At 32.8% G+C, this 72,089-nt stretch overlaps 3 protein-coding genes across 3 annotated transcripts; 2 read left to right on the top strand and 1 right to left on the bottom strand.

The window, feature by feature from the left end:
* The first annotated feature begins 28,410 nt into the window (after positions 1–28,410).
* On the top strand, positions 28,411–31,633 carry LOC109791631 (GDSL esterase/lipase WDL1). The gene is made up of 6 exons (XM_020350944.3): positions 28,411–28,764; positions 29,392–29,469; positions 30,178–30,318; positions 30,458–30,534; positions 30,755–30,898; positions 31,122–31,633. The coding sequence occupies exons 1-6, from the start codon at positions 28,654–28,656 to the stop codon at positions 31,336–31,338; spliced, it is 768 nt and encodes a 255-aa protein (XP_020206533.1). The 5' UTR covers positions 28,411–28,653; the 3' UTR covers positions 31,339–31,633.
* Positions 31,634–32,913: 1,280 nt separating this feature from the next.
* On the top strand, positions 32,914–35,322 carry LOC145957461 (uncharacterized). The gene is made up of 2 exons (XM_083073723.1): positions 32,914–33,860; positions 34,323–35,322. Exons 1-2 carry the CDS (start codon positions 32,914–32,916, stop codon positions 35,320–35,322), a joined length of 1,947 nt encoding a protein of 648 aa, XP_082929849.1.
* Positions 35,323–51,899: 16,577 nt separating this feature from the next.
* On the bottom strand, positions 51,900–55,473 carry LOC109801760 (GDSL esterase/lipase CPRD49). Its single transcript, XM_020362883.3, has 6 exons — positions 55,255–55,473; positions 53,889–53,966; positions 53,372–53,512; positions 53,145–53,218; positions 52,427–52,573; positions 51,900–52,332 (listed from the first exon to the last, which is right to left on the bottom strand). The coding sequence occupies exons 1-6, from the start codon at positions 55,369–55,371 to the stop codon at positions 52,119–52,121; spliced, it is 771 nt and encodes a 256-aa protein (XP_020218472.1). The 5' UTR covers positions 55,372–55,473; the 3' UTR covers positions 51,900–52,118.
* Between the last annotated feature and the right edge of the window lie 16,616 nt (positions 55,474–72,089).

Here is a 72,089-nt window from a genome sequence, read left to right as displayed (position 1 = left end):
ACTTAGAGCAAAAATGTTGTTCCTTAAAGCCACCAAATGGAGGCTTGTCCACACTCGCTCTAAGCGAGTTTCTTGATGCTCGAAGCGAATTATCATCGCTCAAAGTGGGATCTTGGATGCTTGAAATGTCAAATTCCTCCTTTGTTTTATAAGAGGGATGTTGTATGATACATGAAGAAAGGGAATTTAATACCTTGTAAGTTGATTATACATTGATCTGGGATAATGTATGATGATGATTTAATTGTTGATAATTAAATGTTTTATGGTGAGCATGAATAGAATGTTTGAGTTTATTGCACGTTGTATGATGTAAGATGATAGTAATAAACTTTGCATGCTATACTTGTGTGGTTGAAATGGTAATGAAAATTTATATGCTATGTATGATTGATATATAGTTGCATGATTGGAAGTGTTGAATAAGTTGTTGAGCATTGGTATGCTAATCTTGGATGAGTTGTCTAGCATTGTTATGCTATGTATGATGGTGTGACTTGATCTCTATATGCACTGGCCTAGATAATGTATATTGGTGATGTATGTTGAGGTGTAATGCTAAGAATGTTGTAGGCATTAAAACATGTTGATTGGCTTAGGATTAAAGAAGGGGGTGTTGTTTTGATAGTTGAAGATTCCATATAAGGAATCTTGTTGTGGCATTTTAAGAGGCCAATTGTTGAAAAATCGTCCTTAAGTAGGTGTGAAATTCTTGGAGTGAATTTTGTTAAGTTTCCTCAAGGTCTTTAGTTAATGTAGAATAAGTATGAGGTCGAGAGTTATAATCCTTAATTGATTATTGGAAAGGTTACGTGGTTCCTTGAGAATATCTAATGGGATAATTCAATAAGTGATTTGGTAATGCATATTACAATCGTGGCATGCTTATATCCAATTATACTAGTCCTGATTGTGGAACCGAACTTTTCTAACGTAAGTAGCGACACCCGAGAAATCAGAAGGGGGATTGGTATCCTGTTAAGTCTTAATTATACCTCTTTTTAGACAAGACTTAATGAACAATTCCACTCATTCTTTGAACCATTACAACATAATTGTTCTCTTTTTGATTCATTTTGTGTGCAGATATAGCTAACCCATAATTTAGCTAACAATACCTTAATACACCTCATTTTTGTGCAGGTATTGAGCTAGAGAATTGAAGATTGAAGGCCCTTAGGATTGGAAATCTAAGGAGCTAAGGAGCAGAGCAGAGTGGCTGCGCCGGGCGCAAGATGACCCGTGACGGGCGTGATCGAGACAGAGAGTGACTCAAAGTCTCTGGAAGACATTGCGCCGGGCGTAAAAGGAAATGCGACGGGCATGTTTTGAGGCAGAGTGTGCTTATCTTCACTAGAAGGCCCTGTGCCGGGCGCAAAGACTTATGCACCGGGTGTGAAACCCTAATCTGACTCCCTAAGTTCGTATTTGAAGCCATTTTCGAGGGTTTTCTCCTCATTCACACATTGGGCGCGTTTTAGGAGCTGTGGAAGGGATTCCTGGAGCTTGGAGTCGTTTGTGTGTGGGTCTTTCCTTCGGTTCTTCATTTCTCCCTTCATCTCTATTTTGTATTTGCCCTCATTGTTTTGAGTGGTTCTACCCATTTTTTGTGGGGTTAGATGTAACCAACGAATTCTAGTGTAATCCTTACGTTTTCAATGATATATATATATGTTGTTCATTCATTGTTGTGTTGTTTCTATTCTTAATGCTTGCTTTGGATTGATTCTCCTTTGCATGATATAGGTTCCATTGGGTGTTGGAAAATAACCATTGAAACTAGCTCTGAAACAAATGCCTAGTGAGAAATGTATCTAGGAATGGAGCTTAGCCCATTAGTAGTCTTAAACCCTAGCCCGTAATGCGGGTGTAGATATTGGGTACTCAAGGGATTGATATTCAATGTCTGCACCTAGGCTCTTGCTCTAAGGGATTAGGTTTGAGTAAACTTATGGGTTGACTAAGCAATGTATGTAACAAGAGATTAAGGATTCATTAATCTGACGTTTGGTGAAATCTGACCCCACAATCTCACAAAAACCATAATACCATTTATGCCTTTATCCACTCACAAACAAATATTTTTATAGCTTTCATTCCAATAGTCATAACTTTTGATTCAACTTGCATGACAAACTATGAATTTGGAATCATTCTTTAGTCACGAATAGTCAATAAATGCTTATGTTACCTTCTAATCCTTGTGGATACGATAATTTTACTACTTGAACGGTCGGTATACTTGTCGTGTTTGAGACCGTTGACAAAACAAAAGTAATTTAAGGTGATAACAAAAGTGGTTTTAACGGAAATCTCAACATATCCCATTATAGATGTTGATTTAGTAGATGCATTGGGCATGAAAATGATAAGATTGATTCGATATGATCAAGTCACTTAGACTGCTCAAGTGTGTAGGAGATCTTCGTAGGTGAATGTGTGACAACGTATTAGTTGAGAAGTATGCATATGATGTGGTGTTGTTTAATGTTGTCCATGTGTTTGGTTGAGAATGTTGTTGAATGACATTGACATAGTGAAATACGAGTGTTCATATGTAATTTAGTTTCTTACTCTTGTAAGGCATTGGATGCCATGTTGGAGTTCTTGTGTTATGTTGATATGTTGTAGACCATGAAGTGTTTGTTGTCATGTTTGCATACTGGTGTTGGTAAGATAGTCGTATTTTCTTTTGTACTTGGTATGTTGATCTAAATTGTTATAATGATGTATTGTTTAAGTTGAGATACTATGTGATGAGGTTTTTCGCAAACACACCACTTAGCAAGTGAACCAAGTTTCGAAGTAGTATTCAAATATCGTCCTCAGGGATTTGAGTGTTCAGTAATTCTTGCTCTAATGATTTAAATGAGAATGTTGTTATGATTGCAAATGAGTGAAGATAGGGTAGAACAACGCAATAAAATAGAAGTAGTAAAAACTATGATTAAGAAACAAGGATTGGTTCAAAAACACTTGCTAACTCGTAGATCTTCTTAAAATAAATGCGATTCTAATTCCATTATTTCCACGTTCATTAAGTAATCCAACAAGATTCCTCAAGGTTGAATCCTAAAGTCATTAAGCTCAAAACATGATTCCTCTATGTTTTGAGTTTAACACTTCGCATTAAGAGCAATGACTTGAACAATGTGACTAACCAAATCAAGTCTATTCCTAGAACAAGAAGTGATTAGGTGCAAGATTCAGTTCGGGTTTTCAAAAACATTTTCCAACTGGATTCAAAAACCAAAAATCATACAACGGGTGATCAAGCCGATATAAGCATTAAGAGAAGAATCAAGCACAAATAATGAGATCAAAATGCATATATTTAAGAAGAAGAAGAGTTAGTAGTTACATCCAACCAATCCTTAATGAGTTTAGCCACACGTGGCCATTACAAGATCTAAGAAGTAAAAGAAGAGATTACAAAGTAGAAGATGAGAACAAGGGGTTGGGCTTCGTTCCCAAATGACCTAGTTGCCCAAGTCTTCGTTCTTGCTCCGTTTCTCCCTTCACGTGCTTCTCAATATGTTTTTCTCTCTGTTTTTCGTGCCCCTGATTCTTCATTTTTCCCCTTTTATATGAGCTTCAAAACAGGGGCAAAGAGTGATTTTTCCTCCCACGGCTGCAGCTGTAGATCCACGGCTATGGCTGTGGAGAGTCCTTTAGGGTGAAGAAACCTCCAAAGTTGCAGTTGTGGTTTCACAGCTATAGCTGTGGCAACTCCTTCAAGCTTAAGGAAACTCCAGCGCTGCAACTGTGAAGCCACAACTATGGCTGTGGATCTCTGGAGTTTTTGCTAGGTCCTGGGTGCTCCATGGCTTTAGCTTTGAGTTCACAGCTTTAGCTTCAACTCTCTGGAGCTTCAAATTATATTTCAGATTTTCACAGCTCGAGCTCCAGATCCACAGCTATAGCTTCATGTCTCTGGAACCAAAAAATGAGCATTCCAGATTTCCACAACTATAGCTGCAGAACCACAGCTATAGCTGCAAGTTTCTGACCTTCACAATTTCTCCCCAGATTTCCACAGCTATAGCTGCAGATCCACAGCTATAGCTCCAACTTTCTGGACCTCTATATCCTTCCCAGACTTCCACAGCTCGAGCTCCAGATCCACAGCTATAGCTGTGGATCTTTGCCTAGCCAAAAATCCTGCAAAAAATGAGAAAATTCCTTAAGATTGCTACTACTCCTCTACTCTTATAGTATAACTTAATTCTTTAAATTAAAGGGGTGAAATAACATATATATTATCTACAATTACCCAAAAAGAGTGCCAAAAGTTGAGTCAAATCATGCATAAAAGACACTCAACACTATGTTAAGCATTGTGGAAAGTTGGAGATTTTGTGTTATTGCTTATGTGTGATAATGAGATGGTGGTGACTATATGATTACATTGAAAGTTGAGAATGTGTAGTGTTGTGTAATTAAGTTGTAATATAGTTAGTTAATTCTTCTATACCTTGTTGATTCTTTATATTTCTAGTTTATCTTTGCATGTTTTCTTGGTGGTTAGATTGCAATAATTATGTTTTATGTGAGAGCAAAGCAAGGTTAGGTTAGAGGTTGACGTTTATGGGACCATGTTGTTGGGGTGTAGCTTGGTGCTACTTTTGATGAGAGTTATAGTTATTTTTAGTTGCTTGATCGACAACTTGAATTTTTTTATATTTATTTTTAGTATCAGATGATTGTACATATTTTATATGATTGTATACTTTAGATTTTTATCGTGTGTTACATCCAAGTATTGTTATATATATATCAATCTCGATGATTAGATGTTTTGTCGTTGTTAGTAGGTGATTTCGTAAAATGTAGAGATCATGATGAATTATTACAATAATACAAAGAAACTATCAAAAGATTAATCATGTTTGACTAGCTAATCAACACAATGATTTCTTTCTCTCAAGGCTAGGTATGGTGAAAGTAAAGAAGTTAACATTTGTTTCCAAAATACTTTATCTTGTTGATAATAGATGCATGAGGATGGCAAGAAGAACAACTATCAAAAATTAATTTATAAGTCATTAAAAGGTCGATCTCACAAATTTCTTGTAACCAACATTCCAAACCACTTGCAAGCCATGCAAAATAGCCAAATTAAAGTTTAACATTCATAATTGTAGTCCACTATTATTAGAAAATCCCAATAACCATTCACCATTTGAGTCATGAATAAAACCTTCAAAATTTGAGATGTTCAAGTTACCTAAACAACTTCTGTCAACGTTAATTTTAGCAAAATCATCATTCAAAGGAATCCATGCAATATATCTCTTAGAAGATGCACTAGTTGTTGATTAAGTAGAGCATAAAACATCATGAGTCAATTAGATCTAACTAAAAGTGAACCAACGTGTCTAGATCTTATCGTCAAAAAATAGTCTCAAATAGAATGTGATTACTTGTGTACATTATTTCTTCATCGCAATGACATGTTTTAATGTTTGTTGTTAATAAATACATAACCTATATAATGTGAATAAGTATTTTGAAAGTTGGGTTAAGTTATGTTTAGACAAACTTTTTTACATGTATTTACATGAGAAGAAAATATGAAAAAAAATCTTTTAAAATTAAAATTAGCTTATTCTATATTAATTTGTACAAAGTCTCTTACATTAATTTTTCTAAAAAAAATTATTTTTAACTTATTCATATATAATTAATTAATTTCACATATAAAGAGGAAATCTATTTCATTTTTTTTTCTATTTTCCTTTTCTACAAATAGTTATTAAAAAATTTATCTAAAAAAAAATACTTAACTCTTTGAATGATTGCATAAACACCTTCATTTAAACAAGAAAATCTAGTTCAATAGTGCAAGTTGTTTAAAATTTTTAATATCAAATTTGATTCTATAAATTAAAAAAAAAAGAAAAAAGAAAAGGAAACACTGCATGTGTACGTTAAGTAGGTTGGAGGTGACTTTTTTTAATTTGAATACTTCTAACATCTTAAACAATTATGCGTTTGGCAAGTGACTTAATTTATAAATTCATCAATAAACATATATATATATATATATATATATATATATATATATATATATATATATATATATATATATATATATACGCGCGTACGTATGTAGACTAAGTGTGAGTCCAAATACAACCTTTTACTTGTTTGCTTTACCTAACTTGTAAAGAAATATTTCAATAAAAGTACTAAATTAAATATACTCATTATTTTTTAATAAAAAATTAAATAATTTTTTTGGTTTTATTGTATAACATATATCATACTTTCTTGTTAAGTATTTTTATGCCTTAAGATAATATTTAGAGAGCCTTAAATAAAAGTCACATGTTCACCTAAAGCAACTTCCATTTAAGTCATTAAATAAAGTAATGATTGAAAATTTCATTGAGGTTAAATAGATTTTGTAAAAGTATGATTTCTCACTAAACACGAATAGCATACTTGGACCTTGTCATATAAAGTTACCAAAATAGTGGAGAAGGAAATATTCAAATTTCATAGGACTCTCTGAGAAGCAGACTAGGAATCAAGGCAGATCCAACGTAAATAAATTAAAAAAATAATAGTGAGATCGAGAGACTTTATAAATAATATGTAATTATTTAATAAAATAACTATTTAATAATTATAAGTAGTGGATAAAATAAAGTAGAATAAAAATTATTAAATATGTGTGGAAAACTAAGATAAAGTTTAAAAAGATCGAGACAAAGAGAAGTTAAATATTCTTTATTTATTGTTATAGATATTATATAAAAAGTGTGAGAAAGAGAAAAATAAAGTTTTATTAATAAAGTATATATATATATATATATACATATATATATATATATATTATTAATTCGTTGTATTTTTTTTCGTAAGTAAAGTTTATTAAGAAATAAAGTTAAGAGATACTGTAACACATACACAAAAGTCTTAACAATACCAAATAAAAATACCCTAAAATAATTTAGTCTGCGAAAAATTTTATTCTACTTAATTAAGAAAAATGAGGCACTTTCTATATTATTATTATAAAAATTAAAATAAATAATAAATATAATATACAATTAATTTTACAATAATATAATGATTATAAAGAAGGGGGAATCCGTTTCCTTTAAAAATAAAATTACCTAAACTTATTTCATTCAATAATTCATGTTCTATAATAAATTTCAACGATTCAACCGTTAAATTTAAAGGTTTTAATGTATATATCAAATCTACAAATTTTTAAAAAAATTTAAAAATTATTTAATATTTTATTTCATTAATTCAAATTGATGGATAATTATATTTTTATAATTATCCGTGAATTTTAATTAATAAAATGAAGTATCAAATAATTTTTAAATTTTTTAAAAATTTACATATTTAATATATATATTAAAAACTTTAAATTTAATTGTTAAATTATTGAGATTTAATATAAAACATAAATTATTGATCAAGATATATTTAAATAAATTTATTTTTAAAATAAACGGATCTCTTTCATTATACATATTAATTAAAAAATAAATACCAACATAATAACTTATCCTTTATTAATAATTATAGATTATTCGTATGGGTAATTTTAAATTCCACATATATAGGACAATGGATCTGTCATGTCTTCTACTTTGAAATATGAAAAGACAATTATCAAAACAACTCACTATGCATTATTTTACATATTGCTTGATAAGCGTGCTTACATATATATGATATATGTCAATGTATATTATGATATGATTTGTTTGGTTCGTGGTGGGGTCGACGTACGTATTATATACACTTCATGAGGCTTTTAATTATTATTATTTGGTCAATCGTATAGCTTTGGGATATTCCAATTCTTCAAAGGATATGCCAGCACTATTAACTCTGATTCCTCAATTTTGGAACCGTTTTGTATCTGATAAAAAAAGTTACGGACCCACAAGCTCTATATTTATTAAAATCATGAGAATCTCCTTTAGTTATATTTAAATCCACTAATTGATAAATGTTTATTTCTTGATATAGTCCAAATCATATACTCATTAAAAAAAAAAAAAGTCCAAATCACACAATCTGATTGAAATGTAACATTGGGGTGAAACGGATTTTGACTCCTCTAAGAAAAACGTGTAGATCGAAATAGGTCACTAGGGTTCATACTTTAATGTATTACAAATCTTAGATTGATAAATAATATAATTAAAATAATATTTAAGCATCAAGGACAATTCTTCTCACATAAGTTAGTTTTTTTAACTTGAGTTACGTCACCTAAATTTAAAAATAATTTAAAAAATTATATCAAATCACTCATTAAATATTAAATCTTATAAATTTTATGTTTAAAATATTCAATTCGTATGAGTTTTAATATATTAGAAAATAGAGTTGCACATTTATTAGTAATAAAACCAAAATAATATATATTAGTGAAAAATAATCTTATTATACAAGTTAATCTTAAATTCAAATTCTAAAAATTTCTCTTTGTCCTTTGGTTCAAAATTTGTATTTGAAAAAAAAACACTCCCTATTAGAAATGTTATCTCCACCATGCCACATAAATGTTTGATTTGAACAATTTTTTTTCTATTATGGAAAATATTTGTGGTCTGAACCAATGACAGATGCACATTAGAGCTTGTAGGGGCAGTTGCCCCCACTAACTTTTCAATTTTGTTTTTAATAATATATAAAATATTATATTATCTTTATTTAAAATTAAAAAAAACAAAAAATTATAAAATTAAAACTAAATTTAAGTTTTGTTGCAGGAACGGATGCACTAATTTGTGGTCTCACTAACTTTTCAGTATTTTTAATAATATATATAATATTATATTATCTTTATTTAAAATTTAAAAACTAAAAATAAAAATAAAAACTAAAAAAATTATAAAATTAAAATTGAATTTAAGTTTTGTTGCATTTATCTTTATATGAGAAAGGAATTTTTTTTTAAATATTTTAATATGTTATAATAATTAACAACAAATTACATGTTTTAGAAAAAATGTTATGCATTTAAATTGTAAATCAAGATAAAAAAAATTATAAATTAAATAATATATGTGTTTTAAGTTTTAAAAAAAATCATAAGTTGTTATCAATCTCTTTTTAGATATTTTATATCTTTTTTTGTTTTATTTTTATTTTTTCTAATTATTTTTATATTTTGGGGTTCTTTTCTACCTCTAACATATTTTAAAGTGTAGAAGAGTAAAATTGGAAGAAAAAAAAAATAAACTTCTTCTTCCACTATACTCCTTCTTGTTTGAATAGCTAAACTATACATTTTGTGAAAACCATAACATTGTGGTTCTAAATATGAATGACACTTTTCAAACACAAGGAAGACCAAGGCGTAGGGTAGAGAAAGTTTCTAATCTATATCATTTTCAAGTTGAATTATTTTTTCAAGTGATTGATCAACAACTTCAAGAGTTAAACAATCATTTCACAGAAGCAAATACTGAGTTGCTTCTTTGTGTAGCATGTTTAAATCCAAGAGATTCATTTTCTGCATTTGACAAGGAGAAGTTGATTTGTTTTGCTCAATTTTATTCTTCTGAATTTTCTCCAATTGAACTTTTGACATTAGATAATCAACTTGAAAATTATTTCATAGATGTATGTTTTGACAGTGCTTTTTCAAAATTAGAAGGAATTGGTGATCTTTCTATGAAGCTTGTGGAGACAAGAAAACATGTTGTATATCCATTGATATATTTGTTTTTAGAGCTAGCCTTGATACTACCAGTGGCAACTGCATCAGTTGAAAGAGTTTTTTCTGCTATGAATATCATCAAGAATCGGATGCGCAATTAATCGTATGTGAGATGAATGGTTAAATGATTGTTTAGTTACTTATATAGAGAGAGAGGTTTTTGATAGTATTGAAAATGAGCAAATCATTCAATGTTTTCAAACTATGAAAGCTCGTAGAGAACAATTATAATATGTATTTATCTTTATAGAAATTTTATTTTATATTTTGACAAATTTATGTATTTAAATATTGCCCCCACTACTTAAAATTTCTGGATCCGTCTGAACAAAAAATAATAATCACTTTTCGCCTCCAACAATAATGAGTGATGAAAAAAAGTTCTATCTTCAAAATTTTGACAGTTTAATAATGGTAAAAAATTATTGCAATACACCGTGAGAGCTAACAAAATTACATGATAACTAACAAATATGTAATTAAGAAAACTCATATAATAGGGACATGGATACCAAATTATCTGACATTACAAAATTAAAATAATTTAAACAATGTAATAAGGGTTTGATACATTGTGTATGACCATGCATTTGATTCTTTAATATAGTATATTTCCAAGCGTTTTAATTATGCAACAAGATTTAAATGTTACAAGAAGTCACAACCACAACAAGGATTTGTTTTAGAGATTGCTACTAACAAACTATCTCATCTTGTCTTAGAAAGAAAAAAGAAAGAAAAAAAAAGTGTTTGAACTATGAATGACACTATTAATATCAGTGTTGTTAAATTTGGAGTGGCCAGTTGAACCAGCAATCGGAACCATGACCACTTGGATTATTAACTTGGTGTTGAATCGTGGTTCAACTGGTGATTCAGGTGAACGGTTGAACCTTCTATTCTCCACATCGCTTTGTTCCACGCACTGATTCATAACTATGCTGCATGTTCATTTCACTCATACTAATTAACTTTTTGATTATAATAATCGTATATATAACTGTTCGTAATTGAATGACAATGTTATAATATTAGTGTTATTAAATATACGATTGATCGATTCAACAAGTTGAACCAGCAACCGAACTACAAGAAAATTCGGTATTTCAGACGGTAAAAATTCGTGGAAAATGCCCAAAATCCGTGGGTAATGAGGCATTTCCGACGGATTACCGACGGACAATAATCCATCGGTAAATTGGTCGTCTGAAATTTACCCACGGATTTTTATCCGTGGGTAACTTTCCCACGGATTTATCCGTGGGCAATTTCCCACGGATTTATCCGTGGGTAGTTACCCACGGATTTTCCCACGGATTATCCGAAAATTATAATTTTTTTTAATTTTAATAAATTTATCAATGTAACAACCCTCATATTTGGCCTCTCAAGGGTTCTATTTCACGATATTTCATTGTTTAGTGTGTTTTATCCTTACTTGTGCAATTTCTGGGAAACTTCCCAGAAGGTCACCCATCCCAGTACTACTCCACTGTGAAGTTCTTATGAGTAAGCTACCGAAATATATGTATGTTGTCAGTATAACTTGTACAAATTAATTCATTTAAGTCATCCTCAAATATACAATATCATATTTGTACTATAATAATAATATATAATAATTTTATATTACAAATAATAATAATTAATAATAATAATAATATATTTAATTATTATTTATTTATATGTACTTACTTTTATAATTAACGTCTATTTATCTTTATTTAAAATTATAATTTAAATTATTTAATTTTATAATTTATAATGATAATATAATTTAAAAAATTATAAATATTTATTTAATACATACTTATAAATTAAATTTTAATAATTTAAATAAATTATTAATTAATTTAATATATTTATTTACCTTAAATCAAACATATAAAATTCAAAAAATGTATTTATCCTTGTTGTTTTTTTTTCTAATTATCAACTATTAATAAAATACTAACTTAAAATCTTATCTAATTATATATAATATTCTCATATCAAATTTAAAATCAGATATTAATTATACAAAAATATTAAGATCATATAGTAAAACCAGATATTAATTATACAAAAATATTAAGATCATATAGTAAATTGTCAATAAGATTTTAGTTAAATAATTTAAAATAATTGATGTTTCAATTATATTGTTAATTCACAAATAATTTATTCCAAAACTAATTAATTTTTTATATTAATTATTAGTAAAATTTAGTAAATTTTAATTTAACAATTAATTAGATCGATAAAATTCAACACACGCCATGAGTTACTGAACGGAATAACTTTACCAAAGAGTTATTTTATAAGTTATCTTAAATCAAACATATAAAATTCAAAAAATGTATTTATCCTTGTTTTATTTTTTAATTATCAACTATTAATAAAATACTAACTTAAAATCTTCTAATAATACCATAATATTTTCATATCAAATTTAAAACCAGTTCTTACATTTTCGACAAATATAAATTTGTCTGAAATATTTCATGAATAATATAGCTTTTCCTACAAAAATTTTCTCATCGAAAATATAAATTTTTCAACAGATTTAATTTTGTTTTATAAGAAATCATCTTCAATTAATATAACATTTTGTATATATGATTTAAGAGTAAAATATTTTTAATTTAATAGTTGAATTTACAAAATTCACATTTAATATAAAGTTATACGTCATCTTGTAACTGATTTTGTCTAAAAAAATAATAGATAATCATACCCTTAACTGATTTTTATTTTATATATTCTAATTTTATTTGTAATAATATGATTATATATTTAAATAATTTAATTTTAATAATTTTTTAAGTATATTTTTGCCTTTTCACTTAAAATATTTGAATTTCCATATTTTAATTTGAATTATTTTTTAAGTATATTTTTGCCTTTTTGTCTTAAATTTTTGAATTGCTATATTGTAATTTAAATAATTTTTTATTTCTATTGTTTATTAATTCTTTTCTTTTTTAATGTTTTATAACATTATTAAAATTTTATAATTTTAATCTCTCTAATTTTATCTTACTTTTTATTTTATAAATATAATTTGGATTATTCATTCTATAATTAAATTAATTTTTTTAAATTTTTTATGAGTTTACATTCTAAGAATGTATTGAAACTCTTCAATTTTGAATTTAAACCCGTGGGAAATTCTGTGAAAAATTATTTTTTTAAAATTCAAAATTTTATTAAATAATTATCCTATTTAAAGATATTAAATCAATCATAATTATGTAAATCAAAACAAGTTCATTCATACAAAATAAAATGTCATACATAACAAATAAAGTTTAGGAGTTCAAATTTAAAAATAACATATAGTACGATCAGTAGTAGAATTATAACATAATGTCTAATAATCAGAATATCCATGTTGTTGCTATCTAATAATCAAATATTGAGGAATTTCAATACATTCTTAGAATGTAAACTCATAAAAAATTTAAAAAATTTAATTTAATTATAAAATGAATAATCCAAATTATATTTATAAAATAAAAAGATAAAATTAGAGAGATTAAAATTATAAAATTTTATTAATGTTATAAAATATTTAAAATGAAAAGAATTAATAAATAATAGAAATAAAAAATTATTAAAATTAAAATATAGAAATTCAAAAATTTAATACAAAAAGACAAAAATATACTTAAAAAATAATTCAAATTAAAATATAGAAATTCAAATATTTTAAGTGAAAAGACAAAAATATACTTAAAAAATTATTAAAATTAAACTATTTAAATATATAATCATATTATTTCAAATAAAATTAGAATATATAAAATAAAAATTAGTTAAGGGTATGATTATCTATTATTTTTTAGACAAAATCAGTTACAAGATGACGTATATTTCCCTTTATCTATTACTATAGATAATCAAACAACTATATATTTAACTATTTTTCTTCTATTCATTTTCTTTGTCTTTATCTCTACTTTCTATATATAGATTCATTGAGGTTTTAAATACTCATATTTATACTTGTTACTTTGTATTTTACTAATTTACTTAAATATAAAATTCAGAAATCAATAAAATGTAAATTTAAGAAATGACTACAACTTAAAGAGAGATTTTTAAATCAATCAGTTATTAGGAACAAAAATAATTATTTAGTGTAATTATTTTAACTTTAATGTTTTAAGTTTTAAATAAAGAAGATTTAATCTAGAAAAAATTCCATTAACCCCTACTTGAAGTTTTTCTCAATAACGTCATACATATATCTCTTCTCAAATTTTTAAGTGAGTATTAATTTTCTTATTTATTTATTTAAGTGTCACATACAACTACTTATATAAGATAATACTGTTTATATACTATTAAGAGAAAATAATTTATTAATACAAATATCAATAATTAAATGAGATTTCATCTCTTATTTCATTATTTCAACTTTTTTGAAATTTATTTTAAATATCATGCACACTGTGATTTAAAAAAATATATTAAATTTAAGTAATAATTTTAAAAATGAATTGAAAAAAAATCTTATTTTCAAAATTGAAGATCAAGGAAAGTTTTTATCAAAATGACATAGTATTGGATGTAATTTAGAAATAAATGATAGATACATATATATGATTTGCAAAACATAATTTAACTTTTTCCTCCTTATTTAATTAATAACGTTATTTTCAAAGAGATGAGTGCTTTTTAAAAATTAAAGAAAAGATGTGTTATTCTTAAATTTGAACGTCATGTGTTGGTATTTTTCAAGATAAGTAACAAAAAACACATTTACGCTAATTAGTTTATAATTTATAATAACCTAAACATATAATTATATATAGGTAATATAAGTCATACCTCACACACTTTGATTTATATTTATCTTATTTATATTTTGAAAACACCGATATAATAATGAAAATATTATATAGTGCATTGTGTGTATTGATGCGATTAGGATTGGTTGCATTTGAAAAATAATTGGCTTAAATTTTATTTAATAATTTCATATGTGGGAAACTTCGTCAGAAATTTCAGACAGATTTTAATCCGTGGGAAACTTCGTCAAAAATTTTAGACGGATTTAAATCTGTCGGAAATTTTGTCGGAAATTTCAGACGGATATAAATCCGTGGGAAATTCCGTCGAAAATTTCCCACGGATTTAAATCCGTCAGAAATTCCGTCGGAAATTCCTTCATGTAAAAATCCGTGGGAAATTCCGTCGGAAATTTCTCACGGATCTAAATCCGTGGGAAATTGATCCGTGAGAAATTTCCGACGGATTTTGGTCCGTGGGAAATAATCCGTGGGAAATTTGACTTTTTCTTGTAACCATGAATACTTTGCATTGTTCCCACATTGCTTGCTTTATCCCATGCACCGATTGATCACCATGGTGTTCCATTGTCTTCCATTGGTCCTTCAGACAACATTGAACCACTGCACCAACATACATCTTTGTTATATCTATGATAAAATCAATTTTTATAATATATATTAATATAAAATTATATATTTAATAATATATTAATCCATGTGGTTCAACTAATCATCTATTGATTCAATGAATAACCTATTGACATAGTATATTTTGATCGAGTTATTGATTATCTGTTTGATTATGATAATATTGATTAGTATATTTAAATCAAATTAATATAATTTTACTTTTTCACTATATACTTGTTTAACTAGAAGATAAATTTGGCAGAAAATATTATTTCCACAGAATTATTTTTTAATTTATATATATCAATTCGACCAAGTCTTATTTTTCTCTTTCTGAATCTATCAACTCTTTCGTCCATGCATATTTTAAAGGCCACTATCATATCATGCTATGCATGGCGTTCATACACGAAAAATAATGTTATGCATCGCGAGAATTTTAGTTCGAAAATTGTATATCCTTAAGTGGCCTTTAATTAGTATTATTTGCTCAAATGATTTATAGTTACGTATACGGTATCATCATTCACCAATTTTAAATTAATCTATTTTAAAATACTAATATTAGTTGACACAAGTGATAATAATTGATATCTCTTAATTAATTTAGTTAGAGTTTGAATTGATTATAAGTATAAAATAAATTATGTGTAGAGAAAAATATTAACCTTATAAACACTCAAGATCCTTGACTGAGATTAATTATCACTTTTAGTGACAGATACTTCATACTAATATATCAATTTGAAAAAATATATTTTAAAATTAATAATATATAGACAAAAAGCATGAGGAGGGTAATATATATATATATATATATATATATATATATATATATATATGAGGAGGGTTATAATTATACCGGTATAACTTTTATGAAACATTACACCGTTCAATAACTTTATATTAAATGAAAATTTTGTAAATCTAATCGTTAGATTGAATATGTTACTAAAATACGAACACTTTGATTACCTTCAACTTGTTGTTCAATTTTAACAAAATTTGATATAAACATATAAAATGATATAAACTTTCGAATCAATGTATAAAATGATTTTATGATTATCCGTCAATTTAAATTAATGAAATGAAGTATCAGATGATTTTTAAATTTTCTAAAAATTTGCAGATTTGATCTATGCATTAAGAACTTTAAATTGAATGGTTGGATCGTTGAAATTTGATGTAAAATATAAGTTATTGAACGGAGTAAGTTTAAGTAGACTTACTCCTAGAGTAAAAGGATCTCTCTCTCTCTCTCTCTCTCTCTCTATATATATATATATATATATATATATATATATATATATATATATATATATATATATATATATATATATATATATATATATATATATATATATATATATATATATATATATATATATATATATATATACTTTTATTCGAGTCCAAATCATACAATGATATTTTATGTTAAAAGTCCCAAAAATCATTACTCGTACGTTGAACCTCCCAAAAATATATCCATCTATACCTTACAGTCTTTCATGTTTCATGCCAAGCTTCAAAGCATTGCTTTCAAGGACTTTATTAACATGCCATATATTGTTTTGGACGACTTTGTAACAAGCTGATCTTTTGATCCGACCATGAATTGCGACTTATGTAAGTCTTATAAAATCAGAATTTAGAAAAGAAGTTTATCAATAGAGCTTTAAGTGAAGCAATGGTTAAGGAGGATAACATAAGTATTCATCACAAATTAGATTTAAGCGTAAACAATGGCTATATCACATCTTTTCCGATTAGAAAGCCTTGAGTAGTGTCGCATACAATCTGTTTTCTCAAATAAAAAAATATATATTTATCAATTTTTGTAAAGTGAAAATGTTACATATAGACAAAAAAACCTCCTATATTACCAAAAAGACTTGATATATGTACTTTTTCCTTTAAACACTTCAACGAAAATCTCTCCATCCTACGATAAATACCATATTCAATACCGTTTATAGACAAAATCAAACATTTCATGACATTATCGTGTCTCACTACAAGCATTATATCATATATGCATATTTATCATAAAAAAAGAAGACCGTTAAACTGAATTATAGATTAAAAACTCTCTAATACATAAGATTCTCGTAAGTGGTAAGTGATGAGTGTAGAGCATATCTGCATCTATGAAGAGAACTAATAATATGAATGATTTACTTAAGTTTTAAAGATGTATACCAAAACCAATTCATTATAATATTTAATTTTGATTATAGTTATTGTGGCAAAAAATTTAATCCTTTTCTAATAAACTTTGTTACAATGATTTAAAATATTTAACAAAATTTTATAGTAGTATTTTTAATATTTATATGAATTATACTTTTTATTTATGAAAGAACTTTGAGATAATAAGTTGTCACAACTTGTATCTTAAGTATTAGGATTAAGAAAATGTCACATTCAAATAATTTTTTTTAAATTAAAAATTACTTGATTATAAATAATTCACTTTTTAATATATTATAAAATTAATTAATTTTAACTAGAGCTCATAATTTATAAAATACATTATTGCTAAAAGATCTTAAAACTATTAGATTGTCGCAATGTGTATCACAAAATATATAAAGTCAAAAAAAATGTTACATTTAATCAACTTTTACAATGTAAATTTACCTTAATTTTATTAATATTGTAAAATTGTATATTTATTTAATGTTGATATTACTATTATTAGTTAAACGTGAGAACAAATTTATCATGATAATAGACTCAAAATACTTTATATTTTGTTTTATAGTTTTATACACATCCACTTTAACACTTAACTTACTGAAAAGACCATAAAATAAAAAGTGAAAGAATAATTAAATAAAATCAATCACGACATGTACAGAAGGGATAAGCTTTTCACATTTGATATAATAACAAAATAAAAGCAAATGAATGAAGCTGTCATGTTTAGATAATTAATCAAACAAATTAAACAGAGACACCAAATACGTAGAACATAATGACAAACACGAAGACATAATAACAAGAGCATATTTGACTAGACATTTAATGTAACAAAATAGCAAGAAAGTTAAAGAAATAAAACTGCCCACAAAATAACGCACCAGCCTCCATCACGTTGCTATGAGTTCATGCATATCATTCCCTTTTATTTTGTTTTTGCTATTTTGACACTATAATTAGCTAGGAGTGCTAAAGCAACTGAACACGTGTTTGACTTAACAAGCCAATGAACCATGAAAGTGAATCAAACGAATAGCAAGAGGATTGGAGTTACTCTATGTGAGACCCGTAGTTGATATACACCTCTTTCCCTCCCAACTCTTACTCATTTTCCCTTTTCACTCTCTTGCTCACTCCTTCCCTTTTGATCTTTCTTTGGCTGTACAAGGTGATTGTGCAGAGTAATCGATTTTTAGCTGGTGTGTTGCGGATCTCTTATTCCTCCTTTCTCATTTCGTTCAAGTTTCCTTCAATCTTCTTCTTCATCCTCTCTATCCCGAAGCTCGGATCTTTGGCCCGAGGTAAGGGAAGTTAGTTTTGTGGTTGATTTTGGTTGAGAATAAGTTGTTGCAAGTTCTTTAGCTGTTGAAGTTGGTTGATGTTTGATGATTTTGTTGAAATGCTGGAATTGGAAGTTTTGGGGTTCTTTGAGGGTTTGACGAATTTTGGGTCTTTTGATGGTTTTATGGTTGCATGTGATAAAGGTTGGTGTTTTTGAGCTGCTGGTTGAAAATGTGGCATCTTGAATGGTTTGCATGTGTTAAAATGGTGGATTTTTGCAGGATTTGATTAAGTTTTTCGAAAATGGAGTGTTGCTGCTGAGCCTCGCGTTGAGCGCAGTTCTTCGCGCCGGGCGCGCGACCACCAGGGGACCCCAATGGATCAAGCTCGTCGGGCGCAATGGTGAGTGCGCTGGGCGCGCTTGAGAATGTGGGTTTCTGGCTGGCCCGCGCTGGGCGTGACTTGGACTGCGCTGGGCGCGACCCTTATCGCGCTGGGCGTGAGACTCCTTGGGAGTCTCTGCCTTGTGGGCGCTGGGCGCAATTTGAACTGTGTTGGGCGCGAGACCAAGGGGAGGTCTCTACCTTTCCCACATCGGGCGCGTGAGACTCCATGGAGTCTCTGCCTGGCATGCGCTGGGCGCAATTATTTGTTGCGCCAAGCGCGTGAGAGCTTTTGGGCTCTCTGGTTGAGTCCTGCCGGGCGCGGGCATGCGTGCGCCGGGCGTGATGGCCCCCTGGTGCTCTCTGGTTGCACTGCGCTGGGCGTAACCATGAGTGCGCTGGGCGCGTAGATGATAGTTCATTATATGCTGTACAATGTTGTTTTATGCTGAGTTGAATTGAAATGGACGAATATGATGTGATGATTAGCAGAAATACTGTTGCTGAGGTTGAGTTGTATCAGTGGTACATTGTTGTAAGCTGATATGTTGAACTGTACAACTGTGTTGTGCTGTGTGTTGACATTGGATGTTGTAGGCTGCAAGGCTGAGATGTTGTAGGCCGCAAGGCTGAGTTGTTGTAGGCTGCAAGGCTGAGTTGTTGTAAGCCGCAAGGCTGAGTTGATGTCGGCCGCAAGGCTGAGTTGTTGTAGGAGATCTCCGAGTTGATATGCGTGACGACGCATTGTATGCTTATTGATGATCATGTTGAAAAACCGACGGGATGTATGTTAATGAAGTGTTGATAGTTGTAGCTGTTTATATTTCTTAAATCTTTCTATACATTGTTTCTTTTATACTAGCTTACCCTTTTGTTGTTTCCATGTAGTTGGACTGCAATGATCATACTATGTATGGGAGCAGAGCAGGGATAAGTGGTGTATCTGTAGTTGGCAGGTGAAGCTGACTCCTTTTGATGCTTTGTTTGTTTCAGTCACTTGGCATAGTGGCTTTTGATGTAATTTTTGTATTGCACGCCCTAACTCTAGTCGGATTCGGGACATTTGTATATATTTATATTTTAGATCCTATATTTATATACTTGTTCTATTCTGTCTAGTGTTTCCGGTATGTTATGGTTGTGAGTGTAATGGTCAGCCGGGTCGTTACACTCTACACATCACATATTTTTACATTAGTAAGATATTATTTATTTTGAGCTTATCTTTTACGATTTTGTTTTTGAATACTATCCTATAAACTCATGTTCATTGTCTTATTTGAATGATTGTAAATGATGCTATGAATACTATGGACGTGAAGGAAGGATCTTGGAAGAAAGAAAATAAGTGCGAGGTACTCGTGTTGACTTGGAGTCTGTAACGAAAAGGAAAAAATTGGTGGGTTGTGTGTATCAATGACCAAGTGAATGAGTGTGTCTAAGAGACTTTTGTGTGTAAAAAGAATGCTCTATGTGAAGTGAGTTCCTGTCCTTTTTCCATGTTTGTGTCTTGCTGTCAAATCATTGTAAATTTGCAAATTTTCACCTTTATGCAGATTTGCAGTGGTGATAGGTCTTATTAGGAGGCTAATACAGACCGAAGAACGTGGCTGATGGGACAAGGAGTGAACGGAGAAACATTTTATTTTTTTTAGATTTTCGTTTTCGCATTTTTAATTTATGTTTTTGCTTTCCATAATTAAAAAAAAAATCAATATGTATATTTAATATTTTTGAAACATTGAATTGTTTTTTTTTTTTTGTATTGGACTCAACTTTTACTCGTGAAAAAGAAAAAGAAATATTATAATGTGATTAATTTAAAAATGATGCAAAATAAATAATGGATAATAAATAATTACTAAAAGAAAAAAAATTAATAAAAAAGTAAAAAATGGAGAAAAATTAAATGTTTATAATTGATAATGGTGAGATATGATAACAATTTTTTTGCCTAACTTTATCAACACATTATAATATCTTTAATTCTTAAGATTCTCGTATATTTCAAGCTTCATTTTAGTTTGATCTAGTTAAAAGTGAAAAGGTTTATTGTTCTACTTTTAATCGAGTCAAACTCTTATACACAAGATGATGATAAGGGTATCTAATCTTATACATTATCTCTTCCATTAAATCTACATTGAAATCATCTATCAAATCTTTAACTTTTTAGGATTTTTCATCTACAACAACTTATGATGTGGGTTTAAAAATCTTGTCTCTTGAGCTAGAAGGAACTATCCTATTGTTGGAATAACAGACATTAGGTCTTTGAGATTCTCCAAAAATAAGCTTCATTTTTGAATCTTCAAATTACTAATTTTCTCATATGAAATTCCCCTACTTTTTTCAAGATAGAGGATTTTCTTCATCTCGATTCTCCACCAAGACAAAAGAAAAAAACCATTATAATAAAGTCCAAATTAAAAGAAATAGTTTCTTTGTAAGGATCTATGAGAATCTGATATGTTATTTTGGTCTTCACAATAATAGAATATTGAACAATATTGCACCAAATAAGCTAGAGTGTGCGAATTAGGGTATGTTTGTACTTTATGGCTACATGTATGAAATAATAATAATGATATTTAACATACTATAGGATATTAGTAGGTGAACTAGGTGTTAATCTTGGTGGGAAATCTTTAGTTACTTTAGCTTTGGTTGGCAAAGGCTTCACCATGAATATCAAACAAAAACTATGAGTAGTAACGATCAATTGAATCATTTTTCCAAGCTTTGAGAGAAAATTAAGAATGAGATTTTGATTTTCTTTAATATGTTTGACAGAGAAGTCATACCTGGAGAATCAATTTGATAATCTGAGGACCAAGAAGCATCTTGTTTTTAAATTCGAGAATCTTTGGTAAAGATGAATTATCCATTTGAACCTTAAATTGATATTCTTTTAAATGGAAAATAAACTTTTTAATTCCATTTTTAACAATTAAAGCCTCCTTGAAGGTAATGTGATAATGTTTTTTCGATTCTTTGAATTGTCCACTAGCATGTTCACGGTAGAATTTCTTATTGCTAATTTCTTCAATAAGAACAACTCCCCAAAAATGATCACTTGCATTAGTTTGAATGATTCTTTTCCCTACTTTTGGAATTTTTAGTACTCAAGGAGTTTGAACAATTTGTTTTAGCTCTTGGACAACTCTAGTTTGTTCTGATTCCCATGGTGGAGGATTCTTTTTCAAGAGTTTTGACAAATGGCTGATATATTTGGCTACTTGAGGAATAAAGTTCTGAATATAATTGAGAATCTCTAAAACTTGCTAAATTTCTTTATTATCAGGGAATGATTTGAGAAATTGAGAAGTTCATCTATATGAGATTGAGGTTGACAAGTTCTTTGGGAAAAATGCATTTTGAGAAAAATCAATCTCAACATGATACCATATCAATTTGCTATGTCAAAGAACTGGTTATAAAGACACTTATGTGAATCCATATCCTTGGAAAACAACATAATATTATCTATGTAGATGAAAACATTATTTAGGATATGTTCAAAGATTTCAATCACCTTCTTTTGAAACAATGAATGAGTTACCTTGAGGCCAAAAGGTAATATCTTCCATTGATATTATGCATTAGATCCAACTTCTTGTGGAATGATAATTGGCTTGGTGGTGATCTTGGTAACTGGATCAATCTTTCTATCAACAAATGGGAACTTTTGATCATATGTTGTTCCAATAATCATCATGCAAGGAATTGCTTGACTGATTGGCGAATCTATAGTCGAATTACACTGATTATATAGAGACTCTTTATGAAGTCTTTTCTCTCTTAAGATCTCTAAATCTTTTTTTATAAATCCAAAGAGGTTCATGTTTCTCTTGTATATGCAATTTTATCCATGGTCCATCATCAGGATCAGTCTTCCGTTGGAGGGGAGGAGGTGGCTTGCATGGTTTTCTTTTCCGTGGATTGCTATATCTTCATCTTCATCCTCTTCTTTATCATTGGTACGTATTTATAGAATGTTGCTTGTAGTCACAACACAATCACGCATATTTGTATCCCATATGAAGTGAGCATCTACTTTATTGGTATAAATAGTTCTTTCATCATGATGAACAACATAAATAGGAATCCTTCCCTCTTTTGCAAATAGAAGAATTATCATTGACTGGAGTATTGAGGATGAACTGCTGCTAGAGGCTTCATCACGTCTCTTGAAGATGGTTTTTACAATCCCATCTATGGACCTCTTGAAAGTTGCTTTTGTTAGTTGTATTGGCTTTCTATGTTTATGCAACTTTTCATAATTACTCACGCATTCTAAAGGAATGAGTTCTTTTAATCATTGCTTGGAGATGTTCCTAAGGATCTGGACGATCAAAGGAGTCTCCTCTTAGTTGTTAGCTAGGACAAATAGGGCACCATTATTACTAGTAAGTATAAGATACTGATGGCATCATCCTATAGTTTATAGATTATTTGGTGATGAAGAGTGGATGACAAAGCATCAACTACGTACTTAGTCCACTCTAGTGATCTGAACTTGAATCTCTAGTCTTTGTGGAATAGTGAGATCTTTCAAACTAAGATTATAGTCAGGAAAGATGATTAGGACTACACTTCTAATATGTAGAGTAATTAGGACTGTCCCAATAACAACGTTCTCATAATGGAGGTAGCTAGAGTAAAAAACAAGGATACTTAGGCCAAGGCAGGTAGACCTATTTTTACATAAAAAGAAAGATTTAGTATGATTACTCCATAAAGAATGTGAGTGTAGCCTTCATGTTGCCATTATCTTATAAGCTCTTGAAAAATCTCATATTGACATATTGTTCTTTAAAGGTGGCAACCAAAGAACATTGGTCTATTCTAAAAGATTAGACATATTTTTTAACATGAAATTTTTTAGTAGTACGAAATGAGTCTGGACATAGATTTGAGAATAGATCTTTGTTTCCTAAAAATATTAAAAAGACTAAGTAAAAGAGTAAACATTTCTGAAATCTGAGTATATTCTCAAGAACATTAAAATATTCTATAAGAATTTTGATTTTTGATGCAAGTGTTTAGTGGTATTTTTAGAGAAAGAAAAGAGATGAATTTAAAAAAAAAAATAGATTGAGAAGGTTGACTATTAAAGTTAGAGTCTTTCTTATTTTCTAAGAATTTATCTTAGTGGCCCTCCATATATCATTTTACGTATGGTCGAACCATAAGATATTCAATCATAGTTTCTGCAACTCTCGGGACTGATCAATTAATGGAAATGAAGTGCAAAAGTATGAGACGTGGTTTTAATTTGTGGGTAACTAGAAACAAAGCAACCTTTGAAAATGTCTATCACAACACAAATATATAACATGTCAACAAGTTAGATAAGCACTGACTTGGAGAGTGTTTTGGAAAATTTTGGAACAATTTTGGGCAGGCAAAATTATCTGAAAGGCTGAAACCTAGTGGTGAATGGTTCCATTCGGGCGACACGTTACGCAATAGATAATTAATACATGAATAATGTAAATGTTTTTAAGATTCATTGTATTTCCTTTGGTATTTGTTGAGTACATCTTGTATAGTATACTCTTGTTTGATAATTTTTGTTTTTGATGCATGGGCTCTTGTCGGATAATATGTTCCATTGATATTTTTTGTTTGATAATTTTAATTTTAATATACTTTTTAAAAATTGTTATAATCTTTTGTTTCGGGATTTTATAATATGATTTATATTAATTATAATAGGATTTTAGCCTTATACACTATCAAAATGCATATAATTACTTAATATGTATTAAAATGAGAGATATCAAGATTAATTTAGTGATGGACCATGCATACTAGGATAAATACATGAATATTTAGGTTCGATCATTATTATTGTCATTATATTATTTACTATTTCTAAAAATATGTAATGGTTCATTTTTTATTTAATTGATTTAATTTGATCCCTTAGTCTATTTATTTATATATAATTATTTAATTAAAATACCTTATATTATAATATAAAATCTTAACCCAAAATATTAAATTACTCTATTTTATTTATGCAATTGCACTAGAATAGAATAGTCTAATATTTAGTACTTTTGTGATCATGATTTAGTTTTGATGATAAATATTGTTAGACAAAACAATATTTAGACTTGAGCGATAAGTATTTCTACAACTATGGAGAATCTGATTCTAATGGCAAGATAATTTTCATATATTTATTTGTGGTTTTAAAGTTTTAACTTATAATTATATATAAGTTAATTAATTAATGCAATAATTGAAATAAATACAGACTTTGATCTTTATTGTTATAATTATAACTTTATTAATAAAAATATAATATTACGTTTTTAAAGTTATGTTCAGATTTTTATTTTTATTTTGTTATGTTTAGATATTATGAATGAATTTTCAATTTATTTGTAGTAAACTTTTAATTGATTTTTTTCCATTAATTTAGTGACTTTATGAATAATAAAATGTTAGTCACAAGTACAAATATGGGTTTATAAATACCCAACATGTACATAAATATTAAAATTGCTATTTCGCATGTATAAAGGCGAGTGTAGATATATATTTTATTTTAAATGCATAGTATAATACTACCTACCCAAACTCTACTAATTGTCATCCTTACATAATATTGTTAATTGAATAATTGACATGGCAAAATTTACTCCACATAAGAAAAAAGAATCACATTTATTAGGTAACTAATTGACATTGCTTATAAAAAATAAATAAATAAATAAAGGTAACTAATTGACATGGTAAAATATTAATATTGACATGTCTAAAACCGTTCAACTGTTCTTTTGTCCTCTGGTGGAGTTGTCAGTGGAGCTATCATCAATATTACTAAATACTCTTTCCCAGATATATAAGGGACTTTGTGTTTTTATTTCTTATTTCTTACTTTTTTAATTATAAAATTGTTATTTTTTTATTTATTATGAAGGAGTTTCTCTCGGTCAAACAAAGAGTTTCTCAGAAGTTTGATATAGGCGAGTCCCTCATGATTTGTGCCAATTTAAATTGGTATAAAAAATTATTTATTTTTAATTTTTTACATAAAAATTGCTTTCTATTTTTAAATATATATTTTAAGAATATTAACTTTTATTTTTGTATAAATATTTAAAAACAGTAAATAGATTAAAAATAATACGACATTTTTATAATTAAAAATAAAAAAACAAGTAAACCGAACTAAGTTTTTCAGTAAGAATGTTTAGAGCAGAATATCAATTATATTTTAAAACACATGCATATAATTATGGAATCACCAAATATACATATGAAATGCTTCTTTTGGTTAAATCATGATATATAGTTGTCACATTCACATGTTGCCGCCGCCCTCAATAGAAGGAAGTTTTAGGTGTTGTTTTTTGTTAGAATGTTAGGTCACATGATTTGTTTATAGATAAAATATTGTTACCTAAGATGCTAAGATCAATACAATTTAACACTTATATGAAAATGTGAACCAAATGTATATTATAAAAGAAAGCTTATCAGAAAAGAATGCTTATCAAGTGCAATTATTGCACCTCACAAGAATATTCAGAATCCAATTATGAAAAATTTAATAAATATTGTGCTGGATTGAATCGTGGAACATGATGAAGTAGCTATACAATATGCCATGATTGACAGCTATCCAGCCAATCAGATAACGTGGCCGGGCCAATTTTGCATTACAAATTAATTTGAAATAACCATTAGATTAGGTAAATTAAAAACAAGCACACACTTTAATAATGTTTATATATAGAGAGAGATGCCATCTACACGGATAAATTTTGGTAGATTTATTTCACTCAATAATTTATGTTTTATATCAAATTTCAACAATTTAACCATTAGATTAAAAGTTATTAATATATAGATCAAATCTATAAACTTTTTAAAAAATTTGAAAATCAAATGATACTTTGTTATATACATTCAAGTCAATGTATAAAATATTTTTATGATTGTTTATCAATTTGAATTAATGAAATGGGATATTAAATAATTTTTAAAATTTTAAAAAAGAAATTGCATACTTAATTTATATATTAAAAATTTTTAATTTAATAATTAGATCGTTAAAATTTGATGTATAATATGAATTATTAAGTAAGAGTGAGTCTTTGAAAACTTACTCTAAAAATAAGTGGATAAGAGATCTATTTATTTTAAGAGTAAATCTTAATACACTTATTTTACTCAAGAAAATCGACTTTTATGTGTATAAAATTTTTAATTCATAGATAAATTTAAAATATTTAAAAGTACTTGATATTTTATTTTATTAATTTAAACTTGACAAATAATTATAAAAATATATATATAAAGAAGTACACACAAAACTCAACTCGTACCCATAGAACATTAATCATAGTTTTTATAACCACAAGTGGTTGAGACTTGAGATGGCGATCGGATCTAAAACATATAATTAATTAATTAATTAATATAATCTATTTATTCTAAAAATAAATATATCAAAAATTATTTTATTCAATAAAATATAATTTATATTGAATTTTAATGATTTAATCATTGAATTAAAAATATCTTAATGAATAAATTAAGTATATTATTTTTTATAAAATTTAAAAATATTTAATATTTTATTACGTTGATTCCAATTGAAATATATTTATAAAAATACATTATAAGTTAATTTGAATCTATCTGATAGAATATTAAATAATTTTTAAATTTTATAAAAATGTATATACTTAATCAATTTATTAAAAAAATTTAATTTGATAATTGATTTATTAAAACTTAATGTAAACGATGAATTAATAAAATAATTTTTAATAATAGATTTATTATTGAAATAAGTGGATCTTCAATAATTAATATATATATATATATATATATATATATATATATATATATTCACTTATTAGTTGAGTTACTTTACATTAAAAAAAACTACAATTAGAACTTAAAAATAATGCCAATTGTATCTATGATATTGTGAGTTTTGTCCTTAGGAGAAAACATTTTTAATTTATTATTATTATTATTATTATTATTATTATTATTAATGATGATGATGAGAGAATATTTAATTATATATTCAGAAAATAAGAGTATTAAAGTTGCTACTCAGAAATGTCAGTTTAAATGTGGACATATTTTTTTAAATATGAATGTATGAACAAGTATTGAAGTATTATGCCAAACCCTTGTACACTATTACTCCTAGAAGTCAGAAGATACTATCAATTACCTATGATTGATAAAATTGAAACAGATGTATAAACAAATTGTCTGAAGTGATAAGTGTGATAACTACTGTAGCCTCTTAGCCTTGAAAATGTGGTGTTAATTTCTTGCTCTTAGCCCGGTGACACAGATCCCGATGCTTCACCCTCCTAGTATTCTCCAACACAAACCAATATATATGAATTTTTTAAAAAAAAAAGTTGGTGAAGTGTGTTGCACCCTGAGAATATTCAGAATCCAATTATGAAACATTTGGGTAATATATTCTATTATTAGTCGTACGTTGAAGCATGGAACATGATGAAATGGCAATATAATATTCAAATTGACGTGGCATGACACAAATGTGAGTCTATAAATTGGATCACATTCTCACTCTTATTTCATCCCAGGAGTAGTGAGTCTAGAGGAGTCAAAGAGCAGAGAAAAACGCAGTATATACATTTAATTATAGGCAAATATGGTAGGCCCGATGAGACCTCAGATTGTGCTCTTTGGCTCCTCTATAGTTCAGTTGAGCTTCGACAATGGTGGTTGGGGTTCTACTCTGGCTAATTTGTATGCTAGAAAGGTGTTTCTCTTTCTCCTTCATCATTTTTTTTCTAACAGTACACCTGCAGCAGCTACACTAATTCCATATTCTGCATGCACACAAATTATATTTTCTGCTTCTCGTTATATATATAGTGTTTCTTTTCAACCAAGGTTTAAATTCAATATAGATCTCAAGGTGTGACTAATAATATAATTAAAATAATTAAAATAACATATATAAGTAAAAAAGATAACTCTTATTTTATATATTATTTAATTTTGATTAAGCTATGTTTAATAAAAATTTATTAAAATAATATCAGAATTTATCTTAATGATTATTATCATAAATTTTCATGTTCAATTTGTCCGATTAACCTTAATTAGCATATTGGAGATCCCAATCCTACATGGTATTAATTAAGTTCAAAATAGAATATATCTATATATATATATATATATATATATATATAAGTGAAAAAAATAATTTAATTTTATAGGATTAAGTTTAAACACATTTTCTTAATGATATACTTACCAAACTTATAAAGAGGTTTTTTAATGTAAATAAAAATATAATTTCATCGATATCAGTGATCTATCAGAAAATAGTGTCTGTTATGGTGACTGAAATTGTTTTTTATGTATTGACGTGGCGACACAGGCGGACATAATATTGCGAGGATATTCTGGTTGGAATTCAAGGCAAGCTTTGGATGTTCTGGATGAAGTTTTTCCCAAGGTAAGGAGAAAACATGTTGAGTTCCACGTAGATTTCGTTTCTATCCTTTCGAATCTCTTTAAATCCTTTTGTTTTATTTATTTATTGTCTTTGAGTAATGCTGCCTAACGAAAAGGTCAACAAATTAAGATTGAATTGTGTTCAATAAAAGCATGAGTCTGAGGAAAAAAGAAATAGAAAAAAAATAGCGAATTGATAGATATAATAAGTAATGTTACAAAAATAAAGATAAATAAATGAGATAAAAGTAATAAAAAATAAAAAATAAAAAAAAGAAATTAAGTGTACAAATATAATAGTCTGAATGGTTCTACTACCATGAAGAATCTTGCATGTGAACATGATATATCTAAAACTTGTCCTATAGAAGCAGCATATATGGACCTACATTAAGCAATTTGCCTCACACAATTTCAATTTTATAATAGATTTAACTATTAAGTTGGTATTCGAGTTCTCTTCACACACACAAAAGAAAAAGGCTATCATTTAAGTTTTATTTATCTGCATTATTTAAAAGAAACATGTGAAGTAGGAGATATTCTTGTGTCCTGATTGTCTAAAATATTTGGATACTGTAATTTAAATGTGCACTACTTAGTTTTTATTGTTGACGTTTAGATTCAGCTAAAGACAATAATGTGATGAGTTCATGTCTGTTGAAATGTAAATAGTGACCCCTCTGTTATAATTTGTTGACCTCTACAGGATGCTCATGTGCAACCATCATTGGTGATTGTGTACTTTGGTGGCAATGATTCTGTTCACCCTCACCCATCTGGCCTTGGTCCTCATGTACCCCTTCAAGAATATGTTGAAAACATGAGGAAGATTGCTAACCATATTAAGGTATATAATAAATTAATCTTCTACATCAAACATTATTCATATAACCCTTGATATATAAGCCTCGTACAGAATATTATTAATTTTTTTACTTATAATATTTGTTGCTTCAATGTTTGACACAAATAATAATGTTTATCAGAGCCTCTCGGATCATATTCGCCTTATATTCCTCACCTCTCCTCCCATCAATGAAGAACAAATGCTCAAAAAGCTCAGGTTCATACACTTCCTATTTTGCTCATTGTAACTTTTTACTCACATCGTGTGTACATTATATTTTACCCTTACACATACATTTCTAGTTTCTAAAAGTAACATATATAATAATTATCGCTACATATTTCATTACCCCTTGGGAAATAACTAGTTATCATTAACCACAAACTCCTTGTACCCCACAAGTTTTCTAATGTTTTTTTGGATGCACCGAATCTAGTGCAACGCAATCTGGAAGAACCAATGAATCGTGTGGAGAATATGCGGAGGCCTTAATGGAGCTTTGTGAGGAGCTGAATATCAAGGCTATTAATCTATGGTCTGCAATTCAGACAAGGGATGATTGGTTAGATGTTAGCTTCACGTAAGTATTTCTAACTTATATTTAAACAAACTAATTAATAGTAATAATAATTTGTTTACGTTATCATATTCAATAAAATATCGTTATATATAATATTTATCTTAAATATTATATTAAAGATAATGTTTTATTGATTAGTTAACTGTGTAAAAACTTTTATATTGAAAATGTATATCAATCACTCATTTTCTAAAGTGATTAAATAATTATATATGTTGCTTAGGGATGGAGTTCATCTATCAGGTGAGGGAAGCAAGGTAGTGGTGAAGGAGATATTAAGGGTTCTGAGGGAAGCAGATTGGAAGACTAGTCTGCATTGGATGTCAATGCCAACTGAATATGCAGAAGATTCACCATATTATCCTCCTAGTGCTGATGGAACTACCACCATCAATGTGTCATACTGTATCTCGCGGAAGTGTTTGCAATGGGATCTGTAGAAACTATATATAAATTTGCACTTACTTGCACACCACAAGATATATATATCTAGAAGATGCATGCATGCTTCATTATATACTGAAGGCCCTGGCAATATATAGTCATGGAAGGGCAAGGAGTGTTACTAGTACGATGCTTTTCTAGTGTGTTAAATAACAAATGTGAATATCAACAAAGTAGAGCGTAGAGCGTAGATAGTAGAATCTCTTGGGCATATCATTAGAGATTCACTTTCTAGCCATGTGTACCACAAATGCTTTGTTGAAAGAGATGTTCACTTTGATAGTTTTTATACTTCAAACGAATAAGTCTCTAATTATTAAAAGGAGTTTATATCTCAAAAATACTAAATGTGGGAGTTTATATCTCAAAAATAATAAATGTGGGAGCATATATGTGATGATAAAAGAATGAGATGTAAAGATGGTATTGTCGAGGTGTTAAAATAGTATAACTCATTACTATGGATTTTCTCTCTTTCGAATAACACTTGTTTACGATTGAGAAAGAAAGGAAAAGAGAAAAAGAAGTGTAGAATAGAATAAGTAATATAACGTATAGAGATAAGGAAAAATGATTTGAAAAAAAAAATAGTACAAAAAAATAAAAATAATATAACTCTTTTTGTTATTTAGTTCTTGTGATGAATCAAATGTATAAAATTTTATACAATTAAATTATGCGGTACTTCATTACGTATTTAGTTTTAACACGAATGATGTTATTTAAAATATAACCAAATTTTTTCTATTAGATATCTATTAATGTTTAAATTATTTATAAAATTTAGTATACACATAATTCAATAGTTAAATTTTTAAAATTTATCCTTTTGTTAAATGTTAAAGGTATGTAATTAGTTTGGGAAGCCTAAGGATAATCACCGTGATGACCGAATACCCGAATGAAACAATGGCAATCCTGTGATATATAATCCTCCCATACTTGATTAGGAACTAGTAGTGGGTGAAGCAAACTAGCAGGTGCAGATATAGCTTGTTGGCATAAACAATGTTGCACAAAATGATTGATGTCTTAGGCCAATAAAATCGTGACATAATCCGTTCCAGTAATTCCTGCATGACCACCAATATTGTAGAACTATGGTATTCGTGAAGAATGTGTTTGATCAATATGAACTATGGTATTCCTGCATGACCACCAATATTGTAGAACTATGGTATTCGTGAAGAATGTGTTTGATCAATACCCACAGTCAAATCAGCCTAATTGAACAAAATATGAATGACTTAGACAAGAAGGAGGAATTGATGGGCCTAGATGAAAAGGAACAAATAACAAGGAAAAAATTACAGCATCAATTTTGGGAATTGGCAAAAATGAGTGAGTCGATAGCAAGGCAAAAATCCAGAATCACATGGCTTCAAGAGGGTGACAGGAACACAAAATACTTCCATAAGAAAAGAAGGAAAAATAGTTTGAGCAGCATAAGGGTGGCTGAGGAGTGGATACAAGATCCGATTCAAGTGAAATGTGAGGTCAACAGATTCTTTAAAGAAAAGTTCTCAGAGGTGCAATGACAAAGACCAAAACTTGATGGAGTGACCTTCCAGATGATAACCTCTCAACAGAATGAATCATTAAATACACCGTCCAAGGAGTCTGAGGTTAAAGAAGCGATTTGGGAGTGTGAAGGTTCAAAAAGTCCAGGTCCCGACGGTTTCAATTTTACTTTCATCAAGCGATTGTGGGTCATTATGAAAAGGGATATCATGAGATTTGTGGAGGAATTCCACACCAATGGGAAGTTACCTAGTGGAACTAATTCCTCATTCATTGCATTAATACCTAAGGTGGCTGATCCACAAGAATTAGGACAATTCCAGCCTATCTCCCTCGTAGGATGCATGTATAAGATCATTGCGAAAATCTTGGCAAGAAGGCTCAAAAAGGTCTTGCCGGATGTCATAGACAACGCTCAATCTGCATTCTTGGGGGGCAGAAACCTATTGCAAAGTATACTGGTGGCTAGTGAGGTGATTGATGAGGCTAAAAAGGAAAAGAGGAGCTGCATTTTCTTCACGGTCGACTTCGAAAAGGCCTATGACACTGTTAATTGGGGATTTCTTCTGTACATGTTACAAAGACTCGGGTTTAACTGTAAATGGAGACAATGGATTATGGAGTGTCTTGTATCGGCCAAAGTATCTGTTCTTGTCAATGGAAGCCCAACGGAGGAATTTACCACACAAAGAGGATTACGCCAAGGTGACCCCTTGGCACCTTTCCTATTCCTAGTTGTCGCCGAAGGGATGTCTGGGATGATGAGAGAGGCTGTTAACAAAGGTTTATATACAGGCTACAGGGTGGGTAAAGACCAGGTGGAGGTTAATATGCTTCAATTTGCAGACGACACACTATTCTTAGGTGAAGCAACAAAGACTAACATCATCACTATAAAAGGTATTTTAACATGGTTTGAACTTGCTTCCGAACTAAAAGTGAATTTCAACAAGAGTTTGTTCGGGGCTGTCCGCGCACAACCAGTGGAAGTTGAGAGGTTCGCGACCATGCTGAATTGTAGGATAACGCATCTGCCATTTTTGTATTTGGGCTTACCAATTGGATCAAACCCAAGAAAGGCTGATACATGGAAACCTGTGCTGCTCAAATTCAACAAAAAATTATTCGGCTGGAAGAGCAAAATTTTGTCAATGGCGGGAAGAGTTTGTCTTATAAATTCTATCCTAACAAATCTACCACTATACTACCTTTCTTTTTTCAAGATGCCGAAAAAGGTAGTAAGAAAGATTGTCACACTCCAAAGGAATTTCTTATGGGGAGCAAAGGAAGGTAACCGTAAAATATCTTGGGTGAGTTAGAGGAAAGTATGCCAATCAAAGAAACAATGAGGGTTGGGGGTGAAGGACATTGAAATATTCAATGATGCACTACTAGGTAAGTGGCGATGGGGGTTATTCCATCAACACCAATCACTATGGAGTAGAATTTTAAATTCTAGATATGATGGATGGAGAAACCTGCAAGACGGGAAACCCAACCCCGCATCGTCTATATGGTGGAAGGATCTCTCTAAGGTATGTGGGGCTGAACAACAAAACAACTGGTTTGACAAAGGAATAGAATGGATCATTGGTCAAGGAGAACACACAAGGTTTTGGCTTGATCCTTGGGTTGGGAACCAATCCTTAATTTACAAGTTTCCTAGATTATTCCTGAACTCGATCCAACAGAATAACACAATAGCGTCAATGGGAGCATGGGTGGACAATGGTTGGAAATGGGATTTACTATGGAGGAGAGAGTGGTTTGGCAGGGAAATGCAGAATTGGGAGGAACTACAACAACTGTTACAGACGAAAGTTCCTCAGAAGGAAACAGTACCTGCATGGAAATGGGTACATGAATCAAATGACATGTACTCTGTCAGTTCAGCATACAGAACTATAAAGTCTACCCAGAGTATACCAGGGGATAGCCTATTCCTTAATGTTGTGTGGAACATCAACATTCCACCAAAAGTTGTAATTTTTTGTTGGAGGCTATACCACAATGCTTTAGCTACGGTAGACAACCTTAGGAGAAGAAATATAATGTTGGAGGAGGAAAACAACACGTGTGTATTTTGCAGGAATGTGGAGGAAACAACCACTCACATCCTATTTACATGCCTAACAATAGATATAATATGGAAAGAATGGTATGGGTGGGTGGCCAGTGCAACTGTCCTCCCACAAGATCCAGTTCAACATTTCCTCCAAGGACCTTATACAATGCAATCTAATACAGAAAGGAAAAAATGGCAAGTAGTGTGGAGTGCAATAGCTTGGAACATTTGGAAGCAAAGAAACAAGTGCAGATTCCTACGGGAAACATTCAATTTACAAACTCTACAAAACCAGATACAGTCATTTGCTTGGGCTTGGTTAAGGATGGAGAAGTCATTTCACTATAGCTTTCAACAGTGGGTAAATAACCCAGGGGCATGCATTATATATTAGATACCACATGGCAATCCATTGATATGTGCATTTGTTATTCTCGATCTTGAAGGGGACAACTGACACATTTTATTTACATTGGGTCGAGTAGGTGAGGATGTTGAGTAAAGTAGGGAGTGTAACATTCTAGGGTTGAGTACATGTTTAGCCAATAATATGCTTCTTTCACAAAGTAGATTATGGCTAACAATGAATCAGAGGATCTATATGATGTTATTTATGTAAAAGACTTAAAGGTATTTCTTATACCTCATCAATATATAATTTTTTTGCTGTTCAAAAAAAAAACAATGTTTAGACATGACTAGTTGTTCCTTCCGATACAACAAAATCTCTCTGTACGTACACTGAGGATTGAGTTATGCATTCTGTTGACACAATTGGATGAGCTCCTTGTGTTTATGAGCTTTCTCAAGCACCTTCTTCAATTCCTACAGGAGCATTGTATGTGGTTCAGACCATGCCATAAGGAAAACTCTCGAAAAGAGCATCAACAACCACATTTTCTTTCCCTAGTTTTTACTCGATTGTAAAGTCATAGCCAATAAATTTGGAGAGTGAAGCCTGCTGCTCTAGTGCTTGCAAAGATTGATCTAACAAGTTGTGTAAACTCTTTCGGTCAATTCTGATTATAAACTTGTGTCCCAACTACAATTGAAATTCTCTAGATTAAAGAACTATCCAAGGAATTTCAACTTATTATTGTTGATGAGGCACTCATCTATTCTAACTATATTGAGTCACATATCTATATGCCAACCTGGTGTATAATTTTAGCATAAAAAAGTCTAGTAAACTTTAAAAGACTTTATAAGAATGTTATAATTTTTAAGATTTTTTGAAAAGACTTTTAAAACTTGAATTTTAATCAAGATTTTGTAATTCAGATTTTAGTGAATTTTGATGATTCATATTATAAGATTTTAAAGGATTTTATGGATTTTACAAGAAAACATAGATTTGTAATATTACAAGATTTAATAATAAAAAAATAATAATAAAATTAAAATCAACACAATTTTTCTATCTTTTGACAAATAATTACTTCTATATAAATAATTAACTTTAATATCCTCCTAACTAACATTTCTTCAAATATCTAACATTATACTAATCCTTTATGAATTGATATATTTTCTTTCATGAACTTGAGTATGAACAATATATGTTTAAAATTATGGTCTTCATTAACATGTATATTGAAGATAAAGATTCATCTACTAATTCAATTAAAAATTCATCTAAATGACATTCTTTGCAAAGTTATGTAGTGTTACATGTTAATACAACTTTAGCTTGTATTTTAAATAGAAATAGAGATTTTGACTTAAAAATTGTGAAGCATATTTAAAAATAATAAATATTCTCTCAATCACATTCTTAAAGATGCATAGCGTAAATTGAATTTTTCATTTTCATTTTGAGAGTCATTACCATGACTTGCAAATTCTTTTGAATATATATTTCAAAATTTAATATTTCAATATTAAATTTTATTAAAAATAAACAATTAAATTTTAATAATTTAAAAATTTTAATAGTAGAGAGAGAAAAGAAGCAAGAAAGACGATAAAGAAGGAGAGAGAAAAAATATGAAAAGAAGAGGAGAGATAAGGATAATTGAGGGAGATGAATAAAAAGAAAAGGATAAAATGAGATAGAGAAGAAAAGAAGAAAGAGATAAGTAAGAATGGTGAGAGAGGAGAGAAAAAAAAAAAAAAAGAATATGAGAGACAAGCAAGAAAAGCAAGAGAAAAGATTTTAAAAAAAAAAAAAGAGTAGAAATAGAATATAAAAAAAAGTTATATAAAATCTCAAAGATTTTGGTGATATTGTTTGATGAGTGAATTATATGTAAAATAAAAAGTCTCAAAAAATTCAGTATTCAAAATAATCTATTAAAATTTCTAATTTTTGAATAATAATAGACTTTTTTATGTAAATAAAAAATCTTAATTGAATATCATTAGATTTTGACATACTTCTAAAAAAAATTTGATTGTCTTAATTAAATATTATCAAAATTTGATGAACTCTTAAAAAATCCTAATCATCTTAATTAAATATTATATAACTTTTTATATTAAAAAAAATCTTAATTAAATATTATAAAGTTTTTTTATAATAAAATATCTTTTAAAATCTTAATCCAACTCACCTATTAAAAAGCTTAAACTTGGCTAAAGCCTTAGTAATGGCCAACAATTCCTGTATGTTGACTGCCTCTAAATTTTGGGTACTAGTTTTTTTTTTCTTTTGAGAAATATGCAATAGGGTGGCCAAACTGGCTCAAGACACCCCCTACTCTTGTACCTGGGAGCTAAAGTGATAGCCAATGTGTGCTTGGTAAAAGCATCCTTTGCCTCAGTATTCCAATTGAAAGAATCCTTCAATAAGTTGGTGACTGGGATGGCCGAAGAGGTGCTATTAGAATTTTTAATATCGAATTCTGTCCACTCTCTTTTCCTTTTGGCTCAAGATTTTCTCTAGAGCTCAAAAGGAACCTCTTACATTCAAACTCCAAGAATCAACACAGATCGCAAAACGGTCACCATTACTAGTCATTGTGGGGCAACTTTTAGCCCTCAAGGTTTTTATTGCTTTTATCCATGCCAGGACGTTCCTCTTTTAAGACGATGAACTAATTTCTTAATCTATGATTGTAGTATTCATGTGGGATTGAGGAAACTTGATTTGATTGTTTGCTGACATTTTCTATGTTAACTGAATTGTCTTTTCATTTTATCCCGAATTGAGGAATGCCCAAACCCTTTTCGTATCTTAATTGATTGTTGAGTAATCATACCACAATTAATTAGAGGACCTAAAAGATAATTAGATTTGAGAATGTGGAATGTGGAATGACCCAACAATGGAACTAATTTTCCAACCTTTTAAAATTCTGCCCAACTTAATACTCTTTCTAAAATTAATCTTCCACGTATGGGAAAATGTTTGGAATGAATTTGATTGATTTTGTCATTGAGTTACAGTAGTATAAATATACAAATTGATAACGTAAATTGAAAAGAATCACGGGAACAAACTCCACCAATTTAGCACTAACAGTTAACCTAAATAAAGGGAAAGCAGATATGTAAAAGCTGGCTAATAAAAACTGATTATTATAATTTAAAAACTAATTATTATAATTGATATCCTCCCGCAAGTTGGACGATCCGGAAGAGAGACGCAACTTGGACAATAATGAATCAAACCAAGGGCGAAGCAGAGACTTTGTGAGTATATCAGCAAGCTGATCATCAGTAGACACAAAAGACACCTGAAACTTGCCTTTTTGAACATTTTCACGAACAAAATGATAGGCTAAGGCTATATGTTTCATCCGAGAGTGGAAAACAGGATTAGCGCTGAGAGTTGTGGCACCAAGATTGTCACAATAGATAACCGGATTGGCTGTGGGCATGTGACCAAGTTCAGTGAACAAGGATAGGACCCATAGAAGCTCACTGGCCGTGTCAGCCAAGGCTTTGTATTCTGCTTCGATCGAGGAGCGAGCAACAGAGCGTTGTTTTCAGGAGCTCCAAGAGATGGGAGTGCTACCGAGATACAACAAGTAACCAGTAGTGGAGATATAATCATCCTTATCACCTGCCCAATCTGCATCTAAGTAAGCATGAAGGGTTAGCGGAGCGGTTGCCGAGATGAAGATGCCTTTGTTGCAAGAGCCCGCCAAATAACGAAGCACCTGTTTGAGGGCAGACCAATGGGCCGTTCTGGGGTGTTGCATGAAGTGCGCAAGTTTGTTGGTGCTGAAGGCGATGTCCGGGCGAGTAATACTTAAGTATTGTAGACTTCCCACGAGTGCACGATACTCAGTTGGGGAATGTAAGAGATCACCGGAATCCTTGAGTAATTGAGCACTGGCGGACAAGGGAGTGGATGCTGATTTGGTGTTAGCCATGCCTGATTTATGGAGTAGATCAGTGATGTATTTCCTTTGCGAAAGAAAGAGTCCTGTAGCCGAAGGAATTACTTCGACGCCCAAGAAATAAGTAAGACATCCAAGGTCTTTTAGCGAAAACCGAGTAGCAAGGGTGGAAATAAGGTTGGACATCTCTGTAGAGGAACTCCCAGTGACAATGATATCATCAACATATACTAATAAATATAGTGTGGAACCTGATTTCTGGTAGATGAAGAGAGAGGCATTTGCAGTTGAATTGACAAAGCCAAGAGAAAGGAGAAACACGCGAAGTTCTGTATACCAGGCGCGGGGTGCATGCTTTAGCCCATAGAGTGCCTTTTTGAGGCGACAAACATGATCAGGGAAACTTTTGTCGACAAGACCAGGGGGCTGGAGCATGAAGACGTCCTCTTTGAGCGTCCCTTGAAGAAACGCATTGTTGACATCAAGTTGACGGATGGACCATCGTTGATGAACTGCAAGTGTGAGGACAATGCGAATGGTGACCGGTTTAACAACCGGACTGAACGTCTCTGTATAGTCCCAACCAGGGCGTTGGTGAAAACCTTTGGCGACTAGTCGAGCTTTGTATCGATCAATCTAACCATCCGGGTGTCGTTTGATTCGAAAAACCAATTTGCAGCCAACCAAATTTTGAGCAGAGGACCGTCTGACAAGTTCTCAAGTGTTGTTGCGGTGTAAGGCGTCAAACTTAGCTTGCATAGCTGAGCGCCAATCAGGGTCGCAAAGAGCTTGGGTGATGGTGCTGGGTTCGAGTGGAAGAGAGGGTTGGACATGGAGGTTAAGCTTCTTGAGGGGCTTGACAATGTTGCTTTTAGACCGGGTGATGATGCCACCCTCATCGGGTTGGGGTCTCTTGTGAGGGTTGACAACGGGTTGAGATGGTGGCACAGAACATTGTGGGGATGGTGTTGAGGTTGGAGGTGAGGGAGGGAACTCGGAGTGGCCAGTGGAGGGTGGAGCCAGAGTGGGGGAGTTGGTGAGGGATGAAGATGAAGGGGCAGCCGAGACCTCCGCCGGTGGGGTTAGAGTGGTACTGACCATGGGTATGGGATGGAGTATGGAGAGCTGTAGTGGGCCTTGTTGCTTGTAGACCCCTAAAATTGTCCGGGTAGGAAATAAAGCTTGAAGACTCTTGAGGACTGAAGGAAAGTCAGCCAGAAGGACTCATGGAAGGCCCTAGAAGGATTCTCTGTAGGTCTAGAGGTCTTGTAATAGCTCAAAATAAGGAAGTGGAGGGAATGAAGCCCAATACGGCCTCCCAAAAGTTCAGTACGGCCGTATTGAACATTTTGAACTACAATACGGCCGCACTGAACTCAATACGGCCGTATTGAGGTTTCTTGAACTTCAATACGGCCGCACTGAACTCAATACGGCTGTATTGAGGTTTCTTGAACTTCAATACGGCCGCACTGAACTCAATACGGCTGTATTGAGGTTTCTTGAACTTCAATACGGCCGTACTGAATTCAATACGGCCGTATTGTAGTTCAAAACTTCAATACGGGCCGTATTGACTCCAGGGCCCGTATTGCGCCTGTTCCCTATAAATAAGACGTCATTTGGACGTCATTACACACTTTTACACACAGTTTTGACTCCCTCCTTGAGTATTCTGGGGTTTTTGAGCAGTGTTCTGCCCTAGAAATCTCTCTGGGAGTCGATCCGACGAAGTTCTGGAATTCCGAGCATTTAGCTTGGAGATTCGAACTTAGTCGAAGGGAAATCTTTTGGATTTCCATAGTCAAAAATTATTTTTAGGAAGGAGCGAGCGAGCTTGTAGAGGGAGGGAGTGCCAAAAAGCCTCCTAGACTTCATTGATATATAAAAAGCACGCTTCAAGAGGTTTCTTTTCTAAAAATCCCTTCTTTTACCGCTTTCTGATTGTTGCATATTTAAATTTATCATCATGTAGATATTTAATTTACAATCGCTTATAATAAATAGGGGTAATTTAGTAATTTTGCGCTATTATTTAATAAATAATCCGTCATAGGGAACCCTAATGGGGCGCTGTGGGGGTGCTAACACCTTCCCCACACGTAACCGACTCCCTTACCCAACTCTGGTTGTAATGGCCAAGGTTGATTTGCGAAAATCAATTGCCTTATCCCTTTTTCCAATGTTTTGAGTAAAACATTGGTGGCGACTCCAAGAACCCTTCTTTTTACGAAAACCACTAATCCATAGAGGGTCCCGCTTGGGATTAACATGGATTGGTGAATCATTTAATAAAATTGGTAGCTCGACAAGGTCTCAGTTTGAGAATAAGTCGTTCTATCAATCCACCACTTTCAAAACATTAAAAAGAGTCCGACCATCGTCGCGAATGCCGAAAGCCCGTTTCGGGCCGATGGCAACTCCACTGGGGAATTTCGAGAGTCAGTCCCATTTAGTGATGGATTATTTTTTAAATAATAGTTTAAAATTACTTTATTACCCCTCACTTGTATGATAAAATGTTTTATCTATGTGGCTTTTAATAACTGTTGTATGTTTAAATTCTCGCAATTGTTTGAAATATAAATTGCACACAAACCTTTGCACACAACAGTTCCCTCTATACCCGGGGGCATGAGTGGTAAGCCATAGGGAGTGGATGTTAGTACGGCCGGTTGTCGAATGGGTCTATAGGTGCCCGTAGACCGTTGTCGGAAAGCATCACTCAAGGTGATAACCATGAACTCGAGTCCGACAGTGCGTTGGAGCTTTCCATCGGCTTACGACGAGAGGAATTGGGTCCCTATAATGGGGGCACCTTGGGAGCCTCAGACCGGTGAGAACAGTTAGAACCACCTTGAATATGCACTTTTCTGCAGGATACCCCTACCTCGTGATTCGCTCGTGACTGTTCGTGGATGAGTGAATTGTTTGTGTAAATGTTTATGTGATATTGTTTGTACATTAATAATAAACCTCGTGATAAGGTCTAAAGAATAATCCCCATGCATGAAAAAACCATGACATGAGAGGAAAGACCATGTGCGAAAATATAATAAAAGTGAGGAGCATGTGCATCATTACCAATAAGACATCATGCATCCTCATAAACCATGCATTTTAGGTTCACCAATACCTCTTGACATGAGTAAAAGAGACCCATAATTATCGAGATTCTCGTTGAGGAGAGATCATAAGTCAAGGAGGGTGGTAACACTCTGTTTTAAAAAGGCAGCGCCTTAAAAATGGAGGGTTATCAAGCTCATGTCAAGAGCGTATTCATTCCATAAAATAAACTAATTAAGCATTCATTTTAGAAAGTGGCTGGTCATCTCTCTGTCCTCACACGCGCGCAGAAAATCAAGAAGATGGAAGCGCTGGAGGACCAAAATAAGAAGCTCACAACCGAGCTTTCACAGCTTAAAGAGCAGATGGCGCAAATGATGGAACTCATGCGTCAACATAACTTCCATGGATCAAGCCACAGTGACCATGGGTCCCATCATGAGGAAGAGGAGGTGCATGAAGAAGAACCTCCGCACGCCATACCTATTGGGGCTGGAATTATGATTAAAGAGCCCGAAGTTTCAAAGGAACAATTCCACGCCCTAGAGGATCGGCTAAGGGCTATGGAGGGGCATGATTTCGATATTAAAGATGCCGCCGACATGTGCTTAGTGAGGGATATTCAATTTCCTCCTAAATTTAAAGTGCCAGATTTCCCGAGATACGTGGGATCGACTTGCCCCAAGAGTCATCTCACCATGTACTGCCGAAAGATGGCTGCATATGCCACAAACGAAAAGCTCTTGATCCACTGCTTCCAAGAGAGCTTGGCTGATACCGCGCTCAACTGGTATATGCAGCTAGATGGAAATCTAGTACACACATGGAGGCAGTTGGCCGACGCCTTTCTCAAGCGCTACAAATACAACATCGACCTAACACCCGATAGGTCAGATCTTCAAGCCTTGAGTAAAACAAATGATGAATCTTTCAAGGCGTATGCCCAACGATGGAGGGAGTTGGCGGCACAAATAGAGTCCCCGCTGTCAGATAAGGAGACGGTGTCCTTGTTCATAAATTCGTTGACCGGTCCCTATTATGACAAAATGATAGGGAACACGACCACACTCTTCTCGAACATCATCACCATTGGAGAAAGGGTGGAACAAGGGCTGAAAAGTGGGAAGCTAGCTAAGCCCTCCCAATCATTCGAAGCTAAGAAGACCTTCAGGAAGAAGAAGGAGGGAGGAGTCAATGCCGTAAATGTTTCTTTATCTTCTTCCACTTCGAAGTCGGGAAAGTCGCAATACAACCCTGTGAGGAAGTTTGATAAACTTCCGACCACATATAGCGACCTCCTGCCGAAGCTAGTAGAAGCGCGTCTTCTAGCTTATGTTCCACCGAGGAAATTTGATCCACCATACCCCGCTTGGTACAAACCACAAGACAAATGTCTATACCATTCGGGGGCATCGGGGCATTCAACGGAGAACTGTAAAGTTCTCAAATATAAGGTCCAAGACCTTATTGATGCTGGGTGGGTCACCTTCGATTCGACAGCGCCCGACGTGAGCAAGAATCCTCTACCAAAGCAGGAGTAGAGAATGGCAAGCCACGATAGGGCCCCTTCATATTTTTCTTTTCTTTTAGGGACTCATGATCAGTACCCGAGATCATGAGAACCTTTTCATGTAAATAAGGGTCTTTGTACAAATTTTAATACATATCAATAAAGAGGCATTTTTCACACATCACTCTCTCTTTTGTTCTTTTCTCTCTTCCCTCATTAACATTAATAATTCTAAACCTAAACAGAACCAATAAAATAATTATGTCTGTAATTGTTCGCTCTGACCAGGATCCAAAAGTTGAGGATGAATGGGTTGAGTTGGACAGTGATGAGGAGACCATCTCTCCGGATCTGCAAAGACTGCTAGATCAAGAAACTCGTCTACTCCAACCGTGTCAAGAGAAATTGGAGACCGTGAATTTGGGGCAGGGCCGAGAGATAAAAGAGGTCAATATTGGGACCCATATCAGTGATGAAATAAGGACACATGTTTCCACTATGATTATAATAAAATCATTCTTTCTCATTGCTTCTTTTCTTGCTTATAATAAAATTCTAAACCACATTTTTTTTAACCCTGTTTGAATAAACATGAATGAGGTTAAAATCATCTTAATAATAATAAACCCACATCATTTTTATGTGGAAGTGTGTGTGACAACTTGGAGCATTTTCCCTTGGCCTCGACAAGTGCCATCATGGATAAAAAGAAATCCTTTATAATAAAAGAAGCTCGGCAGGAAACCCAAAAAAAGGGGCTGCGCAAAAATAAGAGCAAAAGACCTGCTAGGAATCCCACGAAAGGGTGACCTAGGCAAAAGTTAGGGTTGCAGAAATGAACAAAAACAAAAGTCCGCTTAGGCAAAAAATAAGGACAATCAAAAAACAAAAGAAATCCATGATGGTACCATGAACCGAATTCAAAAAGAAAGGTTCAAGAGAAGCTATCCAAGTTGTCAAAATCACAAAAACAAAGATTTTCTTAACTTCATAAGTGTTTAATCAAACAAGCCTAAACACATAAGCCTACCTTGGCCAAACATTCTTACAAAAACCATTTTTGAAAAATAAATTCCCTCTAAAACACAAACTTCAGAATAAAAATATCTTTCCCTTCTTTTCTCTCTTGTCCCAAAAGATTTTAGAATAATCTAGTGGAAGCATGGAGAAATAAATCATCACTGATAATGGATCTAATCTGAACAACAAAATGGTGGAAGAACTGTGCCAAGAATTCAAGATCCAACACCACAACTCTTCCCCATATCGGCCAAAGATGAATGGGGCAGTCGAGGCAACCAATAAGAACATCAAGAAAATAGTGCAAAAGATGGTTGTCTCATTTAAAGACTGGCATGAGATGTTACCCTTCACTCTTCATGGCTATAGGACTTCAGTACGCACATCTACAGGAGCTACTCCATTCTCCCTCGTCTATGGGATGGAGGCAGTTCTACCCGTCGAAGTCGAAATACCTTCTCTAAGGGTAGTCATGGAAGCAAAACTTTCCGAGGCAGAATGGGTTCAAAGCCGATACGACCAGTTGAACCTTATCGAAGAGAAACGGCTGAACGCCATATGCCATGGTCAAGCCTATCAGAGGAAGATCAAAAAGGCTTTTGACAAGAAAGTCCACCCTCGAGTCTACCATGAGGGAAAGCTGGTAATGAAGAAATTACTACCAGCTCAAAAGGACAAAATCGGAAAGTAGGCCCCAAATTACTAAGGACCATACGTGGTGAAGCGAGCCTTCTCAGGAGGAGCATTAATCCTCACAGACGTGGATGGAGAAGAACTTCTATACCCAGTCAACGCTGACGTGGTAAAGAAGTATTATGCTTGAAGACGTTGCTTGCATAAGCCCGCTAGGATGAAAACCCGAAAAGGGCATCCTAGGCAAAAGTTAGGGCAAAATAAAAAGCCCGCCAGTACAAGGGTACTAGGCAAAACAAAGGTGAATTTATCCCCGCTAGGATACGTCCTAGGCAAAAATTAGGGGCAAAAGAATAAGATGCAAAAACAAAGCAAGCAACGATCACTTGAATCGAAAACCGAAAGGCGGTTCAAGTGATTATCTTCTAGAAGCAAGCGTCTTGCAGCATCTACACTCCTGGCTCAGCAACTAGGGGAATGTAAAGAGCAACAATTACAGATATAATTGTTAAGCCCAATGTATATAGCCTACCCTGGCTAGCCATTCTTCAGAAATTTCCTTCTGTATATCTTTCTGTAAAAACACTTGTGAAAATCAATAAAATATCTATTCATTTTCTCTTCTCTCTTGACCATGTGATTATGCCTCTAAAATTGGTATTTCATAAAAATTGTACGAAATTCCTTTAATAATCAGTCAATAAAGAAAATTGGAGGGGTTCCTATAAAATCCATAATCTCCTGCATAAAAGGCTCACAAAAATATTCCCTCACATCAATGACAGAAATTCCTCCAAGAAAAGGAGGATAGGGAGAGCCATTCATTTTTCTAAAAACATTAAATAATAAAACTTGCATTTGTGCATCACACACATTAGTTGCACATTCAAAGACCTTATCATGAGGCAATTGCATAAAATAGAAAATAGGAAAAATTGCTTGTGTATGGTAGCGGTCAACAGAAAAGGCCGCAAATCAACAGAAAAGGCAAAAATACAGAAAAAGCCAAAAAAAAATGACAAAAAAGGCAAAAAATACAGAAAAAGCCAAAAACGACAAAAAAAAAGGCAAAAGATTTAGAAAATCAATCGCCTCGTGCGGAATAACTGAGCCTGGAGAGGCTTGCCGAAACAATACTCCCACAGAATAATTGAGCCTGGAGAGGCTTGCCGAAATAATACTCATACAAAATAATTGAGCCTGGAGAGGCTCACCGAAATAATACTCGACAAATTGTACAGAATAATTGAGCCTGGAGAGGCTCGCCGAAATAATACTCCCCAGAGATATCTCAGCTTCCACTCATGGGCCAAATTCCCCAGTGAAAGCTATCAAACCAAGATCAGCAAGATTCCCCAAGGAGGGCTTGATCATCTAAACAGAATATCCAAGTCGAAAGGACTATGACCTCCTCAGTGGAGGATAGCTTTCCAACTCAAGCGATGAGTGAAGCTAAGCCTGAAGAGGCTTTCTAAATAATACTCTGGGATATATAAACTTCAAATCCCCAGTCGCCTATTAAGAGGCATCCCTACAAAAAAGAGAAAAATCAAAAGATCAATAATCATTCCCCAAGTGGAATCCGGCTCTTAGCCAAACATCAAGCGTCAAGATGATCGGCTTAACAGAAGAGTCTAATCACAATCAATGACAAAATCCCCCAGCGGATAATAGCCTACATAGAGGCAACAAAATCAGAAAATCAAAAGAGTCACCCGAATAAGGATAACCGGGATACTCCACCAACGTCGAAAGGACGTCAGCCAATCATAAGGCACCGCTCATCTCAGAAAGAGCATCTTCGTGTCTACACCCCAGGGAAACAGAAATTCCTCAATGGGTACCAACTATGCAAAGGAAAGTTGGGACACAAGAACCTATGAGTAACTGCACATCCCCTAGACGGATCCCTGCGTTATCCAGCCCTCAGCGGCACCAAAATCAAAATCAAACCGTCGAAGCAGCATCGTGGACTGTGGAGACAAAATCATCTCAAAGCCTAAGAGGCAGTACTCAGCTACCCAGTTGTCGAGAGCACCGAGGTATGCACAAGCCTAAGAGGCAATACTCAGCTACCCAGTTGTCGAGAGCACCGAGGTATGCACAAGCCTGGAGAGGCGGTACTCAGCTATCCAGTTGTCGAGAGCACCGAGGTATGCACAAGCCTGGAGAGGCGCTACTCAGCTACCCAGTTGTCGAGAGCACCGAGGTATGCACAAGCCTAAGAGGCAATACTCAGCTACCCAGTTGTCGAGAGCACCGAGGTATGCACAAGCCTGGAGAGGCGCTACTCAGCTACCCAGTTGTCGAGAGCACCGAGGTATGCACAAGCCTGGAGAGGCGCTACTCAGCTACCCAGTTGTCGAGAACACCGAGGTATGCACAAGCCTGGAGAGGCGGTACTCAGCTACCCAGTTGTCGAGAGCACCGAGGTATGCACAAGCCTGGAGAGGCGGTACTCAGCTACCCAGTTGTCGAGAGCACCGAGGTATGCACAAGCCTGGAGAGGTGGAACTCAGCTACCCAGTTGTCGAGAGCACCGAGGTATGCAATGAGCCTGGAGAGGCGACGACTAATACTCAACCTGGAGAGGCTACTCAACAATTTTCCACCGGAAGACACTACAAGTCGGAAGGATGGCTTATTCCCCGGACAATTGGGTCAACTCCTTTACTTGTCAATCGATACACCAAAAAGACCGTTTGACTAAGTAAAGGGGGGGCAGCTGTAGACCCCTAAAATTGTCCGGGTAGGAAATAAAGCTTGAAGACTCTTGAGGACTGAAGGAAAGTCAGCCAGAAGGACTCATGGAAGGCCCTAGGAGGATTCTCTGTAGGTCTAGAGGTCTTGTAATAGCTCAAAATAAGGAAGTGGAGGGAATGAAGCCCAATACGGCCTCCCAAAAGTTCAGTACGGCCGTATTGAACATTTTGAACTACAATACAGCCGCACTGAACTCAATACGGTCGTATTGAGGTTTCTTGAACTTCAATACGGCCGTACTGAACTCAATACGGCTGTATTGAGGTTTCTTGAACTTCAATACGGCCGCACTGAACTCAATACGGCTGTATTGAGGTTTCTTGAACTTCAATACGGCCGTACTGAATTCAATACGGCCGTATTGTAGTTCAAAACTTCAATACGGGCCGTATTGACTCCAGGGCCCGTATTGCGCCTGTTCCCTATAAATAAGACGTCATTTGGACGTCATTACACACTTTTACACACAGTTTTGACTCCCTCCTTGAGTATTCTGGGGTTTTTGAGCAGTGTTCTGCCCTAGAAATCTCTCTGGGAGTCGATCCGACGAAGTTCTGGAATTCCGAGCATTTAGCTTGGAGATTCGAACTTAGTCGAAGGGAAATCTTTTGGATTTCCATAGTCAAAAATTATTTTTAGGAAGGAGCGAGCGAGCTTGTAGAGGGAGGGAGTGCCAAAAAGCCTCCTAGACTTCATTGATATATAAAAAGCACGCTTCAAGAGGTTTCTTTTCTAAAAATCCCTTCTTTTACCGCTTTCTGATTGTTGCATATTTAAATTTATCATCATGTAGATATTTAATTTACAATCGCTTATAATAAATAGGGGTAATTTAGTAATTTTGCGCTATTATTTAATAAATAATCCGTCATAGGGAACCCTAATGAGGCGCTGTGGGGGTGCTAACACCTTCCCCACACGTAACCGACTCCCTTACCCAACTCTGGTTGTAATGGCCAAGGTTGATTTGCGAAAATCAATTGCCTTATCCCTTTTTCCAATGTTTTGAGTAAAACACTGGTGGCGACTCCAAGAACCCTTCTTTTTACGAAAACCACTAATCCATAGAGGGTCCCGCTTGGGATTAACATGGATTGGTGAATCATTTAATAAAATTGGTAGCTCGACAAGGTCTCAGTTTGAGAATAAGTCGTTCTATCAATCCACCACTTTCAAAACATTAAAAAGAGTCCGACCATCGTCGCGAATGCCGAAAGCCCGTTTCGGGCCGGTGGCGACATTGCTCTGCACTCGAACTGGCTTGAGGGACTAGGGAGTTATACGGGAATTCAGATTCAACTAACTTGACATGGCGAGAGGTGTAGATCCTTCCAGTGGTTGGATTGAGACACAAGTATGCATGTTGATCAGCCGAGTAACCTACAAAAACACACATAGCAGACTTTGGTGCAAGTTTATGGTTAGCATATGGTTTAATCCAGGGAAAACATAAACAACCAAAACACTTTAACTTATGATAATCCGGGCTAATTTTGAGTAATTTGGAATAGGGTGACTGGTACCCAAGAATTGGTGTTGGGAGTCGATTGATGAGATAGGCGGCTGTTGTCATGGCGTGAGGCCAATATGTGAGGGGCAAACCCGAGTGATGGAGAAGAGAGAGACCAGTTTCGGCAATGTGCCGATTCTGGCGTTCAGAAATTCCATTGTGTTCAGGTGTATGAGGTGGGGTGGTGTGATGACTTATTCCATGAGTGCTTAAAAAAGGACGAAGACCAATATATTCACCACCATTATCCGTGTAAAGAATTTTGATGTTGTGATGAAAGAAATTTTCAACAAGCGATTTAAATTTAGGAAACAGAGTTTGTACATCAGATTTGCGTTTTATCGGATATAGCCAAATATAGCGAGTAAAATGATCAACAAACATGCAATAATAGCGAAGACCATCAATTGATAAAACAGGGGAAGTCCATACATCAGAGAAAATGATTTCCAAAGGATAAGATGATTTAAGAGTGGATTCATGGAAAGGAAGTTTATGACTTTTGCTAATTTGACATGAGTTACAATCTTATTGCTGGAATTTATTTGAACCCAAAGAAAAACGCTGCTGAATGAAAGTGAAGATAGAAGAGGAGGGATGCCCAAGTCTATGGTGCCATGAAGCATAGGATTCTGTGCGGACAGAGTGGAAGGACGGGGAGTTGGCTGGCCAGAGATAGAGTCCATCCACACATGAGCCTTTATGGGTTGTTTGACCCGTCTGCAAGTTCTTCACATGAAAAGAGTTTGGCAAGAAAACAACAGCAGAGTTAGTTTGTTTGGTAAGCTAAGAGACAGAAAGGATTTTCTGTTGCATGGAAGGAACGCACAAAGTATTTGAGAGGGATAAATCATTAAGTAAAAGTGTTCCAGAATGAGAGATGTTTAAACCTGAACCGTTACCCATAAACAGTGAGTCTGGACCCGTGTACAGATGATGAAGCGCTAGATTGGCAAGATCATTGGTGACGTGATGCGTCGCTCCACTGTCAACCAGAAAATTAGATTGAGAGGTGCCAGCAGTTGCAGTATGGACCTGAACCTATCCAGGGTTAGCAGAGGAGTAATGAGGAGGCGGCGGGACACCAGGGTGCTGCTGTTTGAAGGTGTGACACTGAGACAGAACATGACCCTTGACATTGCACCACTGACAGCGACCAAGAAACGGTTTGCGATTGCCAGGGCGTGAAGTGGATGATGCAGAAAATTGCCCAGACCGAGTTGGGTCGTGCCTGTGCATTCAAGGCTGTCATGGGAGTAGGAACCTGCCGTTGAGCAACAACAAGGGAGATTTCTTGAATGAGAAGCTTCTCGAGGAGGTCATCAAAAAGAATGGCAGTGTCCCTTGCATTGACGCCATCAATGACAGCTCTGTAGCCGTCGTCGAGACCACGCAAGACATGGTCAGTCATGTCTTCAACGGAGACAGGAGAGCCAAGTGAGGCAAGGAGATCTACAGTTTGCTTCAGAGAATGCATGTAGGTGGTGCTGGATTGGGTACCTTTGGACACCGTGTGGAGACGCTCCTTTAACTGCTTGAGGTGGCTGCGGATGCCTTGGCATAGGTGCGTTGGAGAAGAGTCCAGAGATCATGTGATGTCTTTGTTTGAGACATCAGGGATGCCACTTCAGGGGAGAGTGTGGTGAGGAGAGCACCGTATATAAGACGGTCCTGTCGACACCAGGTTTGGTAAGCAGGATTCGGAGTTGTCACCGGAGGTTCAAGGGTGGTGGAGACCGTTGTCGCCGGTGCAGGAAAGGATCCATCTGGATATTTGAGAAGATCATAGCCATCGAGGAAAGCTTCAACTTGAAGTTTCCAGGTGAGGTAATTGGAGGGAAGAAGCTTGGTGACACTACTGAGGGTGATGCAAATGAAGGGTTGTGATGGCTCATGAGAGTTGCTAATAGATGAAGAGTTGTCGTTGGCCATGGGAGGCAAAAAAAAAGGAAGGAGCGGCGTCCTGTGTTGGGAAAAAAAAAAGGGAGAAGAGGATCGTGTATTAGGCTGATACCATATAGGAAAATGTTTGGAATGAATTTGATTGATTTTGTCATTGGTTTACTGTAGTTCAAATATACAAATTGATAACGTAAATTGGAAAGAATCACGGGAACAAACTCCACCAATTTAGCACTAACAGTTAGCCTAAATAAAGGGAAAGCAAATATGCAAAAGCTGGCTAATAAAAACTGATTATTATAATTTAAAAACTAATTATTATAATTGATACCACGGACCAAGCAAGAGTTGTTTTAGGAGAAGTTTTCAAATGATGCAGATATGGAAACTAAGAGCACCGTATATTTCTTTAGTCACGGTGCCAAATACCTGTTATTTTGTCATTATTGGCTAAGGATTCTACGAACTGGGACATATTTATTTTTCAAATACACGCAAATCTAGTCCCATTCTGTAGTTTCCAGGAAGGTCCAGTTGCAGATATTCATATTTGTCTTTCCATCAGGGCCAATTGGATCATAAGGTGAATCTTCTGCATATTCAGTTGGCATTGACTTCCAGTGCAGGCTAGGTTCCCATTCTGCTTCTTTGAGGACCTTTAGTATCTCTTTTGCCACTATGTTGCTCCCCTCACAAGTCAGATGAACTCCATCCCTATCAAACACCACTCAGCCAAATGAAGGATAGGAAGATTTGAACATTCTCAATTAAGATTTAATGGCATATGACTGAATGCATGCATACTTACGTGAAGCAAACATCTCTCCAGTCATCCCTTTTCTGGAGTGCAGACCACAGATCAATTGCCTTGATATCCATCTCGCGACAGAGCTCCAAACATGCTTCTGAGTATATTCGACAAGATTCATTTGTCCTTAATCGCTGCCCCGGTACACTGGTTAAAAATCCAAAATATTATTCATCAGAGTTAAGATTTAAATATAAATACCAAAAAAAAAAAAAAAGAAGAGGAAGAAAAACTGAAACAAGAATGTTAAGTGCTCTAGAAAAGTCATGATTCTCAATGGAGATTAGTTATGGGTGAACTTCATTATAATACTATGGTTACTAAAACAAACTAATAATGCACCAGGAAAGCAACCATTCATCCTCTGAACTTGCAACGTGCTTGCTGTGTATAAGTTCAGCTGCTGTTGGTTTCAAGTGGAAAATGTCAAATTTTAGATACAGCCACACTATGTTACTCAAGATGGATCTAAATTCAGAAAAACAATATAAATCAGATGAGCTTTTGGGAACAGATTTTATTTATATAAATCCAGATATAGTTCATGACTTCTATGGCTCAGTTCTCTTCTCTGGCTACTCTTAGTATTGGAATATTTGTCTGTCATCGCATAATCCTAATCTTGACCCAAGTATAGGAGTCACTAGCAATAAATTATCTTCCTTTTATTTTTGTGAAATTATAATAATTAAAAAAGCAATTCAATTGCAGTCAAAACCTGTTTCCATAAATTTGTGCCTCATTGACAGGAGGAGCACTGAGAAATATAATGCGAGTCTTCTTTGAAAGGCTCTGGCAATCATAAGAATTTGTGTCAAACTTGGCAGTAATAATAATGAAAGGTAGAAAAGCGGAGATTTTCCAAGCAGTGCACAAGAAATACTTGAAGGTTGAAGGGTTTCATTTATATAATAATAAGTGTGTTATTTTAGAATGAAAGTTTACCTTGAGATGGACAGCAATCTTTCTCATATTTTCAATGTATTCTTGGAGAGGTACATGCTGACCAAGGCCACTTGGATGCGGAAGAAGAGAATCATTACCACCAAAGTACACAATTACCAATGATGGTTGCTCAGTGGCATTCTAAGTTGAACAAGAGGACAGAGCAAAAGGGTAATTCCTTGTTTGTCAGTCTGAGCAATAATCAGAGTAATCATGATTTGCAAACCATAATCTTAAATTTTAAAAAGCTACAAATTTTGACAATTAAGTAGTTCATTGTAGTACATTCATATTGTAAAATACAAAATAATTTTCCTAGTATGTCCAAGTTCATTTCTAAGAAAAGTTGAAGATATCATGGGCAAGATTACTCAAACCACTCAGTAGCACACCTAGTCACTTTCCAACTCTTTTCCGAGATGCCATTTTTTAAAATTTATGATGAAAGGACAAAAGATTCAAGATGAAGCAAGAGGAGGGAATTCTGAATCAACAGTAGCATTCATATTGTCAATACCTTTGGGAAAATTTCATCCAAAACCTGCAGAGCACGCCTTGAATTCCAACCAGAGTATCCTCGCAGAACTATATCCGCCTATGTCATGTCAAGGTGCAACAAGTAGAATTCAATGCCATCATAATCAATCCCAGAAGAGCACACATAAAATGTAATTATTTCACTCAATCATAATCTGAAATTTAAAAAATCAAGGCATTTTATATTCAGTCGTATTTGAAACAGTTAGATATTATTCTAATACCGTGGCCCTGTACTGGAACCAAAATGGGGTGAAGAGTGAAGTAGACCCACCACTCGCAATAATTCCTCAATGTGGTGATTTGCTGGAAGCCAATAAAAGCATTCCCCAACATTTCAGCAGTCAATAATTTAGGTTTATCTTAAATTTTAATTAGAACTCATCTAGCATATTTTCAATAAGTTGGCCCACCATTTGAAAAAAAAAAAAAAAAAAGCTGCATTACTATCTAGCAATTAAAAACATTCCTCAACACTTCAGCAGTCAATAATTTAGGCTTATCTTCCATTTTAACAAGAACTCGCCTAGCATATTTTCAATACCCACCACTTGAAAAAAAAAAAAAAAAAAAAAAAAAAAAAAAAAGCTGCAGTATTATGCAGCATTTTAGCATATTTTCATATTATCCAATTATATAGGTAAATGACATTTTTGTTTGCCCCTAATTAGAACTTATGACATTGAGAAACAAGACCCCTTTACGGTTACCCTCGGAAAAGTCAACCAAAAAGACACATTTCTCAACATAAGGCCTATATGGGTAAACGAGTTTCATATGTTAAAATTGTTTATAGATAAGCTAATTTAAACAAGTTTTCTTGTACTAACTTCTCCAAAATCTTATTCATTAATTTATGTATAAGTTAATTTTACTTTACAGAAAAACATTTTAATTTTCTTTTTTATTTTTCTCGTCTAAAAATACCTCTGAAGAAACTCATCTAAACAGGCCAAGTCTCATCCAGTAGCCGCCGGAACTTAGAAAACAACACATCCAATCTACCTCTACAGAAAATCACAACAGAACCAAGCAAATTGATCGCTGGCAATTTCACACACTTATGTCCAATTCAATAAAAAAATGAAATAAGAACACAAACAAAATAATCTAAGGCTCATTCATTCTGAGATGGGTCAATTAAATCCTGTCACATGCATCGAAAAACCATCCAAAACCAAGAGCAGAGCTATTTAATATTTATCCATCCCCGATTACTTTACAGAACTTGTGATAGAACAAATACAGAAATCAGTTACATAGAAGATTAAAAATTGACACACATAAATGACAAGAAATCTGTGTACATACATTCCCAGATTGATAGATTTGAAGTTTGAAGGTACCTTACGAGCGTACAAGTGAGCAAGAATAGAGCCCCAACCTTGGTGTTGGTAAGAGTAACTGAGTTGAACAATGGAAGAACCAAAGAGCACAAACTGAGGCCTCACTGGTCCCACCATCTCTTTTTTTCAATCAATCAAACTGACACAGATCCGAAACCATATATGTAGAATTGAACTGTGTTATCTTGTTGAGTCAAACAGTCAAAGGCTAAGTGCTCTCTTCTACCTACTTTTCTTTTGCAACTATACCATGAGTTACAACAATAACATTAATCATTCAGGGAATTTCATGATCTTGGTCTTGGTGTACACACAATTATTATTAACCAGTTTAATCTTTAAAAAAATTGTATAAATAATAATTAGTAAAGTTAGAAAACTATTTTAATATTTTTTTAATTTTTAATAATGGTTCATTATCTTTTCTAATGTGTATATTCAAAGAAAAACAGAATACTTACTATTTACTTAGTTAAAATATCAATAAAATTAACCGTATTAAACACGAATTTCAATATTATATGAGAGTGTTTTTAAGAGGTTTTTTTCTTCAACGAAAGAGTTTTAAAGTTTTCCTTTAATTTCTTGTCTAATTTAATTTTTATTTATCATAATTATTTATGAATTAAATTTTAATATTTAAATAAATTATTAATAAATAAAAATATTATTGTATTATGATATAAATTATTTATTATAAATATAAAATATAATTTATATGTTTAAGAATATCTATTTATATAAATTTTAAATATGATTTACATATTTAAATATAATATTTATTTATACATAATTTATTGTAAATTTTAATTATATATAATAAATATTTTATTTATACATTATATATATTAAAATACTAATTAGGTTGAGTTAACTTACTAATTGAATGAAAAGGAATTGAATAAGGCTGCCTTTTGGGACTTAACCAAGCTAGCATTAACCACACCCCTCCCACTAATTACGTTTTGTCTCACCATATTTGTCTTTTATTCTTTGTTTGGGGGTTGAAGGAAACAGAAGGAATACGAAGAAAATGATTTGATGAAAATAAAATATAAAATAAAGAGAAATTATAGTTGTTTAGTAAGATTGAATTAAGTAAAGAATATCTAAAATTTAAAATTTTGAATTGTATTTTATAATATTAAATATTTATTAAAACATAATTTATCTATGCAATTATTAGAGTTTTTTACTCAAATAATACTATTTTTTTTTTTAAAATTACCCAAACAGCAACTGTGCAAATTTATTTTCCTAACTAGCATCATTCACTATTCACGTTCAGAACAAGTCGTTCTGATTTCAAAACGATCTATTCCGGATTAAAAAATAACACATGATGAATGGATCAGAACGGACCATTCCAGATTTAAAATCAAGACATAAAATGTGAAACCAGAACGGGCCGTTCTGGCCTATAAATAAATTAAAAAAATTGTTCAATTTTCACTTATCAAATACCAAAACTCAGAAACTAACATCAAATAGTTAAATTTATTGAATATTAATATTATAAATATAACTAAATAAATTTATTAAAATTCAATACAACAATAAAGAACAATATAATCAGTTTCTGCCATCATTGATCTTTATTATTGTATTGGATTTTAATAAATTTACTTAGTTATATTTATAATGTTAATATTCAATAAATTTAATTATTTGATGTTAGTTTTTGAGTTTTGGTATTATTTTATAAGTGAAAATCGAACCAAACAATTTTATTTTTAGGCCAAAACAGACCGTTCTGAACGGCCCGTTCCGGATTCAAAACGGTCCGTTCTGGTTCGACATTTTATGTGCTGATTTTGAATCTGGAATAGCCCGTTCTGATCCATTCGTCATGTGTTATTTTTTAATTCAGAACGGCCCGTTCTGAACGTGAATAGTGAATGGTGTTAGTTGGGGAAATAAATTTGCACAGTTGCTATTTGGGTAAAAATTTTTTAAAGTAGTATTATTTGAGTAAAAAACTCCAATTATTATTTTATTTTTTTTCTTTTTTACGTATATGTAATTATTTTTTATTTTAAAATTTGTTGTTATTATATATAATATAATAAATTAAATATAAAAATATTTAAATTGAATAAATATATAAATTTTTATTTTTAATATGTTATCTAAATTTTAAATTTTATTTTTTAAATTAAATTAATTAAATGTAAATGTTTTATTGATCATTAATTGTTATTATTATTATTGTTATTGCTATTATTAGTCATATTTTAAATTATTTATTTAAACATATACAATTACAATTGAAATTTAAATTAATAATATTTTATTTATGTTATTTTATTTTATAATAATAGAAAAATTAATTATGTAGTATTTATACTAAAAGTTCTAGGTTCAAGCGATTCAATACTTATATTCTTTAATCAAGAACCAGGGTTTGATTATGTCTTGAGTATGAAGTCACCACTAAAGATACTTCTTTATTCTTAGAAAAATTGACCTAATGAAAAAAAAAATTATTTGTCTATAAAAAAAATTGCTTTAATTATTAATTATGTGAGTTCCTTTCAAACAATTTTGGTGACTATAATTTTGTGGTATGTGTTAGACATAAATTAATTTATCCTTTTAATATTGTTCTTGCTTGGAGATGCTAAATTGTGTTTTTGTTTCATTATTGGCTTAAAAATGTTAGTAACTTATGTTTGTTGCAATTATAGATTGATTGACTTGTTTCAACTCACAAAATCTATAATACCTAATTACATCAATTATTTAAGCTTTATAAATTTAAAATGCTTAAAATGAAAAGACAAAAAAGCACAAATTTGCATAGTTTAACTATCACATTATTTTTGTATCTATCATTTAACCGATAAAATATTTTGGCCCAGACATTACATTATGTAAATTTTGAAGAATAACTTAAATTTAACTACTTAAAATCATACAACTAAATAACATTCAAGTAAATGAAATTGTTGCCTTGTAACCGTCCAAAGCACGATATAGAATCCTTTTTTTGAGTTGTTTGATATGCAAGATTTTTCATGTTCACATGTTAGCCAACAATAAGGTATATCAAATTGTTTATTTCATTCACTGCTTGAATAGGATTTTCAAACTTTGACATAGCAATATCATAAAAACCAAAATGCATGTGTTATTAAATTTATACAATAAGAAAAAGATCAATAATATGTTGAAATTTAACATATATTTTACAAAATTTATAAATCAAATGAAAGGATAATAATAAAGGTAAGGAATCAAAATTTAAATTTTTTCGTTGATATAGAGATTTCATAAATTATAAAAGATATTTTATAGTTTCATAGGGAACACAATAGATTTTTTCAAATATTTTTAATCATCTACTATTTTTTTTTATAGTTTTACTAACATAATTAACAAAGATCTATCAATGAAACGTTATTCCTTTCAAATCATTGATACATTCTTCATTATCTTTCAAAATATGGTCATGATTCTGACTCAAATTTTTTGTTTACAAAACATAATATGATTTTCAAATTAAGCAATAAAGAACCACGAAAAAAAATTAGCTTGCACTAGACATGGGTTTTAAATGAAACAACAAATAACGACCATATAGATAATATTTGTAGGATTTAGTGTTATAAATGATAGTTATTGAATGATGTCTATTTGTAGAGTTTTTCTTTTTGTATGGATTTATTGGAGAAATTGTTGGTTATATATATATGTATGGTTCAGACGATACCGATGTAACTTTTATTAAGTATTACACTGCTCAATAACTTTATATTAAATGTGAATTTTGTAAATCTAACAGTTAGATTCAAAGTTCATATATATTTCTTTATATATATAGACACACATTAGATAATGCATTAAAAATATAACACTTGGATATCATAGAACATAATTGGTTATGATTCCTCAACTATGTTGTAGAATAGTTAGTTATGATTTGATGACAAAGGAATGATAATCGATCATGATCCGTTGTTATCTGTTAGGGTGTAGGATGGAGACAATTTTTACAACAAATTTTTAAGTCTTTTTTCATTCATCACAAATCCTCACACATTTTGTGGCATGAAATTTGATGCAAGACTTACCAAAATTTCACTAATTCCTTAATTTTCCCCTCTCTCAAATAGGATGATTTATTTAAATTTATTGCACTTCCCTTCTCTTCCTCTTCTTTTTTTGCAATTTCATATTAGGAAATACCAAAAAATGAGAAGGATTATATAAGAGAAGATTATTTGGAAAAAGAGATGTGTGATATGTAAAAATGAGGGGGGAAAAAAAGAAAGATAGAAAGTGAACTATAGTAATCATTTGAGTTTTAGATTTCATACATTTTGATGTTGATTATTTTCCTTTTAGTAAGAAATATTATAACAATAACAACGAGGATCACATTTAAGTTTTTGAATATTTATTTTATTTTTTTTATTATGGAAATCTTAATACTTGTTTAGAGATTGAGTTTTAAATTATGATTCATATTATTTTTGGATAGTATATTATATTTTTTTATTAAATTAGTTATAATATATAATTATTTTGGATAAAATTATTTTTATAAATTACTTTTTAGGTTTAATTGCACTTTTGATTTCCTATAATATTAAATTCATAATTTTGGTCTCTATTTTTAATTTTTTAATTTTAGGTTCTTCATTGAATTTTATTTATTAATTATTAAAATTGTAACGTTGGTCATAATTCAATATTTGGTAGATGACAAAATAATTAATAGTTGTGTTAACTTTCATTTTTAGTTTTTATTTTTATCACTTTTTATATCATTTCATCATAAAAATGAGAACTAATAAGAAAATTTAGCCTAAATATTATTAAATATTTGTTGTCATTTAAGACTAAAACATCACATTTAAAAATAGAGGAACCAAAAGAGTATACCCCTTTTATATATTACCTGTGGACACAAAAAAAAATGGACACAAAAAAAATGGACACCAAAAGAGTGTATCCCCATTATATATTACTATTGGGGAAGATTCCTTTGTATATTATTTAAATAAATAAAAAAAGAAAATTATGTGAGTAGTAGATGAATGTAGAGATACCCTAGATCAAAAATTGTGTAAAAGTGAGAAGAAAATAGGTTCTTGAAAAAAGCAAAAAAAAAAAAGGACATTCAAGGATAAAATCACCTTAATAAAGTGGAGATCAAAGGTGGTTGGGATAAAAATGTCTTCTTTATATAATGTTATAGATATTATAGATTATAGATAGATTTGTACTATTAACAAATGTAATACGTCTTTTTTGTTGGCACTTTTTTAGATGATTTTGTCCCTATAACTTCTAAAGTAATTATCCAATTTCTTATTTTCAACTTTAATCACTTTTATTATTTAATTTTTAAGCAAAATACACAAAGACATGGAGTGTCTTTTACTAACAAACTTTAATTATTTCTATTATTTATTTTTTAATTGAAATACACATAGATAGTATCTTTTTAAATGCTAATACACACATATATAGGAGACATAATATTAGGTGTAAGTCTTAAAACCAACATCAAATTTTACACCTTTAATAACTTTGTTTATAATGTAAGTTTAAGCAATCCATCTATTGAATTATATAGTATTATACTCATGATCATGTATATCATATTTTACATAATTTAAACTTTTCTAGATATGTTATCTAACTATGGATACTTACATGTATTTTGAATATCATATTTTATGTTTAAATAAAGTGATGTGATAAACTATTAAATTATTTTGAAATCAAGTGAAATTTGATATTCATAATCATAAGTATAATATCTTATAATTCATTAGTTGGATCAATTAAATTTGCATTGTATAAAAATTATTTAAAATGTAAAATTTTGTATAAATTTTAATATTTTCACCTTGTATCAATGGATCATATCCCTCCATAAACATAGAGAGAGAGAAAATTAGAATTTGTTGACATCACATGTAAAAATAAAATCTTATACTAAATCTTATACTTTTTATATAATATAAGTTTAACTAATCTAATAATTAAATTATATTATATTATATTATATTGAAGATTATATATATCAAAATTTTCATATTTTTATAATTATTTGATTTACAAAGTTATTGATAATAAGAGTGTCACTGTTGATTCAGAATTCCCTTCTCTCTCTTCATCTTGGATCTTTCATCATTTCACCATAAATGTTAAAAAATGGCATCTTGAAAAAGAGTTAGAAAGTGACTAGGTATGGTTCTGAGTGGTGGTTTGAAGAATCTTGCACATGATATCTTCAACTTTTCTTATAAATGAACATGAAAATTATTTTTGTATTTGTTGGAAATGTGTAATTAGATGCTGGAAAAATAATTTTGATTTTTAGTTTGAATAAGTTAACTAGTTATTGATAAAAATAAGTTATTAAGTTTTTAGTAGATGAATTAGTTTTAGATTTTATTCTTTAATTATTATCAAAAATTCTTAATTAAAATTATGGAATATGATTTTTTTATTCAATTATTTCAATGTATTTAAATATAAGTCATATTTAATAAAATAAGATATGTTTTACCTTGAAAAATAAAGTTACATTGTTTCCTTGTGTTACATTATTTTCTTGTGTTATATTATTTCCTTGTTTTGTTATTTTTTTTCTCTATCATAAGACTAAAACAAACAATTGGTATCAAGAGACCTTCTTCTTAAGGCACCAACTTAGATTGAGAGTCTACTATATGCACTCCAAAAATCAGAATGGATATGCAAATTGAAAACCCAATTGCACCTTCAATTTTCAATGGAGAAAATTACCAAATTAGGGAGCTTAAGATGCAATCCTATCTAGAAGCTATAGATATTTGGGAAGTCGTGGAGGAGGATTATGCAATTCCTCCTTTTCCAGACAACCCTACAATTTCTCAAATTAAAATTCAGGGGAAAAAACAAAAGCAAAGGAAAACAAAGCACAAAACTTGTTTATTCATCACAAGGAATTCTTATTAGAATCATGATGATGATGAAGTTAACTAAAGAGATATGGCATTTTCTCAAAATGGAATATGAAGAAGATGAGAGGTTCAAAGGGATCAAAGCTCTCAACTTGATTATGGGGTTTGAAATGTAAAGGATGAAGGGGTCAGATGTAATGTCCAGAGTTTTTTATTTTCCTTCTCCCCTTCCTTTCATCTGAACCTTCCTCCTTTCCTAACCTTCCACTCTTTCTTTTTCTAGCTAAACATTTGTAGTGAAGAAGGAAGCTTCCAGCCTCCAGGACAAAGGTGCTCTATTCTTCTTCTTCTTCTCTGCATTCCTCTTCATTTATGGAGCTTGAAAACCCAGAATCAAGTTAGGGAAGTTCAACATTTTGTTGTTTGAATCAAATAGATTGATTTTTGATAAAGAATAGGTTGTGTGTGTGTAAGTGGATTTGAGTTGAGAGGATTGAAGTAGGAAATAGGGTTTTGACATTTTGAAAAGAGTAGAAATGTGATGATTTTGAGTTGAATATCTTGTTGCATGTGGTTGTTCTTTGGATTTTTTTGTGTTGTTAGTGAATATTGTTGGCTTGGTGGTAGTTTGCATGTGCTCGGGTACTCTTAAATGCAGGATTTTGATGAAAATTGAGTGTTATATGTGTTGGTGTATGAACTCACGTCGGGTGTGCCTTCATGACGCTGAGTGAGCATTCAATAAAGACTCAAATATCACGATCACGTTGAGCGCGAAAATGATTGCGCTTGGCGTGAAGTGGAATTAGGGTTGCTGGTTGAATGGTGTCGGGCGTGGAGGAGGTTACATCAGGCGTGATACTAGAAAGAGGTGAAGTGGGGACCTTTACTAAGATAGCGCCAGGCATGGTGCTGACCACAGCAGGTGCAATTCCTTAGAGGAGTCTTTGCCAGGCCTTAGTGTCGGGCAAGACATCTTACGTCGGGCACGTGAGGGCCCTGGTGCCCTCAATATTAATTTGTTAGGCGTGGAACTTACCAAGTTGAGCAAAATTAAAGTTGAAGGTCTTTACCAAACCCATGTCGGGTGTGGCATCTCCCACGCCAAGCGAGATTCCCTTGAGGAGTATCTACCAAATTGGTGACGAGCATGACTTTACCCACATCGGGCACAAGAGAGCTTTAAAGCTCTCTGTTTGAGCTTGGCGCAAGGCGAAATAGGAGTTTCACTAGGCATGCCTCTGTTGCTATGAATGGTTAATAGTTGATCTTCTAATGTTGATGTAGAGTTGTATAGTTGTTAGTTGAAGTTTTTTATATGTTGTTTAATGTTGATGATGTTTTATTTTTGTGTTGCAAGGGTGATATGTTGAATGACTAAGATGGATGTCGTTTTATGTTGTAAAGTTGCTTAAAAGTTGTTAAGTTATATGTTGTTTATGTTGTGAAGTTGATTAAAGTTGTTAAGCTGATTAAATATTGCTATAGTTGTTTATTAAAGTCGATACCATGATGACTATAGTTGTAAAGTTGTTAAGTTGAGGACATATGGTTGATGATATGTGTCCTAAGTTGAGATACATAGTACTAAAGTGAAAGTTTAAAGTTGTTTTAAAGTTGAATCCCTTAGTACTATGTGGGCAACATGGAAGTAGTTGATCCATGTTATGGTTGAATGACCAAAGTGAGTAAGGTATCTAGTTAGAGATGTAGTTTTTGATTAAGTAATGGAGGGTGCATAGTACTTGGAGGGCAGTGGGTGGGCTAACTCCACATGTAGATTGGTGATGCAAGCCAAGGCCATGGTACACTCATACCCAAACCCTTCTGCCCTGACAGTAGTATTGGACCTCCAAGTCTAAGTAGCACACCTGAGCAATCAACTATTATTGTCTACACCTGGTTCTCTTTGGAGTTCTTAAAGTTGTACTATACCTAATCTGGTTGAAATAGGTCTAATGCTAGATTCAGTAGGGTTTATGCCACCTAGACTACTCAACCTCAGTTGTTGGAGATCTCCTAAGTTGTATTTGTGTGACGACGCATCTGTTGATGTTGTGTATATTTATATATATATATATATATATATATATATATAATATATGAGTTAATCACCTATACACTGTCAGTGTAAAGTTTTTTACACTAGCAACCAATCATATCTTTTAATAGTGCCATGTCATTTGCTTATTTAACCAAATAAAAACAAAATAAAATAATTTAAAAGATATGATTGGTTGCTAGTGTAAAAAATTTTACAGTGGCAGTGTATGGATGATTAACTATATATATATATATATATATATATATATATATATGTTGTTGTATAAGTTGACAGTTGAAAGTCAAATGTTGTGTTCCCTTTAGTTGTTTATTATATGATGTTGATTTTATATGAGGATTTTTTAAGTGAGCTTACCCTAGCTGTTTTCCTTATTGTTGGAATTGCTATGACCATACTATTGTATGCAAGTAGATTAGGAGTAAGTGCCCTTACAGTGTTGGGCAGACATTCTTTTTGGATGGGACTTAGCAAATGAGTTGATATTTTGTTGTGTTCTATTGTAATCGGTTGCCTAGTTATTTTGTATATGATATTTCATCATTTACTTTCAGTTGTATATGTATATGGAATTTTTAGTTGTATATTCTCATTATGCATATAACTGTCTGGTTGTGATGTTTTATTTTATGTAAATTTTTGTATGGTATGAACTGTGTTACTAATACACTTTCCATTGACACTATAGAATGAGTGAAACCTATCGGGTCGTTACATCTTGTTCGACCCATTCGAAGAACTACAAACAAGTCGAAAAAATTGTGCAGACTCCTCGAGAAGTAATATGAAGATGGACACCTTCCAAATGGCAAATATTCGAGATCGAGAAGAGTTATGCTCGAAAACTAGTAAAAGTGTAGTACCAATGCATATGAAAGTGGTCAAACGTCTAAATTGAGACGTTAACACATGGGGGGACAGGTAGGTCGAGAGGTTAATATGAACGTGGGAGGACAGTTAAAGGAAGTTATAACTCAAGACCACGTAGCAAGCATAGTGGATAGCGGTTATGAGCTAGAGGTGAACATGAACAAAATTAACCGCTCTTGATTGCTCTATAAATACAAAGATTACGGACTGTAACGAGGTCGGAAAAACTCATACTTGAATTAGCTTCTGAAGCATTCTCTGCCTACACACACATATGGCTTTCGTGCACAAGATCGTTTTTGGGTATGACTGACTCTTGGCCACTTTTCTTTTCTCTTTTTAGGAGTAGAAGTAGAATAGTCTTCTTGTTCTTTGTTTAATCACGTAGTGTATTCATGTACTTTGATCAATATGTTTTCATGTGTAATGTAATTTGACCATTGTACGAAATGAACTATGATTTGCATTGCTAATATACGCATTATTCATTCTGTGCATTTAAGTATTTACATACATGAACATTATTGCTTGATAATACTTAAAGAATATTTAGAGACAAGCAATTCCTGAAAATTTCCACTCTATCTTTGTTCTTTGCACTGTGTTCCAAAGTATATAAGAACGGTAACATACCTAAATTGAAACATTGATTGTGCTAGTCTGAGTAAAAAGAATCCTTAAAATAAATTCCACCGTAAACAAATTGGCACGCCCAGTGGGACCAGTTTAAAGTGAACATAATTGGACTAGTTTTAGGTGCACGTGTTGTATGAGACTTAGGAGTGGAAGAACTATGTCTACATCTAATGCTAGCAATAGGAGAGAAACAAATAATGATAACCATGTTGATGTAGAACTAGAGAGTCCTCATCTCGATAATGTGACTAATGGAACAAGGGGGCAACAGGATCGTCCCCGGTCGAAAATGTTCCTAGGCTTGAACATGGGGCTAGGAAAATTAATATGACTCAAGAATTGACTAACGTTAGTCGAGAATACCCCTGGGGCATGCCACAAAATTGGCGTAATACCCAACCTGTACACGTAGAAATGCCTATACCCTTTTTAGGGACTAACTCACAAGTACACGTACCCCCACAGGGGTACAACCCTGGGCCAAATGGTTTGGGTTTTGTCATGCAAGACCCATATCAACATGTAGGGACAAGTCAGGAGGGTTCGCTGATTCGACCAGGGAGTTATATACCTACGGGTATTAGTAACCAAGCCATGATGGCTCTTCGACAACAAATGGACCATAGTAATCATGACATGGTCAATTTGCTGTCAACACAAATGCATAATATTATGACTCCTCTGTATGAATTGATAAATAAAATTGGAGATAAATTAGGTGAGAGGTCACCTTCGAGAGCCATGAGTGGAAATTTGAATGAGATGGAAAATCCTGAGGGGCATGAGAATTGTCATCAGAATGTAGTTCGACCTAATAGAAACCCACAGGATAACTTAGACCAAATGGTAGAGAGGATACTTAATAGACATGGATTCGATGTGGGTCGAAATGAACGCCCCTACTTTGTGTCAGCTTTCCCAGATTATATAACTCAAGTAGAATTACCTCGTGGAGTAAAAGTCCCAAAATTATCGAAATTCGTGGGAGAATTAAATGAGTCAACAGTGGAACATATAGCTAGGTACGGAGTTGAATGTGGGGATTTAGCAAATAATGAGTATTTGAAAATGAAATATTTCCCTAGTTCATTAACCAAACATGCTTTTACATGGTTTACCACTTTGCCTCCTAATTCGATACATACTTGGGTACAATTAGAAAGTAGTTTCCATGAGCATTTCTTTAGAGAAGAAACAAAGGTTAGTATAGTTGATCTAATGAACATTAAAAGACAAAATAATGAAACGTTAGATGACTATTTGAATAGGTTCAGGCAATTGAAATCTCGATGCTATACTAATATACCTGAACATGAATTAGTTAGAATTGCAGCAACATGATTAGATTTTTCGATACGCAAGAAATTAGTAAATGAACAATTGAGGGACATGGCCCAACTTGCTGAGAAGGTGAGAAGGATCGAACAAATTAAATGGGAAAAAGAAAGGTTGAGAAAATTTGACAAATTTGTTCGAAAAGAGAAAGTAGCGTATTTAGAAAATTCTGATTTTAGTGAAGATTCTAACTGTGAAGCTTCGAGTGAAGATTTCGAGATTAATTTAGCAGAACTACGTCCCGGACCTACGTACCAGTGTCAAATGCTAAAACCAGGGGGTAATATGGAAGGGAATTCGAATAAGAAATACAGTTTCGATATAACCAAAGCAGAAAAAATATTTGACATATTATTAAAAGACAAACAAATTATTCTTCCAGAAAATCACAAAATCCCGCCATTTGAGCAAAGAAAAGGCAAGAAGTTTTGTAAATACCATAATATGTATGGCCACTGGACTAATAATTGTGTACGTTTCAGGGATTTCATTGAAAAGGCGATTACTGATGGTCGTCTTGCATTCGAAGGAAAAGACATGAAAGATGACACAGACCCATTTGCTGCTCATATTGGATATGCTGAACCAGTCTCTATGGGGGTCAACATGGTGGATGTTACTGTGGAAGAGGATGAAAGCATCGAACCTATCTCTGATGAGAAACTCGAAGAGTTAATGGAGGATTTTGCTAAGGAGCAGGAACCCATTTACCCAAAGGAAGGGGATAGTTTGGTCGAGTTCTTATCCAAGAAGAAAGAAGCAGACAAGGAAGTCATGTTGTGCCCTCGATGCAGTGCCGTCTTTGATAAGGCTCCTGCCAAGGCCTTCGAGGAGTCGGAAATGTTGAAAAGCTACAAAGCTGAGAAGCTGCGTGAGAGGTCTAAAATATATGAAGGGTTGAAGGCAGGATTGACCATGAGGCAAGTTCATATGCCTCAATACAATGCTCCAGTAGGAAAAATGGAGATGTATAATGCCTCGAGGTTCGGCAATACTTACATGCCGAATGCAAATGTGCCTGTGGGGAAATGGAATGCACCACCTAGGCTAATGATGATGGGAGGAGGTATGGGTCGAGGAAAACAGGTCATGAGTCATACTGCTCACCCGATGCAAGGAGTGCCTGGAAGAATGCCAAACTCCAATACAGGGCCTAGTCGAGTTAATACAGGAGGGTATGGGCGCGGTTTTCGACAACCTTTCAGCAACCCGACTAAGAATCAGTGGAGGAGACAGCAAAGGATGAGGAAAGCTACTTTTGAAGGTATTAAGGGAAATCGTTTTTCGATTCCGGTACCCCAAAAAGGGGAATCCTCTCAAAAGTTCTTGGAGGATGATGAAGATATGATTACAGACTGTTTCGAGAGCGGATTTGAGGATTCTCTAGAAGATATCTGTGGAATAGTGTCTATTTTGCCAACTGAGTATGTTGGGGCCATGGAGGCCGTGAATGAACAAGAGGATATCCATCGAGAGGATTATTTTGAGGACCCTAATTATGAGTCCAAAGTTATATGGGTGAATCAGATCTCGAGGGTTGTCCCCAAGTTCAATTCTGCTGTGTTCGACTCTCCCACGGAAGAAATGAAAGGGCATCTTAAGCCCCTCTTGCTGACCTTGATGATCGAAGGGCAAGAAGTGAACAAAGTCTTAGTCGATGGGGGTGCAGCTGTGAACATCCTGCCTAAAACCATGTTAAAGAGGTTTGAGAAATCTTTGACTGATCTAAAACCTCACAATATAATGATTTCTGATTACGCAGGCAAGTCTTCAAACCCTGAAGGTATGATTCTGCTCGATGTGCAGATTGGGAGTGTGAAAAGGACTACTATGTTCATAGTAACGCCATCGAAGGCGAATTTTAATGTCATGCTAGGTCGAGAATGGATACATGGGGTAGGCGTTGTTCCTTCCACGGTTCATCAAAGGATTTTCTTTTGGAATGAATATGAAAGATTGGAGGTTCTCGAGGCTGATCAGAAGACTTATGAAGTTGGCATGTATTTTGCTGATCAACAACTGACAGCATTTGCCAAGACCAAACCATTTGACGCTTACAATTCTAGGGTGATGGATGAAGAGGAAGGCGTCAAGAAAACTTTTTGTTGGGACGTGAAAAGAGGATTTGTGATTCGAGCCGAAAAGAATTCGGCTCCACTAGATGAATGAAGGGAGACGATCCTTATTCGAGCTTCTTAGCTCGAATATCGGCCTATGTGGCCGATCAAACGGCCAACTTGGCCGAGAAAGATCATTTTGACAATGAGGCTAGCACGACCATTTTGGCCGAAGAAAAATAAAAAAAGAAAGAGGAGACGGATTTCGAGTCAATAAGAAAAGAAAAACAAAAGAGAAAAGGAAAAGACTTCGAAATCGAAAAAAAGAATGGAGAAAAACAAAAAACAGAAAATCAAAGGGACCAAAGAGTCTCAGATAAAAATGAAAAGCAAAAAGAAAAAACAGACCTAGAAGTCGAGAAGACACAAGAAGGTAAAGAGCAAGAGCTAGAACTTAAACTCGATTGTATTTTCGATGATTCACCCTTGGTGTTCGAAAAGGCCGCTAATGAAGAACATAAGTTAGAATCCCAAGATCCGCTCGAAGAGGTTAATCTGGGAACCGTCGAGAATAAGCGAGTCACTTATATTAGTAAATTCTTGCAAGGAGAGTTGAAAGAGGAGATAATTCGAATGTTGCATGAGTACAAAGATTGCTTTGCATGGGATTATGATGAAATGTCAGGACTAGATCGAGAATTGGTGGAGCATAGGCTACCAATGATCCTAGGAAAGAAACCCGTGAAGCAAATTCCTCGAAGATTTGCTCCTGAAGTTATCGAGAAAATCAAGGGGGAAATTGAAAGATTGCTGAAGGCAAAGTTCATCAGAACTTCGAGATACCCTGATTGGATCTCGAATATAGTGCCGGTTATGAAGAAAAACGGGAAACTCATACTTTGTATTGACTTTCGAGATCTCAATATGGCAACTCCCAAAGATGAGTACCCTATGCCCGTTGCTGAAACAATGATAGATGCCGCTGCAGGTAATGAAATTATGAGTTTGTTTTATGGTTATTCTGGGTATAACCAAATTTATATTGCAGCTAACGATGTATCGAAAACTGTTTTTCGATGTCCAGGTGCCTTAGGCGTCTATGAATGGGTGATGATGCCATTTGGACTAAAAAAATGCTGGTGCTACTTATCAGAGAGCAATGAATTTAATATTTCATTATCTAATTGATAAGTTTGTACAAGTATATATTGATGACATAATTGTTGGGTCGAAACAAAAAGAGGATCATTTAAGTCATTTGAAATTATCTTTCGAGAGAATGAGAAGACATGGATTAAAAATGAATCCACTAAAATGTGCTTTTGGTGTTACAGCAGGAGAATTTCTGGGGTTTGTCATACACCAGAAAGGTATTGAAGTAAATCGAAACAAGACGAAGGCTATCATGGAGACAAAACCTCCATCAAACACGAAGGAACTTCAATCTCTCCTAGGTAAAGTAAATTTTTTGCGAAGATTCATATCGAACTTGTCTGGTAAAACTAAAGTATTTTCTCCTCTTATACGCTTAAAAAAGGAGCAAGAATTTCGATGGGATGAGGAGCACTAGAAAGCGTTTGATGACATCAAAGATTACTTGGCTCATCCTCCAGTGCTTGCACCAATTTCTGAAGGGAAGCAACTGAAGTTGTACATTTCAGCTAACGATTCGACTATTGCGGGCATGCTGGCGCAAGATGATGAAGATGGCATCGAGAGAGTCATTTACTATTTAAGTCGAATGTTAGTAGGAGCAGAACTTAGATATTCCCCTTTAGAGAAATTATGTCTAAGTCTTTATGTTGCTTGTACTAAGTTGAAATATTATATTAAAACTCGTGATGTTGTAATACTTTGTCGAAGTAATGTGATTAAATATATGTTGTGTAAACCTATGTTACATTCTCGAGTTGGCAAATGGGCACTCGCATTAACTGAATACTCATTAACTTTCGAGCCGCTAAAAGCAACAAAAGGGCAAATAGTTGCATATTTTCTTGTAGATCATTCGAATGGAACTGAAGAAGTTAATTACCTAACCATCAAGCCTTGGAAATTATATTTCGATGGCTCGAAACACGAGTTAGGCGCTGGAATAGGTCTTTTAATCATCTCTCCCGGAGGGGTCCCGACTAAGTTATCATTTAAAACATACAAAGGGTACTCGAACAATGAAACCGAGTATCAAGCGTTAATAACGGGACTCGAGATCCTCAAAGAATTAGGTGCTAGAAACATATCAGTTCGAGGTGATTCATAGTTAGTCATCAAACAATTAACGCAAGAATATAAGTGTTTAAACGAAAAATTAATCGAATTCAAAACTCGAGCTGTGCAGTTACTTAATGCGTTTGATGAATCTGAGCTACAACATATTCCTCGGAACTCAAATGCCATTGCAAATGAGTTGGCTCAAACAGCCTCAGGGTATAAAGTAAGTGAAGAGTGTCTCGAGTACTTAATCCATACAGAAAATGAATTGGTGGAGCATCGAGAAATTATGAATGTTGGTTCAGCAAGTCAGCAAGATTGGAGGAGCAAATTGATCGAATACTTGCGAAATCCTAATCTAAAGGTCGAAAGGAAGATTAAACTCCAAGCTCTTAGTTATCTTTTATTGAACGACGAATAGTACAAAAGAGGTTTCGACGGAGTTTTGTTCAAATGTCTGGGAGATCATGAAGGTTATATAGCAATGGCAGAAATCCATGAAGGCATTTGTGGAGCACATCAAGCGGGAAAGAAAATGAAATGGGTTTTGTCAAGGAAAGGCTTATATTGGCCAACTATGATTAAAGATTGTATCGAATTCGCAAAAAGTTGTGAGGAGTGTCAAAAACATGGACCAATACAAAAAGTACCAGCAAGTGAGTTACATTCGATCATCAAACCTTGGCCATTTCGGGGTTGGGCAATGGATTTAATCGGACAAATACACCCACCTTCTTCGAAGAATCACAAATATATTTTGGT

This window comes from Cajanus cajan, chromosome 4 (assembly GCF_000230855.2).
Source record: "Cajanus cajan strain Asha chromosome 4, NIPB_CcT2T_4, whole genome shotgun sequence".
NCBI classification, from domain to species: Eukaryota; Viridiplantae; Streptophyta; class Magnoliopsida; order Fabales; family Fabaceae; genus Cajanus; species Cajanus cajan.
The sequence above is the reverse complement of the archived record's forward strand: the minus strand, read 5'-3'. Positions and strand labels throughout refer to the sequence as shown.

Coding starts and splice junctions, on each gene's coding strand:
- LOC109791631 (XM_020350944.3), top strand. CDS start 28,654: ATGGTAGGCCCGATGAGACCTCAGATTGTGCTCTTTGGCTCCTCTATA. Junction 28,765..29,391: donor CTAATTTGTATGCTAGAAAG/GTGTTTCTCTTT, acceptor GTGGCGACACAG/GCGGACATAATATTGCGAGG. Junction 30,319..30,457: donor AGATTGCTAACCATATTAAG/GTATATAATAAA, acceptor AATGTTTATCAG/AGCCTCTCGGATCATATTCG.
- LOC145957461 (XM_083073723.1), top strand. CDS start 32,914: ATGATAACCTCTCAACAGAATGAATCATTAAATACACCGTCCAAGGAG. Junction 33,861..34,322: donor CAACCAGTGGAAGTTGAGAG/GTTCGCGACCAT, acceptor TTTAAATTCTAG/ATATGATGGATGGAGAAACC.
- LOC109801760 (XM_020362883.3), bottom strand. CDS start 55,371: ATGGTGGGACCAGTGAGGCCTCAGTTTGTGCTCTTTGGTTCTTCCATT. Junction 53,513..53,888: donor TGGATGAAATTTTCCCAAAG/GTATTGACAATA, acceptor TGTTCAACTTAG/AATGCCACTGAGCAACCATC. Junction 53,219..53,371: donor AGATTGCTGTCCATCTCAAG/GTAAACTTTCAT, acceptor TATGATTGCCAG/AGCCTTTCAAAGAAGACTCG.